The 65301-nt window shown below is 45.5% G+C and overlaps 1 protein-coding gene across 10 annotated transcripts; it reads left to right on the top strand.

Moving 5' to 3' along the window:
* Positions 1 to 7251: 7251 nt before the first annotated feature.
* BEND7 (BEN domain containing 7) lies at positions 7252 to 54753 on the top strand. 10 transcript variants are annotated; one of them, XM_030479319.1, is made up of 9 exons: positions 7252 to 7626; positions 11430 to 11513; positions 21540 to 21839; positions 27290 to 27412; positions 29838 to 30103; positions 34943 to 35168; positions 40254 to 40373; positions 48111 to 48158; positions 52874 to 54753. In XM_030479319.1, the coding sequence occupies exons 1-9, from the start codon at positions 7566 to 7568 to the stop codon at positions 52933 to 52935; spliced, it is 1290 nt and encodes a 429-aa protein (XP_030335179.1). In that variant the 5' UTR covers positions 7252 to 7565; the 3' UTR covers positions 52936 to 54753. The 10 variants fall into 10 exon arrangements, with proteins under 10 accessions (XP_030335179.1, XP_030335178.1, XP_030335184.1 ...); XM_030479318.1 differs by having other exon boundaries at positions 48108 to 48158; XM_030479326.1 differs by lacking the exon at positions 7252 to 7626 and adding an exon at positions 10903 to 11085 and having other exon boundaries at positions 48108 to 48158.
* The last annotated feature ends 10548 nt before the right edge of the window (positions 54754 to 65301 follow it).

The following is a 65301-nucleotide window of genomic DNA, read 5'->3' as shown; positions in this document are numbered from 1 at the left end:
TCATACCCAAGACTCAGATGAGTCAAGATCATTTTCTTTGGAAAGAAGCATTTGAGAGCAGGGAAGAATACTGATAAAGTAACTTAAAAAGACTTGAAACGTTGAAAAAACACAGAATAAAATCCCATAGTGCTAATAAGACTACCCTGAAGGGTCAACGAATGAGTAAGAGTTCTGGAAAATGTGCTAGCCTTTTCTTTTTGAAGATTGTCTACACTGTAAAAAAAGAAATAAAAAATTAAAATTATTGAATCTGAGCATCATTAACTGGTCCTGCACTGTTCAGGATGTTCCAGGCAAGACAGAGAGGCTTGCTGGGATTTGTGGGAGATGACTGATGACTTCTAGTTACAACAAAGCATCCCTGCAAATGCAGACAGGTTTGTCAGATTCTGTGCACTGAGTTTTAGATCCATACAGTTGTCTCTTTCTTCTACCTTCCCCAAAGCAAGGTCTATACTTCAGAACAATCAGGTTTGAGACATTTTAGCTGTATTCAAATTATGGAAGAATAAACATAACAGAGCCACCCACCCCACTCCGCCCCCAATGCAAAACAGATCTTGCTGGATGGTAGAAAAGCTCATTAAAACATCTATCGTTCTTCAATTTTATGTGTACAGAGAAGATAAATGGTTGAGTGTAAAGTATTGTACTTCTAAGTTAGAGTTCATTAGCTTCTATTCAACCCAGGCAAGAAATCTCTCAAAGATGTTACTAAATGATCGTACTTTGTGTTGTCAGCTTGATCCCTGCAGGATGCGTCCATCTCACAGAAAATACCCATTCTGCCTCAGCAGAGAGGTCAAGGTTTGAATGGGTGATGGAGTCTTCAATATCTACACATCTCTGAGGAGAAATCGGGGGTGGGCACATTAATGAAAATGCTGCTGCATATATCTTACTGCTGAATAAAAGCAGCAGTTTCAGATGTTGTCAGTCTCCAGCCTGACACAGATATTACATTCACATAATCTCTCTTTAAAAAGTGCATGTGTGAGTAGATTTTGAACGACATTGTACCTTGCAATGAGATTTCTTTTTTTTTTTTTTAAGACCTGAAAAGCAGGCAGGTGGTTATGAACGTGTCTTAAGCTATTTCTCCAGCCTGAAATGTAAGGACTGTTTGAAAACATTTAGGGAAATAGAACATCTTAGTAGGAGCTGCAGCAACTGTTCATAAATTTATTTTAGCTTACATCAGTATTCTGAGCTACAAGGATTAGAATTTAGTAGAGAGACTCTCATTGGGAGAGGGGATTGAAGGCGTCGAGGCAGCAGCCCTGTGAGTTGACAGGGATGCTGATATAGCCACAGCAGAAGTTTAGAGAGCAGATCAGAGCAGCTGGGTGGGCTGATAGAGAGGATCAGGGCAGCCCAGAGGAGCAGTAAGAGGATCCAAATAAGTGGATTAGTAGCATACCAAAGCACGCATTACTTTTAGTTTTCAAACTCCCATTGATTTTCGTGCAAGTGCATTTACTAATGTGTGGCAGGAGAAACGGAAGAGGATCAAGGCAGAATGGAGACACAGAGAGCAGCTCCCCATGGCAAGCTGGGAACGGCAAGAAGGCTGGGCTGGGGAGGAACAGCATAATGTCCCCACATCAGTCTCAGTCAGGACTTAAAGGAGGATGGCTGTTTTCTGGGCTTCTTCATCCTGCAGCCTCAACGAGCTGCCTAACGTTGCTAAATTCTATTGTTCCTGCAGCTGATTCTGCATTCATTTTCCATCCGTAGCTCCAAGTGATTGACTCTTTCCACTGCTGTGCTCTTACATCTGCCTTCAGCTGCTGTGATTGAAGCAAACTGACACAAAAACGTAGGTATGATTAGTAGCATAACCCTCTTTGAACTCCTAGCAGGGGACTCACTGGGCTGCTGGGCCCTGAGCTGAGCTTGCTGCAATGCGTGCCTGTAGCATTCATCAGGAATGGGACTGCTTACAACTAGCTGTGCTCAGGCCATTGGGATTAACGTCGACTCCTGAACTACCCACAGCTCAAACATGCCCCTTCCTGGAATGCCAGCCTGGCTTTACACTTCATCTCTACAGACAGAGGTGGTAATGGTGCAAAGACACATCCACACTAAAATTTGTAAGCACCATTACTCTTTATATAGCACAGAAAAACAAAGTTCCAAGCAAAATAATGAGCCCTACCCACATTGCCCTCAGTTCCCTTGAAGCACATTGCCTTGTAAGTGGGAGAAAGGGCAAACTGTGCAGCTTATGACTGACTTCTCCACATCGCAAAGCAGCACGGGGCATGCATGTATATGGGTGTATATAGTATATAAGTGTATATATAAGTATATAAGTATATATATAGTATATAAGTAAAAGTATATATCATTTACTTTTCCACATTAGCTTTCATAAAAGCATTGTGAGACCTTTTCTTCTTTATCCTCCAACCACATATGTTGCTTAGAGCTCAGCCTCCTCACCCACTCATCCCAGAATTCAAATCTGAGAACTGGTTTGTCCTAGGGAAGAATTAATAATTTAATATCCAATTATCCTACAAGTATTTGGTCAGAGCAAACTTTGACTTTTAGACTATACTGCCTTTCCTTGCAGTCTCAGTCCAGGCCACACATAAAAAGACAGAGGGGAGGAAAAGCCCAGCCTTACAGTGGGGTTTGCATTCCGATACAGAAATATACAGAGGGTTTGTAACCACACACACAAAGAACACTTTGTACATAGATTCAGTTATATTTTTTACTGTTGAAACAGTTCTGGAATGTTTTGGTCTCCTTGAGCTGGCAAACAGATGAAAACATTGTCCTCTAGTTTTTTTCTTTTAAATTTATATGAGGAAGATTAATGAGCAGCAGAATGGACAAGAAGCCATTTCAAAACAGTGTCCTGATGGAAAAAGAGAGTAACTATAGAGACATAATAAGATTACAGACTGGTTTGGGTTGGAAAGGACCTTAAAGCTCATCCAGTTCCAACCCCCTGCCATGGGCAGGGACACCTTCCACTAGAGCAGGTTGCTCCAAGCCCCTGTGTCCAACCTGGCCTTGAACACTGCCAGAGATGGGGCAGCCACAGCTTCTCTGGGCACCCTGTGCCAGTGCCTCAGCACCCTCACAGGGAAGAGCTTCTGCCTAACGTCTAATCTCAGTCTCCCCTCTGTCAGTTTAAAGCCATACCCCCTTGTCCTGTCCCTACATGCCCATGTAAAAAGCTTTCTTGCAGTCCCTCTTTAGGTGCAGGAGGTATGTCGAGTACTCTAACTGAAATGGTACAGGAAGAACTTAAGTGGGGTCAGAAAAGTTAAACTGCACTCCTAGCTTCAGACTGCTTCAGGACATCCAGAAACCTACCTCTGTAATAACCCAGTCCTTGGATGTGCCAACATGAAAGCCTCCCAAAAGAGAAGGTTTGTAGTCAGACACAGCACCAACATCACCTATTTTCATGCTGGGAGCTGAGAAAAAGTACTGCCTACGTATTTTGCGTGACCACAAAACCAGCTCTGGAAACCTGCAAGGGAAAAGCACTACCACAGCTAGCACCTAAATCCTCAATGACATTTATTACACATAACTAACCAAAATAGCTAACCGATTAACCTGTCACCTGTGCAGCTCCTGATCTCCAATTTACCTCTTCAGCCTCCTCCTGCCTCCTAACACTGAACCTCTCCAGGCTCCAAGATGAGTAGTAATCATGATGCTATTAATGTGAGAGCCAGCAGCCTCTTCTTACTTCACCCGACCTTGAATGGATTCCTTGACATTAGATGTAAAGCCTCAGATCAAATCATCGAGTTTGGGAGACTTTTCCCAGGATAATTTTTCCAACTGAAGAGCTGTGCTCTTAGTATACCCGTATAATTCTCCTCAGATCCAGGATCCTTCAGTCTTCTTTGTCCTGCACCATCCACTTTCTGACTAATAATCAAAATGCTGCAATTAACTGGGCACATCTGTGAGCCTGGAAGCAAAGAAAAAGTCTGGAACATCCTGATGTGGAGAGCACCGCTGCTGTTAATACTGAGGCATTACTGGATTAATTATATTTAATTGGTTAGTTTGGGATCTAGCATTTGAAATGGGAAAAAAAAAAAAATATAAGCATTTTACACACCAGAAAATTGTTGGGAAAATTAAAATCAGTTCGAATGGGGAGGGGATATATTGAAAGTAACTTGCAGCATAATAAAATGGTAACTAGGAAATAGTCAGGGATAATCATAATGACTTGGGGTATGTTGCAAGATAAAGCCCTTATTTAGTTGGCTAATTTCATGGCATTTCAAAAAACACAATTACTCAATTAATGGTTTGATTGAGGAAATTCTTTGCGACTCTTCATGAATATACACAAAATGCTCGGAATTGTCCATATTTTCACCAGAAAAAAAGAACTGTGGGTTCTTAATATGTAATAATAACAATGGGATACTGAGACATGAATTGAAATAGAAGATGAAGTTAAATGCTGGCTGCTCCTTGGAGCTGGTGCACTTTATCCTAAGCCCCTCGGCTGCCACAGCGATGCAGCCGGTGACTACCCAGCGTGACACAAGGCAGCCATTCCAATGGGATAAAGACAACTTCCATCTCCGGGTGTCCTCAGCTAGAACAATGCCACAGTGGCCTGTGACAAATGAGCAGATAGTCTGAGCACAACTGTAGGCTACCCACCCCAAAATGCCCCACAGCAGGCTCACGATTTACTGTACATGGGAGCCTTGAGTGCTGGAAGCGGTTGTTTCTAAGTGACGGCTGAGGAACTTTAGCAGCACAGGACGGAAAGCTTGGTTTTCAGCCACCGGATCCTCCCACATGTCATGTGGATAACTAGAAGACTTTGACCTAAAGTCACCTTGTCCCAGTTTCTAATTCACTTTTATGCAGATGAGATGACAGGATCGGGACCTAGGTATCCAAACTGGCTGCTACTTTCATAAATGAAAATCACAAGATGTACTCAAGTAACCAGAATTCGGTCTGCTTGCAGGGCCAAGCTTCTTCTGCATGTAGGAAAGAATGAATCTAATTCACGAGAAGCACAATGAGAAATACTAATGAAAAAGGGGATGTGCAAACTCTCATAAACCCCTACTTGAAGCTGCAGCTTCCAGTGTTCAGACTGAAATGTCATTTCACGTCATGAGTGTCCCATTACACAAAAAAATCCAGAGAAGGAAGAACTAAAAGGAAAGAGCAGCTGGTAGAACAGTGCCATTGCTTTTTCATAAGTTATACCCCGAAACATTTCACAAAATTGAGGAAACGGAGCAAAACAGAAAAGACCTTTTTCTTTTTGTGGCGCATTCCTTTGGCAAATGCAGGATAAAGCCCATCATGTGAGTCCAACAGTAAATGAAGGCCTTATGCTTTATAAAAATTCTCCTATTGTCCCAGCAAGGATGAGAGTCAAACACAGCAGTTTCAGCAATGCTTTAAGTCTTGCAAATAAAGTTAGCAGACAGGAATCAGCAGACTGCTTGGGGAGGAAATAAAAAGAGAAGAGAAAATACTCTTTCTGTACACAAAATTGAGGCATGCTGCTGCTGCATTTCAGACCCGGCTTCACCGTGAGATTAATTGGACCTACACAATTTAGCAAACAGCATATGACATCCATCTACCTTTGCTGCTTCAGCATCTTCCCAAAAATACATAAAGCAGGATTTTAAATAGTACGTTAGCCCAGTTTCCTTTCACAAAGTCTTACAGCGAAGTTTAGGAAAATTCCAAAAGTAGCATATTGATTGCCTCTGGGATTTTCCACTTAGCAATTTAATAGAAAATTACACCCTTACCCAATCTGTGAGGTTTCAATAACCTCCCCCATGAATTTAATTTTCCAGAGTCTAATAAATTTTACCATTAGGCATATTTTCTTATATTGCTTCACCATTAAGCCTATTTCCCCCCCTTGCTTTTCAGACCCAGCTATGCTCTATCTGTGGTGTTTGGACAGCACCTTGCACAGGAGAATGCAGGTCTGGCTGTGCCCACGCACGCAGCCAGGATACAAATCACTACTCTTAATATCCAAATTGCTTTCCTCTCACTAATTTTATGTTGTTATTCTAAGTGTTAGGGTCAGTCACTATTACTGGAGCCAATGGGATTCTCCCGGGTACTCTGACGAGACCAAGGGAAGATCTGCATTTGCGTCTGTTCGGGTAGGCGTTTGCAAGTATCACATACTCGTCTCCTTGTCACAACACAGCCTGACTGCACGTAAAACACAAGATGATGATCGGGAGCTGTGTTTTCACTTATCGGTAGTCATAACTGTAAAAGCCTGGGTCCTTCCTCTACAGGCAACAGGCAAAAGTATTCCTCACTGTAAAAACAAACACACTAACCACAAACGAATTGAGAACTGGAAGCACGGCTCGAAGTGTCAAGTGGTGAATAAATCCAAGCAGCCTTTGGGCCAGCCGTATGGCTGCGGTGACCTCCCGGTGACCATCGGAGGGCCGCCAGACGCACTAAATCACACTCCTCCGGAGGACCGAGACTCTTCCCCTCTTGGCACAGCGACCCACGTTTAACTCGGCAGCCCGGCGTCCCTCAGCCCGCCTTGCTGCTCCAGGCCTCGGTCTGCGACGCGAGCGGGCACACCGCTGCGATAATGACCGTAGAACCCGGTAACGAGCCGCTGCCGGCGCCAGCCGAGCCCCGTTGCTCGGCTTCACCTACTTTCCGCACCAACGCAGCCCCATCCCCGCCGGACTTCGTCCCGGGAACGGCTCCGCTAAACACTGACAGTTCCTCCCCCGCTTCAGCCCCGCATGGAACCCACCGCCACGGCCGGGGCCCGCGGGCAGCGGCGCGGCCCCGAGCGCCCGGCAGCAGCGCAAGGCCGCACCGAGAGGCCGCCGCTCCCTCACGGCCGGGCACCCCCCGCCCTGCCCGCCGGGGAGCCTCGCCGGGGCCGCAGTGGGGGAAGCTGCGGCGGCGGGGCACGGCAGGGGGAGCCCGAAAGTGTCCGGGAGGGGATGGGGTGTGTGGGGATGGGGGTGTGGAGGCGGCGGGAGGGGGCACACAAAATGGCGCTGCCCCCTCAGACCCTCTTCCCCGCTACCCCCGCGGCGGGGCCCGGCGGCACCGGCCGCCTTCGCTCCCCGGCGGGGTGCCGTGTGTGGCGGCGGGCCGGCCTCGGGGTGGCGGCTTACGGCCGGGGCTGGCGGAACCGCCGCGGGGCGCGCCGGGCTGCGCGCCGCCTTCCCCCAGCAGGTGGCACCGGGGTCCCGGAGCCGGCGGCGAGCCATTGCGGGCCGCCCTTCGCCGCCGGGCCGCGGCCGCGCAGCCGGCGGGGGGGGGGGTGAAGGCGGCGGCGGCGCTGCCCGGCATCGCCCCCGCGGGGCTGCCCCCGCCGCACCCCGCTTTCCCCTCAAAGTTTGGGGCGGGAGGTAAAGGGGGTGTGAGGGGAAAGAGCGGAGCCAACTCGTCCCGGAGCCCTTTATTCACCGCCGGAGCCGCTGTCTCCCAACCCCCGCGTGTTTTTGCTGATTAAAAGACACGGACCTCGGTCCTGCCACCACCACGGCCGCCCGGCCGCCCCGCTCCTTCCTGCCCGCACCATGGAGTTCACGCAGAGGAAGAGAAGCAGGAAATCCCAAAGCTTTAAACTGATCAACGAAGGTAAGGCGGCGGCCGGGGGCGGCCGGGGCTTTGTTCCCTCGCCGGGGGCAGACGGAGTTTTGCACCGGGGGGAGCGGGGCGTTATGAAACGCCCGAGCTCCGCGCCCCGTAGTCGCCGCTCCCCCCTTCCTCGGGTCTGTTATTTAACTCCGCAATCCTGTGCTTCAACTCCCCGAGACCATTGCACGCCTTGTATTTGCTTTCCTTTTAACCCCCTTCTTATTTTAATCGGGTTTTCTGCATGTGTGTTACGTGTTGTTGCAACACACACACGCCCCCCCTCCCAACCTCCCCAACCACCCCAGAAAGGTGGACGTGTTTTTGTTCTTGCACAAAATAAAGTTGGATCGTGTTTCGTGGTAAATCCTGCTTTTGGAATGGGGGGGGGAGGAAAGGTAAAATCAGGAAGCGAGCAAAAAAAATAATGACACTTGAGCAGCAACGGACCTTCTTAGTATGCAACTCCTGTGGATTTATTGTGTTTGGGGTGGGTTTTTTCCTCCCCTCGACTGTGTGCATCCGCGTATTTCAAAGAAAAGCCGAATAGAGGTTGCTTTATTAACAATCCACGCAGGTAATTAATTGTACGTGGGCAGGGGAGAGCCGCTGGCGTGTAACTTGTTCACTCGGGGTGTGTTTGCTTTTGCAAAAGAAGCTATTTGAAAAGGGATCGCGGGGGGGAAGTATTTGGATTCATGTCAGGGAAGGAGCACAGCTCTGTTTTCAGTCTTCTTGTTGTTTGGTTGGGGGTTTCTTATGATAATAATAGGAAAAGATACAGCCGCTGGTGGGCATTTTAACAGGTGGTCTTCCCAGCCTTAGGGATTTATTTCGGTTGGAGATTCATCCCTTCTCTGGCCAATGAGATCTTTTTGCCTGATGCATTTGACTTGAGATCGTGTTTTTCCTTTTGTGTTTCCAAGTATTGGACGAGGATATCTCCATGAAACGGCCGTGTGTGTCCTGCATGCCAAGTTCAAGGCAGGTGACTGCTTGGGTGTAATGTCACACTTGGGAAGGGGGACACACATGCGAGTGTCAAGACTTGCTTGTCTGAAGAACAATGTCTTTGCAGGAGCTTGGCAAAATCATGTTTGATGCAAGAAAATTTAAAGAAGGAAAAATAGGCTCACTTGGTAGGAATAGTAAATAATGACTGTAGTATCCTTGTAGGGGGGTCTGGAGCATCACACATACTCCGGGTTAAAACTAGAAGGGCAGCGACCTGTCAGACTTGTCTGAAAGGTATTGGAGGTCTGTGCACATTAGCAAACCTATCGAGGGTTTGATTTCTACAGAGAACAGGTTTGGTTTGTGGGTTTTGATATCGAACGTGCTCTTGACTCAGAGGCAGAGTTAGTGCAGGAGCCTGGGGGGGGTGAAAGTGAAACATGTGGAAAAGTAAAACTGAAATTGAAGACATGGTTTTATTTGTGCCCTAATAGACCTGTAAAAAGAATAAATGCACTATCAGAAACAGATAACTATTTTGCCGATTCTCACTTGCCACTTGTTACAGGTTTAGATATGCCTCAGTGAATAAGGCAATCTATTTAACCTTGTTTTAATAGGTAAACTCAGTTATGATGGTAGATTGTTAGTAATTCTCATTGTATCTGGGGTCTCTTCTTGGATGTAGAAAGGCTTAGAGAAAGCTCTACTAAAAACATACCCTAGAGAGAAAATTATGCCTTTGTACTTTGAGAATGGAGGAGATAAAAATCACATTTTGCATGTGAGTCTGCACTCGCATATTCTTTTTCTATCACAGTTGATTATAAAGATAATTATGTATAAATAGTTGTCTCATATAATTGGCCTTTGCCGCTTGCAGGAGTCATTCTGTAATGTCACAGTTTAGTGTTTACTGTTGTAAAACTGATACGGGTTTCACAGCGCCTGGACTGTGACATCTGAGGCAGAAGAAATAAACCAAAGAGAATAGGGTATGCTGTGTCAGTTTGCTGGTAACACACCATCTGTTAATGATGTGTGCCCGTGCAGTGCTTATTCTGGCCCCAAAAAAACTTCAGAGCACCTGATCCAGATGATCAGTAATGACCAGATCAAGAGGAAATCCATTCCTGCCCTAAAATGCAGCTGTCTCTGGGGTGAAATGTGGTGGCTTTAAGGTAGAAGCTGTAGACCAGAAGAATATTGTGACCAGCTGGTTGTACAGAGGGAAGTGCTAGAGAAGAAACCATGTGTACTCTATAGATATAAGGACCATGAGTCTGTAAGTCATTTAATTCCTGGTTCTCATGTACTCATTCCCAGCAGATCTTGGAGGCCCTTGGGAGGATGAAAACACTGAATGTGGCAGGTTGACCCTGGCTGGTCACCCCCAAACTGCTCCCCCTCCTCAACAGGACAGCTAATGACCATGGGAGGCACTCAGCATAAATCCCATAGTTTCAGCCTTATGAAAGGAGCTTTTACTTCCTCGATGTCGTATCTCAAACTTCACCTTTACCCGTTTGACTCGCTGGGTGTGCTCAGTAGGCAGAGGAACCCTTTGTGTAGCACCTCGTCGCTGACCTCTCCAACTCCATGTTGTGTTTTCTTCCCCTCCCTCATTTTCTTTCCAGGCCCTTTTCTCTTTTTGCATCAATTCTCATTTACTTACTGGGTTGTTCCTCCTCTTGTGCCCTCGAGACAGTCGTGCTGTTCAAATAAACAGCACCTAACAAAAAGGTTTGGCTTCCAGGAGACCTTTCTGATCCTGTGGCTCTTTTCTCAGCGGTGCAGGTGTGCTGCTCGCAGGAGGAGGAGCTGCTTCTGCCGCCCTCTGTTTCTGTTGTGCCTTTTAAGTGAATCCCCCAAAGTGCTCTTCCATGAGTTAATCTCTGCCTTGCTTTTTGTGAGGCAGGTAAACATAAAAACCAGTTTACAGAGGGAGTAGCTGAGAGTGTTGGGAACTGGGAGGGCGTTACAGTGAGGTGGGGAGGTGGCTCTTTCAAGACACTGAATATATTGTTCAGTCTTGAGTGACTTGCTGAAGGACAAAGTGTGTGCCAGTCGCAGAGGCAGAAATAGCATCCAGGAGAGCTGCCTTTAGACATTATTTGTTCCTTGGACTTACTGTTCCCTCTGTACACACGTGTAAACACAGCTCTGGTTTTACAGAGCACCCGCCTGGGATTACAGCAGACACCTTAGCAGCAAAATACTCATTTTTTAGTTGAAATAGAAATTCAATGGTGAATTTTTTAGTTTATTATTAGTCTTATTTTTTAATCCTGTAACATCTCCGAATCTGAGATGCTGGTGTTTATATTTAGGGTCATCCTTAGTTTCTCTAGGTGAATATCCTAAGGTGTCCCTGATCCTCCTTTCTTCAGAATTCGGAGACCAGTGACACCAATACATGTCAGTGCAGTTGAATGGTGCAGCCCTAATGTACGCTGCTGGTTTTCTGATTGAGGTGAAGTTTGAAAGTTCCCCTTGGTCTCTGGGAAGGTAAAGTTTTTGTTATAAATCTGCTTTCCATCTGTAAAGCAAGAAGCCAGATAATTGGCATCTGGTGGGATAATTTGCTGTGAAAATGAACACAGTAATTTAGGGCAGGCGTAGCTATTCCCTAAAATCTGTGAAATATCGGAGCTGAGTCTCTCCAGTGTGAGCAAAGTTTTTTCTTTTAGGAGGTGCTGATACAGAGCACATTTTCTGTGGTTAATTTGATGTACATGAAATCAACTGCAGATATATTGATAAATTATGTAGTAAAACTGTAGCAATGTGTTCAGTGTTCATTTTTTCCAGATCACTTGAGTTCTAATTTTTTTTATCGTTTTTCATTCCAGATTACCATCCTGAGATATATAAGATCTCTGACTACAGCAATGATGTTAATGGGGAGACCAAAGAAACACAACCATTTTTTTTAGGTATGTGCTTGTGTTGATTAATTTCTGAGCAACATAGCGTGGCCATTTGCAATTAGGGAGCAAAAAACCCTCTGTGCAAGCACAGGAAGAGCCTGCCATTGTTTAATATGACATTCTTTTCAAGACCCTTTTATTCTACGAATTGCCAATATATCCTTTATTAACACTGCTAAAAGTTGTAATTTCAGACATAAATGTTTATTAGTGTCTACACACAGTGCTAATTATCACTCACTCAGAGAGCCAGATGCTGACTCTGCAGTTTTGCGGCTCTGTGCTCACCCCATTTACATTGCATATTCGCTGGCATGGTTCACTGGCAAGAGTTTGTGTAATTGGGGTATTACATCTTTGACATCTGGATAACAGAAATTCAATTTCCAGGAAGCTGCTATTTGTTTGGTTTTGCTTCTGCCTTGGGTGGGATAAAGGATTAATGTGCTGTCTTAATGTAATGTCCTTTCACCTCTGTAGCTTGCCTGCTAATCCTGCCATGGCAAAATTAAATTAAATCAACAGTTAAAAATGTGTAAAGAAAACAGGGTAGTAGTATACAGTGTGCAAAGTGTATATACTTTGCAAAGTATATATACAAAAGATACGTCCTCCAGCATGGACTGATCATCAGCAAACCTTAATCTTTCCTGTCTGCGTGCTTTCTGTCCCAGCCGCAGAGTGCTTCCCTGCTTCCAGCCCCCTCCTGTCTCATGTAGGACCTCACCTGGGTAAAGCACCTCTTGGCAAAACTTTGGCAGGCCAAATTCAGAGGAGCAAGAGCCAGATTTTTGAGCTACCATAGTGACTATTGCTGGATGAAGAAGCAAGCTCTTGGACACCTTGCTCAGGCTTTGGAGAAAGCAGGTGCCTTTGCAGCAGGAAATTTGGGGGTGTCTGCCTCTCCTTAACTGCACCAGGAGCCTAAATGTTTTGAAGGGTGATTTAAGGTTTCTGTGCCTGTTGCCTCTTGGAACCAGCAAGAAGCATTGGAGTGCGTGAATCAGCACCTGAAGTCAGTCTGCATGCAAAATGCCTTTGTCTCCTTAATTCATAGTGCCACAACCTCTTCTAGGGGTCAGAAGTAAATGGGAGAGAACAGGAGGATGTCCTGAGCAGTGTGGAATCTTCTGATGGCTGGAATATTTACACGGGGGTGAGAGTTGTGTTAAATTCCCTTCTCTGCTTCTCACCATTAGGATTTTGAGCAAATACTTCTCCCCTACACCCATTGCCAGAGAGCAGCAAATGTGGCTGCTGTGCTTTGTGTTCAGATCTCATGTTCTGTAAGCACTTTTGGTGATGTCTGATAAACCTGATGGAGTGAGCTCCACAGAGGTTTACTTTGAATGCTTTGTCTTCCAACCCTAAGTCAAGATAAAGCTTTGCAGGAGTTAGGCATCTAGCTGCTTAAGCCAGGATGCTTCTAAGAATCTGCAGGAGTCTGTGTTTTGACATCTGTGCTGTGAGTCAGACCAACTGATTTTGATTTTGGTCTGGCTGTGTTGTCTTTGGATTTGTTTTGGGGTTTGTTTTGAGTATGCCCAGCTTTTCATTGCGACTGAATGTGCTCTGGCATTTAAGTGCCTAAAGTTCACCTATTTCAACAGCCAGTCAGAATTTAACCTTTAAGAAAGTAAGTCCTATCAAGGATCTTCCTTATCAGGTACTGAAGCGTGGAGTTGCAGTCCTGGGAGCCCACCTTCAGCTGCTATGAAAAGATGCTATTTCCTGGCGATATCCTGAGTGTCCAACTTTGAGATTTCCTCAAAGCATGCTGGTTTTGACAAGGCTGAATGACAAATGACTGTGTGAGATTTGTAGACTAGATTTTTTCCCCCCTCCTTTGGGGATTGGGTTCAATTCAGTAACTTACTCAGAGCTCACATAATCTTCTCACTTCAATAGGTTACTTTGGTGCCCGCTTTCATCCAGATTCCTAGTGTCAAAGGCACTTTGAGAAATGTAGGCAAAGCAGTGACAGGGACTGAACTCGGCTGAAAGCACTTGAAATCTGAGTTCCCACCTTTCAGTGGGGATCTGTGATGAGTGATGTTTGACATTCCAGCTTTCCTTTAAAAAGTCACATTGCATGGAGTAATATTTCATTATGCTTCAGGGATGGTGGGATCACAACACTTTCACCAGCTCGGTGTCCTGTCCACTAATAGGGAGCTTCAGGGTATAACTGCTGCTTCATTTGATTTCGCTGGTTTATGCCCAGTTTCATCCCAGAAGGATGTTTACTCCAATTTATTGGTTTGGAGTTCACTTTGTTCTCCAATATAGGTTTGTTCTCTAACTGGCTCATGGGGTCAGCTGTTGAAACCTCGGTGTGATGCAGCCTTTAGGATGTGGATGGATGCTGAGAAACATCATTGAAACTATTACCTTTAGAAAAGGTGAAATGTTAATGCCAGTATATAAACAAGTGAAGCTCTGCCAGGAGTGGGATGTGCATATGTTTTGATCTCACAGTTGAGAAGGATGAACTCAAACTGAACTGTTGAGAAGAGAGGAGCTCCTAGGGTAAATGAGTAAGTAGGAAGAATCCAGTTTGTTTAACGCACAGATAAATTAAGGATAAATGTCAGGAAAGACCTGTTGAACCTAGATGGTCTTTTTTGCACCACCACAGATGGGCAGAATACAGCTTTGTAGGCTGAAAGGCGGAGGAAGCTTCAGCACAATTAGTGGACAAGGTGCTGGATGTGACCTCTTGCTGGTTGCGATGAATGGAGCTTGGAAAGCTTGTGGAGTCTGCTCGTGTGGTGCAGACTGGGAGATGTGGTGGCTTGTCCTCTCTTCCAATCCTTTGTTCTGATGCTAAACAAGTTCCTTCTTTCTAAACACAGCCTTTGGGTGGGAGGAATATCACTACTGTATTTCGCAGATGAGGACTGGCATCTCTTTTGTTTTGAAGGGAAGGGCTTAGTTACCTGATTCCAGGAGAGACTGCTCAACCCGAAAAGGAGGAAGCAGCCCAGAGTGAAGTGCTTAAACCTCAAATATGGACAAGATTTAAGACAGACCTGACTTCAGTTTTTACCACTTGTCAGCATAAATGTTCTATCACAGGGCTGCTAGCCCAGGCTTGGAAATACAGGCCCATGAGAGGATTGTACACCCATGTCTTGTGGACAGTGCTGATCAAACCTAGCTTGTGTGTATATCTATCTTTTGCATACACCACACTGGATTGGGGTTTTTTTCCAGTCTTAGTATTTTATTATCACCACAAAAAAGCAGAAACATAATATACCCCCAGCCTGAGTGTTTTTACAATGCTTTCAATTTGAAATTCAGGCTCTATGTTGGAAAGGTTAATGTAGAAAACTAATTATATTATCCTGGTAGTCAAACGTGTGATGAGACATTTGTCTGTGTAATTAACAGTGAAGAACTTTTATAGTTTCATAAAACCCAATGCTACGCACAGTGTGCTTGGAGCATTTGTTTTGAAGAGATGTCCAAAGCAGAGATGTTTATGACTGATATAAAGTGGAACTGAAATGTACTGTAATGCAGGTGTCTGTGCATTTTACAGCACTTCGCATTGTTGAAATGGAAGGCAGCAGATTAATAACTTCTCTATGTTATGGTAAAAATAAATAATGTCTTCTTGGAGCAGGGGAGCCATGCATAAGTTACTCACTAATATCAAGAATTTATTCTGTCCTAGAAATAATAGCCTTTGCAATTTATTCACACAGAAAAAGTTGACTTAACGCAAGTCTCTGAAGTTACTTGTTACTTTTAATGGAATTGTATCCCAAGTCTGATTGTTGCACCAGTAGCTTCTGTAATTATGACTGCTTAAAAGGTTATTTTATGTATCTGTGTTCTCTAGTGATCTAACTTTGTGAACCTTCCCTTTGGGGCTGAAGCATGATCTTGACCTGGGATGTTCCTGAGAACTGGGGGAAGTTGTTGCATACCTATTACTACTTTTTTAACTACATGACCCCATTAATATATACATTTATTGAATAGTTGTTCACTCGGCCTTTCCTGAGTGATTTAGCTGTTGCAGTGTGGTGTGAAAGTGTGTAACTTATGCTTCTGTATCTGCTCCTTTGGGTGTTTTGAAGCTGTTTCACCAAGCTCTTCACAACAGTCATTTTGTAGCAGTAGTGGCCAGCCCACCTGGGCTAATCCAGCTTCCAGGGATATAACACCTCAGGTCCTCAATGGTCCCAGGGTCTGATCCTGCTTTGCTTACATTAGTATTTGTGAAGCTTAGTAACTTAGTGTCTCATCATAGGCAGGGGTGTCAATCAACCCGTGTACTTCCATGCTTGGTTTGGGAGTAGGGGGTCTAATTTGAGGGTGATCCAGTTTTCCTGCCCATACAATCTTAGTGCTTTGTGTGGTGACATGGAGATAGGTAAGTGCTTTTAAATGGTGTTACAGAGCACTGCTAAGATGCCTCAACTAAGACAGCTTAAATGTCCCTATATGTTAGGTTAGGCTGCTCCAAGTCCCCAGCTCATAACTCATGTTGCTTGTGTGATTCTCTCACATTGTTCCACTGCTCTCCCTGCTGAGTTGGGGTTTAGGTTTTTCATTTGCAAAGCGTGTTGTTGCCTGTGTTGCTTGGTCAATACAGGTTGACAAGGTTGACTCCCAGCAAAGACTGGGCATCCCTTACTTGAGAAATGTGTGCTTACCCCACCAATGTAGATACACAGATGCCCGATTCAGATTATCCACAGAGCAGTCACAAGTTTCCATCCAATTTAGGAACCTTTGATCCGATAAGGAATCGTGCACATGGCTCTTCTATTTCCCCCATATTTTCTTCACGATTTTCTGTTTCAGGACTACTTGTGGTAGAAGATGACAGTGGCAAAAGTATCTTGAGCTTTGAAAGTTCCAGTTTTATGTGGGTATAGTTTTGGCTGAGAGGGGATTTGTAGCTCCCTTCTGGGATAACTGTCTTTGAAGGAAATACTTGAATACCATAGAATCACAGAATGGTTTGGGTTGGAAAGGACCTTAAGATCATCCAGTTCCAACCCCCTGCCATGGGCAGGGACACTTCGCACTAGACCATGTCACCCAAGGCTCTGTCCAACCTGGCCTTGAACACTGCCAGGGATGGAGCATTTACCACTTCTTTGGGCAACCTGTGCCAGGGCCTCAGCACCCTCACAGTAAAGAACTTCTTCCTTATATCTAACTTGAACTTCCCCTGTCTAAGTTTGAGCCCATCACCCCTTGTCCTATCGCTAAAGTCCCTGATGCAGAGTCCCTCCCCAGCATCCTTGTAGCCCCCTTCAGACACTGGAAGCTGCTCTGAGGTCTCCACGCAGCTTCTCTTCTCCAGGCTGAACAGCCCCAACTCTTTTAGCCTGTCTTCATACGGTGTGTGACATTCAGAAAGGTGTTTTGGTGAGTTCAGCCTGGCTGTGCAGTGGAGATGTGTGCCCTGCGTGCACGTGCCTCCCACTTCCTTGAGCTGGTCTGAATTAGCCCTTATAAAATCTTCAAGCACAGCAGCCAAGTTTTGCTGGCCCTCATCCAGGAAGGGCAGCATTCAAGTGGCGCCTTAATAAACTGGCATTTAATATCTTTGATTATATAACCTGTTGCTATTATTTATTTTCTGTTGAGCTTTCAAGCATTGTGCATCGACTTCCACCGTTTCTCACCTCGGAGTTGCTTGTTTCTGTACAAAACGAGCTAGTGTTATCGGTTCACATGTGCTTGTCTAGCTGTCGCTGTTCCTACCCTCCCGATAGCCTCTCATCTCATCCACCAATTTCAGCTGAGTTTGACACAAATCTCTGAGATATAAAGTACCTTCCGCGGGCAGCCTGAGGGAGGAAAAAGCCCTGTTTGTATAACCAAGAAAGGAAGTTTCTGCATGAGTTTCATCTGCCCAAACACAACATAAAATGAAGACACTAATTCATGGACAATCAAACTGTATTAAAAAAGTCAACTACTCATTAGTAGTTCCCAAAACATATGAGAAACAAATGTTAAAAACCAAAGAACTTAATAGCTAAATATTGGGCCAGGAGAACATAGAAACGTATTTGTTTATATAAGTCAAAGGAAGAAAACCTCACACACAATAGTCCAACCTTAGCCCTATGCACTCATTTATACACTTTAAACCACATATATTAATTACAGATGTGGTTACCACTTCACTAATCCTGGAGTAAAATTAGTATTTAACATATTGATATGGTTGCATATAATTCTCTAATTCTTTCTAGCACTGTGATAACTTTTGACAGATTATTTGGCAGAAGTAGAACAACTTGTTTGCAGGCAGTGTGCTTCATTTGTATCAAGCTTAATAAGCATGATGGTGAAAATATGGTCAGGCAGATAGGGGCAAGGAGTGGAACTAATGAATTATCAAGAGCAGTTTGTTAGCTGGAGTTGTTTATAGGCCTGTTGCTTCAGACGGGTGCACACTTAGTGTGCGGCTGCTACTTCATCCTAGGGCTGTTCTGGTTTACAGTTGTGCACTTGTAACTTTAAACATTTTTACAGCTTCCAAAGCTGGAAGTTTTTATCCTGTTCAGTAAGGAAAGAGATTGAAATGAATTTTGGGGAACTGGCTTTTTATGAGGATTTAATGTAGTATTTATGAAAGGGCTTTGTTTTGCTTTTATTTGTTTGAGAAGATTACAGTCAGGCCATGTGGAAAAAACAGTTTGTATGTAAGGGGCCATCATAGAAACAACTGTCATAATCATTTTAAAACATGGTTAATATGGTTTTGTTATGACTATTTTCATCTTTACATGTAAATTCCTATTTATTTTGAGTGGTATTTTTGAAGTGTTTCAATGTTCTGCAAGTAACTTCATTGGTTTCAGATAAAACGAAAGGGATTACGTGGGGAATCCAAAGGGCAAATCGTGTAGCCTGCCCTTCGGAGGCATCCCCATTCCCTTGGGAGTGGTGAGAAGCCCTGGCATGGGTACAGATGGGCACAGGGAGAGGCTGAAATAGGCACCACTCCTCTCAGGCCTCAACATCCATCTCAGGAGGGTTTTTAGAGATAGGTAGTGCAGATTTTTGTGTGTTAAACTATATGATTATCCCGTTCAGCATTTAAACAGGAAGGCCGGCTCCTTCATAGGACACAGTATCTTGAACTCCTTGGTTTTCTCTGTGCCCTATCTTCCTGGTTTTATTTCATTTTTTTAAAATTACATGGTTATTATGTGTGAAAATCATCAGCAGTGGGATAGCTGGTAACAAAATGATATCGTTTAGAACTAATAGCCAAATGAGAGAACCAGGGGGCATGAAGTTAAATCTCTTACTACTACCTACCTGCCCGCAGATTTAGACAGTGTCGGGAAGGATGCTGCTGTCACTGGCCAGTTACAGATTAAAAGTCATAATTGGGAGAGGGGGATTGTAAACTTGCACTGAAGACTAAGTCAAGGTTATGGCTATAGCCTGCATGTTTTTCATGCCCTTCCTTACAAAACAGAAGACATTTAAAAAACCCAAAACAAACCCCAAAACTCAAACAAACAAACAAAAAAATCACCACCACCAAAAACCCCAAACAGAAAAATCCCTAAAAACAAAAACCACAGCAAAAAAACCAACCCAATAAATAAGTTCACAAAGGGGGAATTTTCCTGTTTTAAGTAGAGAGCTACCTGAACAGAAAAACATGTAGGATGCAAGCTCAGGGTTCGTTGTGACATAAATGTAGGGGTTTTTTGCTATTTGGAGGTAAGCACGCGCATGTCAGTAGGAAGACTTTTATAGGGAGGAACAAGGGAGCAGAATCAAGGCTGAATAAGCTCAATTAACATTAATATTTTATGTAATTGGGAAAGGGAAATTTAATCTTTCCAACAACGTGTCACCCGACCAGCTACGTAGCACACAGTCACTACACCCGACAGGAGGAGGTGGGAGGGAAGCTTGTTTGATATTCAAATACATTTTGCTGTTGAATGTAAATCCAAATTGCCAACATAAAACTTGGTGTACTACTAAATGATGCGATGGCGAGGGATTGCTTCGTGCTTTGCTGTAGCAGGAGCATTTGGAGCGTGGATAGGGGCAGATACAGCCACATACAGGGGAAAGGCAGTGTAAAGTATCTCGATAATTGGAGTCTTGCGGTACTCTGTAGCCTCTTGAGGTTGGGAACTGCAAACAGTCAACCCCTAGTTGGGTTGGGGCCAAAAAGCGTCATTTTAAAGGAGTTGGTGCTGTGATTTGTTAATTAAATCACACCCACACACAAATCCACAGGCAAACCGACAAAATAAACACAATGCAGAACTTCCTTGCAAAGGGGTTTTCTTGCCGCTGTAGCTGGAGTAGAAGCAGTGCTGGAGTGTCGTGTATGGGGTTGGCACATATTTCTCTACGTTTGGACTGGAAGCTTTCTTGCAAACCACCCACTCTCCTTGCTGGATCAGGGTGGGCTGGAGCCAGCTGGCACTGGCCCAGGGAACCAGTGCACCGGGTCAGGCAGGAGATGCTCTGATTCAGCAGAGGCTGGAGCAGATTGTACAGCTTGTCTCCCCTTCTGCTGCTTCACCTCCTACAGCAAAACCTCCCTCTTTCAGGTGCCTCCCTGGGTATCCTGGGCTTGCACAGCAATTCCCAGCCATATGGAGCTTGGCCTGTGTTGTGGAGGGGGTTGCTGCTCTTTAGCTGTCTGGTTTAGCCAGCTACTTAAGCGTGTGCCTAAGTTTAGGCAGCTGAATAGTGCTGTTGAGTTGACAAAACTGTTCACATGCCAGGCGTTAGCACACTGTCAAGTATCTTGTTAAACCAGAGACCATGGGTTGAACCAGAGTTGGATGGGGCTTGGAGCAACCTGCTTTAATAGAAAGTGTCCCTGCCCGTGGCAGGGGGTTGGAATTAGATGAGCTTTAACGTCTTTTTCAACTCAAACCATTCTATGAATCTATGATGCACTTTGCATCTTGGGTTTTGGATGGTTGGTTTTTCCTCCTGAAGTTTCCTTCCCACTATTGCTTTGCCAAAAATAGGTTTACTTTGGGAGGTGCAAATGTAAACAGTAGAGGACAGCAAGTATTACTGTATGAAGTGTATTATAAAGAAAGGTTGGTTCATCAATTTCTTCCACTTATTCCAGTTACTTAGGATGTTTGATTTTTCTATTACCAGTAAAAAAATAGAAGCTTCCTATTTCAGAAGGGGCTGTGAACACTTCCTTATTACTAGTGAGACGTAATGTATGCTCTAACGAGCAAAATAGCTACTATCTGCCCAGAACACATATATTCATTGTGCAATCAGCAGTTTCAGATGTAAAATTAATACTTAAATGGTGCCAGGAGTATTAAAGTATGTAATTGTTGTTATTTAAATGCCCTGAATTTACTTGGAACAGGCACATTTTTCTTCTATAAATTTTCATTTTGTTTTCATAATCTACAGTTTTAAGACCTCCAGCAGTTAGGCTACATCTGGTTGTACGTGTATTAGCTGCCTTTTTAATTATTCCTGTATAATCCAGTATTATTAAATTCTTTGGACTATGGAACTGATCCTGCTCATTAAAATCAATAGATGCAGTGTTGTTCTGTGTGTTTGTGTGGTATGGTGCTTTTTGAGGTTTATTTTCCCTTTGTAGGATCTAACCTTTTGCATCTAGCAAATGGATAGATAAAAGATGTGATCCTTTAGGCTTTACTTGGGGGAAAAGAGCCACTGGTGTCAACGCTTGAATAGGATCAGTCTCTTAAAAGGATGGTTTATTTGAAACTGTGGTAGCTATTATTATTTCTTTCTGCAGAAAAAATAATCTTTCTCATCAAAGCTTTAGAAACAGCATCAAAAAAGCCAAGTTCAGCAGGTCTTTCAGCCATGGGAGATGTCAACCATCGCTGCGTTAAAGCGTAGCCGGGTACATACCAACGACCGCCCAACCATCTCTTTTTCTTTCTCGTCTTTATTTATTTTTATACTCCATCTCTTATTGGCATCTAAAATCCCTAATCTCTACCCATTACCCTTTTTGCTAATTTACAGTGATAACTGTGGCTCTGTTTTCATTAGGAGATGAAAGCCGGGAAATTAAAAAACAAATTACAGGGATGAGAAGATTACTGAATGACAGCACTGGAAGAATCTATCAGCGAGTTGGCAAAGAAGGAGAAAAACTAAAGGAGGAGCCCCAAGATTTAGACTTAGCCTGGGCCCAGCGCCTGAATCCCCCTGCAGAGTCCCAGGCGAGCCTTCATCCTTCACAGAGTGGTGCATGGAATGAATTATCACCCCAAGCCAGCCATTTTTCAGGGCAATATGGAACTCGATCCAAAACGTTCCAAAATCAAACACGAACCGTGGCATCCAATGGTATGATCTGCATTAGTTACTGAGAATACTACTTTTTTTCTCTCTCTCTCTCCTTGTAATGTACTAAATGTCTGCCTTTGTTGTGATGATATATTGTACCACTGCACTGAAAGCAGTTTTATAGTTCAGAGTCTACAAAATGAGCACATAGTTATCACTTTGAAAAGGTGCGAAAGTGGGCACGGTGCATTCTGCTACCATCTGTCTTAGCTTTTAAAATGGATTCCTGGTGATAGGACAGAATTACTCAATGCTGTTACAGGCTTAATTTCGATACAGTACTTACTAAAACAGCTTTTGCCATTGTTATTATATTCATAGCTAATTAAATGTCAACCTCTACCACTCCTCTTTGCAATGAGTAATGTAGCGCTGTTGTGACACCACTTGTGGAGCAGGATTCTACTGACTTTCAGAAGGGGATGGCATCAGCCATGTAACAGGTACAAAATCCCATCACAGCCTTAGGCTTTTATTCCGATGGGACTATTGGAGAAAAGGGATGATGGAGTCTACCTGTGAACAGTGTGTGCTAGAACATGGTCCATCTTCTGCTGGCAGAGTATTTTGCCCTAAATTAGGTGGTAGTATGCCCTTAAAATGCTTTTCTCTTGTTTGAAGTTCCAGAGAATGGAGGTTTTACTAACAGAATAAAAAGCTGTGCTTTCAAAATCCCACCATAACAACCTTCTAAGTGTGGAAGGACCCAAAATTCATCACACATCTCTCTCTTTGTCCTGAGAGTCCCTGGGCACTGGCAGGGACGGTTCTCTGCATGCACAGAAGTGCCCAAGCCTGCACATGCCTGGTTCCCAGATCCAGAAAGTAGGTGGAGCAGCACCTCTATCCCCTCAGGGGCCTGATTCAGCATGTGAGCTAAAACGTGTTGACAGGATTTGGCCACATATGGAAGAAAATGTCAGCACTTTGATTTTTCATACGAGGAGGAAGAGTTCGGCTGATCTATGATCTCTCACAGGTTAGAATGGAGATAGGAGAAGGGTTGGGTTGAGTGACCTCCTGGGCTGGAGAGGAGGAATGCCCAGGCTCCCAGCTCTTGGGGAAGTGCACCAGGAGGCACCTTCCACCCTTCCCTCTGCAGCTGTCCTGCTGCAGAAAGGAATGCAGTCTTTTAGGTTATTACATAAAGATGGGTGTGAGCCCTCTCTGCTGGCCACCTCTGAACAGATGATCTGAGAGGTTAGAGGTGTCTGCCTCCAGTGGGGTGTTGTGATCCTGCCAGGCACTTCAGCTGCTTTGGCTCCGAAGCCTGGTCTCTAGGAAAGGAAAACTTTTAATGTGTTTCTGGGCCATGAGCAAGCTCATGAACTGCTCCTCACGCAGCACACAGCTCTTCTGGGTGGCCATTGTAACATGCCCGATTCCCCCATCCATTGCATTGGGAGCCTGAGCATCTAACTCAGTATTTGAGATGTTATTCAGAGGATGGACAAAGTCCTTAAAAGCTGGGTGTAGAAATGCTAACCAGTACCTCGAGAAAGATTCTAAGATTCTACCTCTATTCCTTGGTACTTACCACAGTGTTTAAACTCATCAGAGCAAAACTGTTCAGGTGGGATATAAGTTTACTGCCTGGGGCTGTCAAGTCTAAGTCATCACTGGAAGATGTCCAGGCATTAGCAGGCAGTCTGAGCCCAGAAACTGTTTCTGTCCATTGTGGATAGATACCGTATAGGAAGCCAAGATACATGGTTTAGGCTGTCTGGATTACTCAAATTTGATTGTAATAAGCATGCCAAGTCCATCTAACTAGTTACCTACTCACGTGGTAAAGGTGGTTCAAGGAGAGGCTGGAATGGATGTTTAATAGGTGCTGGTTTAGAAGGCACCTATTAGCAGTTGTGAAAAGGATATTGCCAAAAATAGAGAGGGAAAAGGAGGCATGGAGGGAGCCTGGGCATTGCTGCAACAGAGGGAAGAGTAGGAACATACCTGAAAAGCAAAGTGATTTATTCCAAACCAGATTTAAGGCAGTCGTTCCACAAGTCGTTACTTAGAAGCCTGTGGCCTTCTGTGTTTAGTGGAAGCCTCTTGGAGCTGCTACCAGTGAGTAGCATGTCTGCCCTGTTAAGAGACAGCGAACTCAGAGAGTCTGTCTACAACATCTGAGTTTGTGTTCTGTAACAAATCGGGCAGTGATGCAGCAGCCGAATTGCACTGTAGTTACTTCAAGATAATTTCAGTGCATTGTGCTTGCATGCTTTTCAAATACAAACTCGTGGTAGCAATGTTACACCAGGTAAATTCACTCTCAGCAGACCCAGCTGTAAGAACCGCTGTCCTGGGCTACTTGCTGCTCACACTGGGGAAGCAACTACTGCATTTGTGTCATCTCCTCCTCTCAATCATACAAGGCGGTATCAAATTTGCCTGCTGGCCAGCTTCCAAAGAGAGGGAGATGGCTCTTTAAAGACTCCTTCGTAAAAATAAAAAGTCTGTTCTCCTTTTAAAATTAAAAAATGATTTATAACAAGTTGAAAAGGGTTGCTTTTGTCCTCTAAAAATGATAAAGATAGTGCTTGGAACAATGACTGAGAACACTCTACAAGATGTTTCTTAGAACACAATAACTGATCAGAGGAGGGAGGATAGAAAGAAAATAAAAAACCCTCATGAATATGTATGGAGTCAGTAGAACCCTGCTTTCATATGCAATATTGGTGGTCTCTTTTCCCATTTCCAGTACCTATGCTAGAATTACATGGGTAATTTCTATCAATGTTAATGGGGATTATAATGTAAATCCCCTATGCCTCAATGGGAAAATAGACCCTTTGGTTTTCCATCAGGAGCCTGTGTGCTTGCGTGCTTTCGTTAGGAACACGTTATATTGCAACAGGAAAGATGTACAGGTATTTACTGATATAACTTGTCTGAGTTTTCACATGCAATTCAACACGATGTGGAGTCTTCATTAAGAAGGAAAGAGAAGCCCACCAGCCCTGTCTCCTGCTGTAGTCTTTCAGATAGTATTTCCAAAAGCCCGCTAGAATATTGGCTTCTGATCGAGAGAGAGAACAGGCTTTATCCTGAGGAGCTTTTTAGTCTAAACCAACTGAGAAAGCACTGGAGAAAGGCTGTGTATGTTACTATGTATTTGTCTTCTATTAATAAAACTCTCCTAATTTCCTAGGACCCCATTTCTGGGGTACCTGCTTGTCTTACTGAAAGGTACAGGGTTATGCTGATGCTATTAAATTCTAAGTAGTCTTGAACCTCATCTGCTTAAAAGTCTACCTTTAACACCCTTAACCTCTACTTTAAAGTCTACCCTTTAACCCTCGAAGTCTACCTTACCCTTTAAGGTAAAGGGTGTTGGTGGAGTCAAGTTGAGGGACTCTGAGTAATCTGCTGCAAAGCTAAAGATAACATACATTTTTTTTTCCCTCTGTACCTGTAACAATGGGCTGAACACTTTATGAACCATTCAAAAGATAAAATCCCATCCATGCCCCAAGGAACTTAGAGTGAATAGACAGTGCACAAAAGAAGGGTGAGATCAAACAAGGCAGAGTCCTGCTGAGTCAGTAACCTCTCTTTGTTTTAATTTGAGACTCAGCCTGGTTTCCAGATTGCTTTTTACTTTAAAAAAGTTGTTTTATTTACAGCTGAAACCTTCGTGAGAAGCCACTGGTGGAACTATTGTATCCATATTTGCTAGGCTTGCAGAGACTCTTAAACTACTCCACTTATCTTAATGCAGTATTAACAGGTTTTGTCCATGGGTGCTATTTTAAAACACCAAAATGTGCAATTGCAGTAGTGTGGACAATCTAAATCTCTCACGAAAGGAGGAAACACCCAGAAGGTACCAACAGCCTTTAAGTGTTCCTTCGCAAGGAGCTTGCTTTTGGGAGAACGGCCACCAATTTGCTCAAGTCTGGTAGATGTTGCTTCAGTGCTGAAGGACTGAATGGAAGGAGATAGACAACAAGTTCCTGGGAAGGGAGATTTGAGGATGGAGGGATACATTGGAAAGAGTCAGAGCAATTTAGCACTGGCCATATTTCATCCATTTCAAATGGAGTTTGAAGTCGGGGGATCTGTGTGGGTGTGACATCAGAAAGAACACAGACCAGACCTAAAAAAGTATTAATAAACTGGTTTGGCTTCAGAGGAAAGCAAAAGTAGTAATGAAAAATGGGAGGATTTATGAACGAAGATTAAATGAGTTGCCTGGTATTAAATTTAGCTAGGTAATGATTAAAGGGTACCTGATAAGTGTCAGGCTATGGGAGGAAGAGGGAGATACAGTCTGAAGTCCACCACATGTGACACCAAGCAAGATGATTTTTGTTAGATTCATTTGTACCTATCTTCATAAAATGATCATCCCTCCTCTGTATGCTTTGATGAGCAGTAAAACAGCCATCAATTAAATGACTGTAAGCACATTTTGAAATGAAGAGGGGTGCATCCCAACTGGCCTCAGATTCAAGCAGATACTGTTAGATGTTCTGTTGAATATTGAATGTTTTATTTGCAGCATTAAAGCTGAGGATGTACCTATTTTAAACTAACATGCAGGATACAACTGTTCAGGTAAAGCTTGAAAGCTCTCAGCTGTCACGGCCTGTCCTGATTCTGGACCTATGATGCAGAGCTTCTGGAAAGCAAGGCAGTAATAAAAGCACTGCTGAGGGCTAGAACTAGAAGTATGTAAATTCAGATAAACACTGTAAGAATTACTAGAAAAGAAGAACCTGTTGAATCTATTCATTTTCGAAGGGAAACTATGGAAAGCCCATCTTGTAGGTCACAGTGCTGGAAAACGTGACATAGAAAACAATCCCATCCTAGGAAGCAGATTTGAAAGCTTTCCTTGCTGGTGGTTCTTTTCCATCCTGTTTGTTTGGGGAGAGGGGGTTGTTTGGGCTTTTTGTGGGGGTTTTTTTTCCCTTGGAATAGGGTGTTTCATTTTGATTCTCAATTCTTCACATGGTAAAGTATCACATGTAACATTCAAGCAGTTTAAAATTCGTAGGCCCTCATTTAATGTATGGCATAAACCTTTATTACGCCGTCTGTCTTCATTCTTTGTAAGACTGTTCCAGGAGATGGGCTTTTTTGTGTGTGTGTGATAAAGTGAATATGTTTATAATGAGGTTTGGTGCTACTGTTATTCAAGATGAACTAGCCTGACAATAGAGAGCCCTGCTGTGACGAGTGCATTGTATTCACGCTCAGTCTTCTCCAGCCCATGTAACGTTGCATTCTCTACTGTATGTAATTGCACATATTAGTAATTGGATAAAAACTAGCAGTCCCTTCCTCTTAAAAGGGACCATGTTGAAAATCGTTTTCTTCTTGCTTTGGATCTAATTTAATGATCTGGTGTATTGATAATCGTTTCAAATGCCTGCTCATAATCGTTGTTTGGGTGGGTTTTGTGGGTTACATCCTCTCTGTTTCATTCCTCTCTCTTTCAGGAGAAATCCCAATGATGAATTCATCAATTGGACCAAACTGCTGTACATGTAATTGCCAGTCAACCCTACAGGCTATCCTTCAGGAGCTCAAGACCATGCGAAAATTGATGCAGATTCAAGCAGGTACAATGACCAGACCCATATGTGCATATCAATGACAAGCATCTCAAATGAAGATAACCCTGCTCATTGCAAGGGGCTTGGACTAGATGATCTTTAGAGGTCCCTTCCAACCCAAACTATTCTATGATTCTATGATCTTGTTAGGAGGAATGGTCTAGTTAAGACAGAGATTTATGTGGGGACTCAGGAAAACCTGAGCTCTCTTGACACATTGCTCAAAGTCAAATTTTCACATTCTTCTTGGAAGTGTTATTTTTACTTCTCAGATCCTTACCTGTAATGTCAGATATTATCTTGCAGGAATTCTTTTAAGGCTCAAATAAAATAAAATAAATCTGATGTGATTTATTCCTAATGGGAATAAATTTATTCCTAATGGCAGCTGAGTGGGTAGCTCAATATGCTACAACTATCCCCAGTTTGTTCTCACAGTGTATTCACATGTATTCATGCAGAATGCTGCTTTACCTATTAGCTGCTTACCAGTTCATTAATCTTAGGGGTAAGGAAAAAAAATTGGAAGGCCACTTAAAGTTATTGTATAACACTTCAAAGATCTTTCCAGTTACAGCTCCGTGGTAGCCCCAACTGAGCTAGCTGCTGCATGTTGCGGCCTCCACCCTTCTTCAGGCTGGTTTACCAGTTCCTTCTACTGGCTGAACCAGCAATAATCTGTTCATTGGGGAAAACTATTGAGTCTAGTTTTCTGCTAGGTTAGGAGCTGAAACAGAACAGCACAGAAGAGCACTAGAGCCAGCAAAATGACAAGACAGCTAGGAGTTAGGTAGGTCATCACAGGCTTCCTAAACATTAATACTGATGAGGAGCTGGAGACATTGGAGATTTCCAGTGTGAGGGGTGGGGAGTGGAGCCATGGAGGTTTCTCTCTTAGAGTGCTGCATAAGACCTCTAAGAAAAGGGAGTGTTGAGTAATTAGCTGAAGATGGGTGGAGTGAAGGGCTGACTAAACTCCGTGTCTACACGGCGTGTAGTGTTTCAGTGAGTGACAGGAAGGATCAGGCAGGTTTTGTAATATCAGTTGACATGCATAAAAATGCTTTTCTAAAAGTCACTGATTTGCAAAGAAGCACATGTTTTGCAATCTTTGCCGGGACAAGGAATTCTTTACACAGTTGCACTGATTTCATTGGAATTATGTGCATGATTAAAAATAGCTTGGGGGTGAGAGGTACAGAACTGGGGGTTATGCCAGAAGAGCTGGCTCCTGAATAGCAGGAATATTTCTTATTTATTATGTATCTAGAGTGTAAGTACCTTGTTAATTAGTGAATCTCTTGATTCAGGGGGAATAGTTCATATTTTCTGGTAGGCACGAAATGATGGTTTTGCAGAGAGAAAAACACTGTTTGGCACTTTTGTTGCTAAAAGCAAAAACCCTAAAATGCAAACATGTAAGTGAAAGTGTAATCACTTGTTTTAGTATTCAAACACCCTTCTGTCTAAATGATAAACTACAAATGACAGTCTTGTAAATCCTTGCCAGAAATGAAATATCCCAGAAATCTTTTAATAAACAGTATTCCAAGGTCTGGGTTTCTCCTCAAGCTTTATAGATGAGGACTATTTGTAGTTCACTCGTAGCTCAAGTGAGTTTGATTTGCATTGTAGCACTTTTAGGCATTTTTGGTTTGACCTCTGTCTTCCTGATTCATCCAGATATATAATTGTATCTGCACAGCATTCTGCTGGAGGACTTGTTTGCATTGATACTGGTTCAGGATTGGTGCCTTCATTTGTGCAAATGATTGTGGATACTGGAAAATGCAAAATATCCATAAATACAAAATATGGTCTCTTAGATTTCAGAGGTAACACGACCTGTCAGGTTCTGTGTATGAGTGAAACAAACTGGTGCAACTTTGGATTACTTTTTTCCCCCAGAAATTAAACTATTTAATAGTGTTTTCACTTGTTCTTGACATAATGGTACTTGAAATGTTCTTGCTGAGCTAATTAACTTGGTAACTGCATTCGGAAGAATAACTGTAATTGCATTAGCACTTGTATTATCTGACTTTATCAGGAAAAGGTGCTCAAAGACAGTGAGATCCTCAGTCATTCAAGAGGGTATACAAATTAATCATTGCTTAAGTCCTTCGCGTCACCAACCATCCATTGGTCACTAGGAAAAAGAACCACGTATTCCTAGTTTTCCTGAAGCGCTATTCATCAGTGTGTCTTGGAAAACCTCAAAGTGGAGCTCAGGGTCATTATCCCCTTTGTACAGATTGGAAAATTATGCAAAGGTGATAAAATGTAACTGTTACACATGCACAAACAGCCCTGAAAACCATGCCACAGATCCAGAAGATAAGTTCAGTATGTCAGTAGTTTAATGATGCGTCTGTGCGGTTATACATGTGCTTTTGCCTATAAATTTAATTCATTGCTTTCTTTCATTCAGTTGGGACTCAAAACAGACAGCAGCCTCCTGCTCCTCTGATCTGTGCACAGAAGTCAACAATATCAAGAAAGAGAAATAAAAAGAAAAAACTGCCCCTCAAAACTGTTGAACCAGTTACAATGAATAAGAAACCCAACCCTGCAGAGAACGAAAAGAAAGTATCAGCAAACTCAGAACGATCGAGTCTGCAAGCAGTTGAAACCCCCCTAAAACCAGAAACCCCTGTTTCCGGATTTGGAATTATCCTGGAATCAGCTTCATCAGATGTAAGTTAATATTTTAATACGTGGGATCACAGGATTTTAAAGCTCATTCGGGAGAATGAGTACTCAAGGCAGGTTGACGTGTGTTCCTGCTTTTAGTTAAACAAGCAAATCTTGGGTAGGGTTAGACAGTAGGGTTAGACTTGAGGAGTGCTGATTACAAAGGTTTGGGGTTTGTTTCTCAACTTTCATGAGTGTGTAAGTTCTCCCTTGAGTTCAAGGCTGCCTGTTGTTCGAGCTCGCAGTGGAAACTTGTTCTTCATCCCTCTTGATGCCAAGAGCCACCGTGAGATCAGGACCTGTGAAAAGTGCCGCGTGTATAAACCATTCACAACCCTGTCATTTGCTGAGGAGTGCAAGTAGTCTGCATGTCTGCCTTTATCCTGCCAAGGTGTATTTATGTGCTGTGTCTCATGCCTGGCTGGTCCCATTGGCTTCAGGGGATTCCTCACCTCAATAAAGTTCGTACCTCAGTCTTTGCTGAATCAGGTTATTTGGTCTTCATCGCTGTGGTTGCTGGATGGGGGCCTTGACATTGTTGGTGAGGTCATGGTGACTAACGGGTCCAAAATTTGCCGCTCTAGAAAACCATGTACCTTTCGCATGTAAAATTGCAATAAGCATATTTTCTTGGTTCATATAATACATATACATTGATAGAAACTTCACGTAGCTGGTGGCTGATTGGCTTTGTTTAATGGCCAAAGAGACGCCATGCGAACCAGTTCACTGATGGGTAAGCTGATCATTAATTTCTCTAATATATTTTTAATTTTGAGCAGGCAGTTTCCAATTTCCTAAGTACTATGAGCTAGAAAAACATAATTAAATTCAGTATCAATAAGCGTAAATGAAAACAATGCAGCAGATAATATTCTACCTTTCTGGAAGAGGGAACTAATAATGAAAAAGAGCAGTCATGCTAATTCGGTTATACAGATGCAAGCCACACCACTAATTAGATTGCAGTCTCATGCCACAGAGTCTGTGTAGTGATACTGAGTAACTAGTTTGAGGCTTTTTCGGAGGTTTTCCTTTTGTAGTATCATGCTTAATAATGTTTGAGGGAATGGTCTGGGGAGGGACTGGTAATTTATCTCCAGTACACAATTCGCGCTTATAATTTTTCCTTGCTTGTGGCACTCTGTTCAGCTTGAAACGTGGGTTTGAAAAGAGTTTTGTGTTTGCAATGGAATTTAATTTGGCTTTATGAATGTGTTCCATTGCTGGACACAATTCTTTAAAGGTGCCAATTTGACCTAAGGGAAAAAAAAACAAGAAGAGAAAACATGTGGCTCATAAATCAGGTCCTCATCTGCCCTCCCATGCTTCGGCCCCTGCTTGCCGCAGTAGTTGTTTGACTAAATTTACAGAGCCAGAAGCCTGAGACAAACAAATTGATTTTGTTTCATCTTCGAAAAGAAAACAGTAGAGTTCTGAAAATAGATACATTTAACAGCGAAAATCAAATGTGACCTTAAACATTTAGAGAAGGCTGAAGAAAGTCACTTCTTTCAGAATGAATGGCAGTATTATCTTTTCCTATTTATTCGTAAGCATCTCTAGTGTGCTCGCGACCAGCGTGCCTGAAAAAAAAATGACAGACATTTCACACAGCACCATAACTAAATGTTCCCTGGAGAATATTGCACGAGTTGTCTCTAGTGTGTGCTGTGTCATATGGCAGGACTGCCACTGCTGTTGTTTTGCAAACATTTATGGAACTTTAAGAAAAATCTCTTTTTAATGAATATAAAATTGAGGCTCCTGAAACCAGAGCAACTAGTTTGGATGCTGAGATGAAATACTGCTGCTTACGGAGGTGGAAAAAGCCTTTGTGAGACCAACTCTTGGTCTGGCGCATGCATGAGAGAACCTGCTTTTCAAATGTAATGGTCTGTTACTCTTAGTTTAACTTTCTTGTGTTGGTTTTACTGTTGTAGTATTTCATTTCTAACCTAATCATTTCTAATCTAGGTAGTACAACCTACTAAAATGTCTAGGATTAAATCTAATTCACTGCCTGTTAATTTTAGCACAGCAAGAGCCTTTGGCATTCAGGTCTTACTTATTTTATTATACATGAATAGTTCACCCACCAGTTCCTTGTGCCATGATCATTATCTGCTAACAAATGCTTTTCCTTTTGAGAAATTGCATTCAAAGTGATCATAAAGTTCAATTAGGTCTTTGATTGAAAAACAGTTTACTACTAAAGGAAAGCACGAATAAATCAGTGTTTTGCCTTCGAATCATTTCACTGATACATAAATTGATTCCTATATTAAGAACAAAATAGTCAAAGCTAAAATAATATTGACTCTTCCATGATGGTGCACTGGTAAGGTCTTAAGTGTATTTTACAGTTGTATTAGTAGGGCTTACACCTCTTCAAAGCATATCACAAGTCTCCTAAGATGAGCTCAGGGAGGAAGGAATCCTCCCGTGGAGCATAAGGGTGAAATACAGACCATGGGAGCAGGGACTCGTGATCCTCCTGGTTTTTGGGGGTTTAAGCAGGAGATGTCAGAAAAGTTACCACAGCAGTAACTGGCTTGTGGTGGTTGTATCAGCACCAGTGTGGCAGCAGGGCCAGGGCAGTGATCGTCCCCCTGTGCTGGGCACTGGTGAGGCTGCACCTTGAATCCTGTGTCAGTTCTGGGCCCTCACTACAGGAGAGACATTGAGGTGCTGGAGCAGGGCCAGAGAAGGGCACCGGAGCTGGTGCAGGGCCTGGAGCACAAGTGTGATGAGGAACGGCTGAGGGACCTGGGGGGGTTTAGTCTGGAGAAGAGAAGGCTCAGGGGGGACCTTATCGCTCTCTACAACTGAAAGGAGGATGGAGCCAGGAGGGGTCAGTCTCTTCTCCCAAGTAATAAGTGGTAGGACCAGAGGAAATGGCCTCAAGTTGTGTCAGGGGAGGTTTAGACTGGATATTAGGACAAATGCCTTCACCACAAGGGTTGTCAGGCACTGGAACAGGCTGCCCAGGGCAGTGGTGGAGTCACCATCCCTGGAGGTGTTTAAACGACATGTAGATGTGGCCCTTAGGGACATGGTTTAGCGGTGGATTTGGCAGTGCTGGGCGAACGGTTGGACTCGATGAAGGTCTTTTCAACCTGAACAATTCTATGATTCTGTGGTTCTATGATTAGTGAAGATGTTTGTCTGCCCCAGGCATCTTGTGTCATCGAGGTTATCTTAGATCGCTATCATAAGACCCAAGACCCAAATAACAGAATAGGACAGGATGCCTTTTTCACCATGACAACTGCATTTTGGTTTTTGATTACCACGAAGTGGAATCTTTCCCAAGTTGTAAACTTGGCCCATGTTTTTTACTTTTGAAAATCGTTCCTGTCACCAGGAACTTTAGAAGTAACACGTTAAAAACCCACCTACATCAGAAGACTGTCAAATGTCAAATAGAGTAACTCTGTTTTGCTGGATCCAGCAGTTTGAAAGTTCTCAACTAGAACAAGCTGAGAAATATGCTTTTTAGATTTTAATTGCAATCTGAATACTTAAAAATGCTTCATCCTGGCTTCCCAAAGCATTGTAATCTCCAGTTTTATTGCAAAACACACATGTACATCATAGAATCCTATCCAATGTTAGAATATGCGTTGAAAATATACTGCTTGGTGTAACTCTCTTGATACTGGGTTTTAAAAATCCATGAGAAGAGTTATACAGCCAAATCCTCCTGAGATTGGCAGCCCTTTCTTGTGTCTAGACTCAAGACGTTTGCAGGTGATTTGATGGGAGATGGCATTTGCTCTTGCTCTGTAAACATCTTTGAAAACACACCGTCACTGATGGATATATTTTCATGTAGGGGGAAAAAAGAGCAAGTTATTAGGAGCAAGCTTATTTTCTCACATTATGACCGCTGTTAACCTCTTCCCCCCAGCGTCCACATAATACCTTAAAAACGTTAGTTTATTCCTGATGTATTTTCATTCTAGATACGTAATTATTTCATACAGATATCTTGTGTATCACAGAAGAAAACACTGCAAATATTGATTGTGTAATTTCTGATATGTACAGACAGGGGCAGCAAAAAGACTCTTGGTAAGGGGACTTCCTTGAAGGACTTTGTCTGCTTTGGCCCACAATGCACTTGAGACTCTTGTGAAATACAGGAGGATTTTGTTTCCTCTTCACCTCCATCTCATTTTCTAGCAGCCGTGTAAATCCCTGTCATTTCCCACTGTGCTGAAATAAGCTGTCTACATAACGTCATTCTTTTCTAAGGTTGCATTTGGGGAATGTGGAAAGGAGGGAAACATGGATGATCAGCAGGTGCTGGCTCCAAGGACAACCTCAAACTCATCATCTACTCCTATGGGCTTCATCTGTGCTGGAAGCCCATGTGGAACAGCCAGTAGCCCTGCATTTGTGCTGCTTGGAAATGCCTGGCTGCCCCACAGCCCACTCACACCATTTGGCAGTGAAACAAGTCCATAAAATGGTTAGATAAATGTCCAGAAAGCATTGCATAGGAGTATTGCTCTGGGATGATCCTCTGGTTTGTCATTATTATCCAATATTGAAAGGTATCTCTTTTCTTTTTGTTAGCTGCACGCTTAGAAATAATGTCAGTAATTGTCACCTATTACAGTGGCTAGACATGAGTATGATTATTTGATTTGCCTTTTAAGGTGCTTATTCACTGATGGGGTTTGATTTCAATGAAGTAGGCTGCTGTGGTACTGAATAGTTGGCAAAAGATTCAGGGTTTGATTAAGTGATTGTAAAGTCTCACCAGTGCATGATTGAAGTAAAATAACGTCTTTGAATGCTCCTTTAATTAAAACATTTGTATTCTTTTGGTAGCCAGAAGTGCAACTTGCAGAAGGCTTTGACGTCTTCATGCCGAAATCTCAGCTGGACTCTATATTATCAAACTATACTCGCTCAGGAAGTCTGCTCTTTAGGAAGCTGGTCTGTGCATTTTTTGATGACAAGACTTTGGCTAACTCTTTACCAAATGGCAAAAGGAAAAGAGGGCTCAATGACAACCGGAAAGGACTAGACCAAAATATTGTGGGTGCAATAAAAGGTATGGGTTTTGCTTTCTTTCCTATGTGGAATTAGAACATATTCTCAGCTACAGAGAGTGTAAGGGGATTAGAATTTCTGACGTGTGTTAAGTCTATTAAAATATGCAGTCTTATTTTTATTCCCTTTCATTCACTTGTTAAAAATAGCTTCTACGGGGAGAGCTTGTGTTAATTTTAAGCCAGTGATCCCAGTTTGTGAAGTCAGGCTCTTAAGGTTAGAAACTCAATGTTCCCATAAGGTAATTATTTTTCTCTTCCGGATACCAGAGATGCAAAGAACTCTTGAAAACATAATGACAGTGTAACTGATTGTCTTCAACCAGAACTCTGCGGCTTGCACTGCATCTGACTGTCTGCTCTGTAAATAGTTGAGTTGTTGATGGCTGGATTGGGGAGAGATGGAGGAAGATAATACTGGGACCAAGATGAGTTTGATGCTTATAGGAATGGTGGTGGTCCTTCTGTTGAGGAAGCAGACTTCTTAAGTCAGTGTGAGGACCCTGTGCTGGGGGTGGTTCTTAGCAGTCAGTGTTTCTCACTTCCAGAAGAACACATGTACCTTCAAACTCTCTGATCACAACATATAAAGAACTGGGATTAGGCCAGAGATTCTGAACTGGATTCTATTACTTTGAAATCTGAGATAGTAGGGAAGATACCAAGTTACCAAAAGCCAGGCTGTATTGCAGAGTAGAGCTTATTTTAGAGGCTGTGACTTGTCCTGAGATACAGATTGCCAACACAGGAGACATAAGGCAATGAGAAGAGCTTTTGTAAGTCTATTGGCAATGAAGGGAGACAGGGAACCTTTTGCAACCTCATCTGTGGCCAGTTTTGGCCCCCTCTCCCCATGCAAGAAAGACACGGACATACTGGCTTGAGTCCAGTGGAGAGCCACCAAGCCTTATGGTATTGAAGCAGGTAAGTGGTGAAGTACTTGTGTGAAGTGACATGTGAGGAAAGGCTGAGAGAAGTGGGAGAGAAGATGATTCAGGAGGAACCCTATGGCTGTCCACAACTGCCTAATGGGATGGTGTAGAGAAGATGGAGTCAGACTCTTCTCAGAGGCACAAGAGGCATTGGACACATGGAAAATTTCCACGTGATACAAGGAAAAGCTTTTTCAATGTAAGGGTGATTGAGCAGGGCTGCGGGATCTCCATCCTTGGAAATACTCCAAGTCCAGAGCATCATGATCTAGTTGTCCCTGCTTTGAGCAGCAGGCAGGACATGGAGACCACCAGGTGATCCTTTCAACCTGGGCAGTTGTGTGATAGAGTATAGTTGTGGCTAAGTCATAGTCCTAACACATCTCACAGAGCTGCTGGCAGACTTTCTTACAGTTATCATTAAATCATTTTTTTTTTATACTTTCCTTTCTTGAGCTCAATAATCTGCAGATTTCTGAAGGTGAATTCCCTCTATCTGTATCTCATTCTTCCTTAAAAGCTTTCATAAATAAGTTAAATGGAAGAAAAAGGAGTTCAAAATTACTTAAGAAAAAAACCCCAACAAACTCTAATTTGAGCAGCACTGTGATAAGAGCAATGTTTTTCAGTAGGTGCAGCAGCACTGTTAAAATAGCATCAGCACCCACTGCAGAGATCAGTGTTACTCAGTAGCTAAGCTTGTCATGGAGCAAATTCTGAGGCTTGGTTTAACCTCTTCCCTTGAGTTTGGGAGAAGAAAGGGGGGAGTTGTAGTTCCAACAGGTAAATTTCATCTGTGATGGTACTAGTAGGTACCACTTGGTATTTACAGTATTGCCCAAGTGCTCGATTCCTGATAGGAAAGCCCATCCCTGCAAACTGTGATGGAATAAGATGCCAAGGGCTGTCGTCCTGTGGATCTCTCCTCAGCCTGGCTCCAATAGCACCCTTCTTCCCTCCCAAGAGCTGGGCTATGGGACACTGTGCTTTCATTTATTCCAAGAAATAACTGAGCCAGTATGAAATCTCCACAAGAACAACATCATGTTGTTTGCATTATTACCATTAGGACATTCCTCTACCACGTGCCCAGATATTCTTTAGTGGCACTTTTAGTCCTTTTCCATGACAGTGATACAAAAGGCTACGTTCATGCCAAAAACGAGCAGAGAACTTAAAAGAGGGACTGTTTGCTTGAAAATCACTCTTCCTGTCAGAAAACATTTTAACTGCTGTCCTTACGAGTGATTTAACGCTTCTGCAACAGGATGATTAGCCAGGGAGAAATCCTCTTCTGACCTTGGGGACTCAGTGGCAGTTGTTGAATCAGATGCAGTGTTTCTCCCAGGCAATCAGTTTCCCTTGTGAGTTGCAGCAATCTTTCACTCAGAACTGGGGGAGAAAAAAACCAAGATGGGAAAAAAAGATCAGAAGCTGTTATTTTTCCTTTATGTGGTTGGCTGGAAATGCAGGCAGTGAAGTCCCTCCCTGCAGAGCTCTGTAAGCTGTGTTCAAATGTGTGATGTGTCCCCTAGGGGTCCATACTGGGACCAGTACTTCATCAGTGACACAGACAGTGGTTTCTAGTGCACTCTCAGCAAGTTTTCAGGTTACACCAAGCTGAGTGGTGCAGTTCATTTGCTAGAGGGAAGGGATGCCATCCAAAGGGACCTCAACAGGCTTGAGGAGTGGGCATAATGTGAAGCTGAAGTTCAACAAGGCCAAGTGCAAGGTCCTGCAACTGGGTCGGGGCAGCCCCCAATATCAGTATAGTCAGGGATAAATGGATTGAGAGCAGCCCTGCAGGGAAGGACTTGGGGTACTGGTGAACAAAAACCCAGACATGAGCCAGCATTGTGCACTTGCACCCCAGAAAACCAACTGTGTGCTGGGCTGCATCAAAAGGAGCGTGACCAGCAGGCATTGGACTAGATAAATGGGGGTTGGACTAAATGATCTCCAGAGGTCCCTTCCAACCCTAATGATTCTGTGGTTCTCCCCCTCCACTCTGCTCTCATGAGACCCCCCCTGCAGTCCTGTGTCCTGCTCTGGGGCACCAGCACAAGAGGGACGTGGAGGTGTTGGAGTGAGTCCAGAGGAGGACATAAAGATGCTGGAGGGCTGGAGCAGCTCTGCTCTGGAGCCAGGCTGAGAGAGCTGGGCTGGGGCAGCCTGGAGAAGAGAAGGCTCCTTAAGGGGAGACCTTAGAGCAGCTCCAGTGCCTAAAGGGGCTTATAAGAAAGACAGAGAGGGACTTTTTACCAAAGCCTGTAGTGACAGGACAAAGGGCAGCAGTTTTTAACTGAATGAGGGTAGGGTTATATTAGGTGTTAGGGAGAAACTCTTCCCTGTGAGGGTGCTGAGGCGCTGGCACAGGGTGCCCAGAGAAGCTGTGGCTGCCCCATCCCTGGCAGTGTTCAAGGCCAGGTTGGACACAGGGGCTTGGAGCAACCTGCTCTAGTGGAAGGTGTCCCTGCCCGTGGCAGGGGGGTTGATGATCTTTAGAAGTCCCTTTCAACTCAAACCAGTCTATGATTTTATGATAGAGGGGTTGTTAGCTCAGGCGGACTGGAAAGGGGAGATCCCACTTCTCCTGCCTCCTTCCTATTGCATTCCCATTCGTTTTGGCCTACCTTGGTGGTTTCCAAACCACATATTGAGCAGTCAGAGCTGTTTTGACTTTCATTCAAGAGAAGAAGCAAGTTAGAGAAGCAAGTTAAAATATTGTCTCTCCAACGTGGCCAGACTCTGGCTTCCTGTGCAAGCAAGTGGGCAGAAGCTGTAATTCCCACTGTAGGCACTTGCAGCACTGGGTACAGCCTAGTGTCACAGATTGTCCCCATGCCCTGGTCACAAGCAGGAGCTGCAGTTGCATGTTTGATATAAGTAGGAGTCTTTAAGTCATTGATCAGGTTCCTGTTGTGTCAGGTACCACATGGATTCAGAAGGGAAGCATTATTTCTGCTTTCAGAGAGGCCATAATTGTTGCAGATCAGACACTGGCAATGTGTGGGGCTGCACTGACTGCTCTGGGAAGCCCTCACATTTGGTCTGACATCCTTGCTGATCAGACTACAGAGGAAAGTACTGCTATTGCCTTTCATGCAGGGGTTTTGTGAAGTTGTTAACATGCAAAGAGTTTGGAGGGTGGGATTCCTTTCAGTCCCCTTACACTTACCAGCTGGCACTGCTTCTAAAGCGTGTGTATAAAAATACTGAAATGGTCTTTTGTTGTTTCATGCTTCCCCATCCCATTTGTGTGACATTCATTCCCAAGGTTTACATATTCCTTCATCTGGGACCACTTTTCTCTGTTTCCCAGTCATAATTGGACACTGGGCTCTGAGACCTCTGACCAGGACTACAATAGCAATGCCAACAGAAATAATGCCCCTTTTTTCTATTTCTTGTCTAGTTTTTGCACACCTCTCAGTTGCATGATGAAAATCAATTGCATCGGTTTCACTCCTTTTATAATCCTGTATTTTGGGTCTAACATTGCTGAAGCTGCCACAAATACGGAATTAATGTTGACTTTCTGTTGAGCATTTTTACCAAATATGACATTGGACCTGTAGGTTACTTCTTTCTTCTCAAAAAATGGCTTTTTTTTTTTTGTTTTAGTAGCATTATAAACATGCCATTAGTTTGGCAGTATGAAAACTGTAGAGATTTCCACAGAGGCAGGTTTTCTATCTGTGATCTGTTTGCCTGAAGCCTTAGGATCCTGACCCAGAGGCCATTGAATGAGCAGATCTTCAGCTCTCTCCTTGTACCATATGGGAGGCAGCATTTACAAGTGCCTGCCACATCTGGAGGCTCTTTTCAAAGTACACTGCTATTTTTCTGTGATGGTTTTGTGTGAAACTCATGAATGGAAGAGCTCAGGTGTAGACTGTTTCTCTGGAATAGGCTTTTATAAGGAGTAACTATGGTATTATTGTGATATTTATACACACAAATGACATCTGAATGATGAACTCGTGAAACGCTGAGTTGGGCTTTATTCTTGCAATCCCAGATTTGGCCATTTAAATGCTTTTTGATGAGTGGTTGATTTTGTTATTGTGGATATATTTTGTTTCAAATCCTCTCCAGTCTCCTTTTGTCCATCCTGGTGGAACACTTCAAAAAGATGGTATCTTTTTATTTCAGTCTTTACAGAAAAATACTGCACAGCTAACCATGTGGATAAACTGCCTGGTCCTAGGGACTGGGTCCAGATTCTTCAGGATCAAATTAAACTTGCAAGAAGACGGTTAAAAAGAGGCTCAGGTATGTAAAAATACACGAAACAACATGTGAGTGTAAGATTAAAAGCTCAGAGCCTTTGTACCCACAGAAGTGTTTTCTTGTTGACGGTAGAGTTGCACATGTTCACTCTATGAAGACAAGACCCCTAAGATTTTAGCAGGTTTCTGTGTAAAGTGTGTGTTTCCTTATGTTTGGTGTGGTAGCAAGTTTAGAAACTGCCTTTGCAGCCAAGTTAACTTTAAGTCTTTCTCAAATGTTGTCTCTAACCCGTTTCCATTAGCACCCAAACTCTTCTTCCCAGTGTTTGATGAAATCTGAGTCCTAAACTAGCCGATCCATTCAGGATTGCAAGTAGAAGTCTTTAATTCTGTGCTATTGATGTGACGAGCCCCTCACTGTGCTGTTAAGACATAACCCAAATGCCCTTTCCCTTTAAACTCTGTGTGTCTGGAAGGATAGATGAGTTTTCTCACATTCCTCGTGAAAGAATCAACATCACTGTAGCAAAAAACCACCCACAAATGCCCACCCTGGTTGTGCCAGCAAGGTTCTGCAATACATGGGAGGGAGCTTGCCAGCAGTGAGTAATAGGTAATGTAGGTAAGGGTTTGCAGCAGAGCTGCTCGACTTGGGCTGGGATAACTTGCATGCTTGGGGCCAGGACCAGCCTGTGGAGAGAGCTCAGCAGTAAGCTTTCATCCCGACAGGACACAGCTCCAGTGATGAAGAGCAACAGGCAGTCTCGAAATCCCTGGTAGCATTCATGGGAAAACAGTATCAGTGATTAAGAGACATGTAAATACTTTATAAACCTTAGTTAGTCCCTTCCCATCTTCTCTTCTATCCTACAAGGGATTTTCTTCATGCAAAGCTTCACTTTTCCTTATCCTTGTGTTTTCTTAAGGCTCTCTCATGGTTGTATTTCTTGCCCATCTCTCCCTCAGAGCATCTGACACTGTTGTCTGAGGCACATCAGTTGTGCCAGTGTCCTTAAACAGGGTCCTTCACTGTTACCATATTTAACTGCCTGCCTGTTCCCCTCTTCCCTTCTGCCCATCACCACAATTACATGCCTGTAGCATCCACAGGCTGATGGGATGGGAAACCTGATGGCTCTGCAGAGGATGCTGGTGGTCCCTATGGCTATGGGGTGAGTAGGATCACAGGAGATGTCCTCTCCAGCTCCCTGTCTCAGAGAGACGATGCTCTCTGTCCAAAGCTGTGACTCTGAAACACACTCTTAGGCAAGCATCTGAAATCATTCTCCACATTATTAACGCCAGGAGGGAAAAGCATAAGAATGAGGAAAATGAGAAACACCCAGAGACAGAAAGAACACGGGGGAGGAAAAAAGCACACATTATTCAGTAGGATAAGCTTCCCTTAGTGGAGAAGTGAACCAGCACTAGCCTTGAAAAGGGTTTCTTATGTGTAGGGGGAGGGAGGAGAGAAGGATAGGAGATAATCTTGTTAAAGCCAGTGTCAGATTACTGGTGTTGTACAACAGGACTGAGTTCTGCCCCTTCCAAAGCTGCCTGTTCCCCCAGGACAGGAGGGTGGAAGCGGGATGCCAGGCTGCAGTAAGGTGCGAGTGCAGTGCGAGATGTGGGGAGCAGAGAGGGTCCTTGGGCTGACTGCAGAAGATCCCTCAGGGAAGAGGATTGACCTAATTTGGGTTTGATTTTTGTTTTCTTTCATCCTTTTTTATTTGCTGTTCTTGGTGCCTCTGCAGGATATTAATTAAAATGACAATGATGTTCAGCTTTTGCCTTTCAAACGGAGCCACTTCCATCTCTGGTCCTTTCTCAGGATGGGGGAGTCTAAGCAGAGGATATTGTCTCTAAGCTAGCAAGACTAGGAAGGAAAATAAGTGAAGCTGAGTGTAGAGTGACTGAATAAGATAGGCTCCAATACCTGTCTCTGCCTGCAGAGGGAAGGTAACTCACTGTGTGTGGATGAGGAGTGAGCAGCAATGTGCCTATCAGCCCTTTGGGTTTATTTGATGAAAGTACACAGTACCTAGATTGGTAAAAAAGCTCTTTTTTTGTGTTAGTTTACTGGCCATTCCTTGAAGTGCACTGCTTTCTCTCTGACATGAGGCCACAGGCACACATGCTCTTTCTGGTGGTGCAGGAATGATTGAACACACCTCTGTGGCCATCTGCACCTTACCCTCCTCTGCCATATCCACAGAGCCAACCCAACCTGCCCTTGCACTGAAGCAAATGAGAAGTTTCCCAGCCTTTGTGACAGCAAAGCAGTAGATAGCAGAGAGAGGCAGGAGCAGACAGTAACATCTTCATCTTGTTGAAATAAGATTTGTTAGTACTTCTGTTACAACCATGAGCTTCTGATACAAGGGATGTAAAGCTGATCAAGCAACAGATCCATTTAGTCCCGTATTTTGTTTCCAGCCATGGCTGTTAGCAGATGCCTGGGGAGGTCTATAGAACCGAGGGAAGGATGTTGGAATGTTTGCTAGCACAGTCCCACAGCCCGCAGCAACTTTATCCTGATATAAAAGTGGTTGTGTGGGAACTATGCACATTTGAACTATTCATTGTGAAACCATACCAAAATTGTTACAGCTGTGTGTAACTTACAGAGACCAAAACAGGAGGGGAGGGCAGGCACGAAGCTAGGTTTGATCTGCTGTGGGGAGAAGGTGTCCCAGCACTCCATATTACAAAACTTAGCTATTGAGAATATGAAAACTGTGGGAATTGCAGCCACTGAGATGTGGGACTCAGCACTCTTCCGGCTGAGCTCTTCCAGTCTGTGTGTGGCTGGTAGGGCAGAGGCTGAGCCCTCCTGAATGAGTATCCTCCTGTCCATACTCCCAGGTCATTCTCTTTTTAGCTTTGTCTCCACTTGCTCACTGAAACATGCTGGCTCAGTTTGTGGGCATAGACTAAGGTGCCCAAAGAACACATCTGAGCCAGCGTTAAGATAAACTCACCCAGGGCTTTCTGAGCCAGTGAGTCTCCCTGCTGCCTGATGGCACCAACGTGTCTACATCGGTTTCTGGTTTGTCGTAATGTGCGGTCTTCCTATGGAGAAAGCTTAAGATGATCCATTTATTTTACAAGAGCCACGAGACAACTTTTTAGTCACCACTGAGCTGGGCTAAATTTGAACCAGAAGTGTTTAAGAGAGGAGGGGCAGGTTTTCCATCCTGCTTGCTTTCCCCTGAGCCATTTAGCACGTCCTCTGATGAGTTTTTCATCTCAAACCAGGCAGTAGGACACTGCATTCATGAGCAGCCCTCTCCACTTTATGCTGTGAAACATTATTTCAAGCTGATAACGTAAATCCTGCTCTTGCTTTCAGTGATACTCATAATTTCAGAGGATTCTAGCAAATGAATGGGGTGGATTTGCTTCTTGTACCCCTTTCTATAGGGTGTACTCAGCAGAGTGTTTCCGTGATCGCTGGATCGTAGATGCTGCCCAGCTTCAACCTTATTTATGATGTTTGCCTCATCTCCTAGAATTAAGGACAGAAAAGCTCCCTGCATGGAAAGCTAATAAAAAAAAAAACCCTTAAAAATGCTGCTTTCTAGAAAATAGTTCCCCTGTGCAGATTTGGAAGGTTGTTATCCTAAGCCAAATAAAAATACATTTAACTTCCAAATCGGTGACAATATTTTTTCATAGCTGGAAATATTCTTCTTTTTAATTTCTTTATTTTGCTTTGGGTTTTCTTGTGAGTTCTTTCAGATTATTGCCTGAGATCTGAGGCTGGGGTAAGGTTTTTTATTTGTTAGATCTGAGCATAAAGCTGTCACTGGCATTAAATTTTTATTGGCCTTGTTCAGTCTCTTCAGAATTTCACAAGTTGGCTGTCACAAAGGGGAGAAGAGACTGTAGGTTAATGTTACAAACAGATGTTATAGTTAAAATTAAAGAGTGTGATAATATTCAGCCTTGACTACTGGTTCCATATCATGACAACAGCACAGTGTGTGGGGCACGGCTTCACAGTGCTAGATCTTGTCCCAGCAGAGCAGCTGAACCTTTGTGGATGCTGGGATGAGACATAAAGTGGCCCTGGAAGAGAAGAAGTCAAAGGAAAAGGCACGTGCAAAGGTTTCCTCTCTTAAAGCAGTGTGAATTGCAACGCAAATTGCCTTGTGATTTGCAGTGGTAGGTTTTCCATGGTGTGGTTTTTTCACCCTGCAGAAGAGAACATGGGTAGGTGCCTGGTGGCCTTGTCAGTGGCAGCACAGAGAGAGACAGTCAACCATTAACAGAGAGATCTTAAACCAGGTACAATCAGAAGGAACTGACTGGCTGTTCCAGTCACCTCTGTCCCAGACATAGCATCCAAGCCTTTTGATTACTAAACTCTCCATCCATTAATAAGCAGTAGGTCAGGGGCCACACGTCTCTCACAGTAAGTTCTTCCTCCCTTTTTATGTTCTGAAGAGCCTCTAAGCCATTACTCAGCAGCAGCAGTCCATTGCATAGATGGGAAAGCTGATGCTGTGTGAGTAGTACGCCCGAAGAACACAGGGTAAGAGCTGTTCATGCAAAGTGATTACCTTGTGCATAACCTGGAAGCTTTTGATCGCCCTATTCCATGAAGGAAAATATGGCAATGTTAGAAAACATGCTGACATTTTCCAGGCAGGATTAATTTCAATAAATTACATGCTGTGCCGCTTCATCCTTGAATTGTTGTTTAAAATTAACATTACCTTGTTGCAATATAAAATAGTGGGAATGAAGGAAAAAAAGATGCTTACCTTCTATTCTGGAAATAAGCCTTTTCTCCCACATCCTTGTTCAAACTGCTGCTCCCATTGTTTCATATGAGGGGGGTTTTTTTTGCTTTCTCTTTCTCTTCATCCTTCTGATTCCCCTGCTTTGTGTCTTTGATACAATATCTACATGTTGCGAGAGATCAGGTTGATTTTTTGTTGCTCAGTAGTACACACAGGGCCGGGAAGGATGGAGGATGCACGTCCAACATGTGCTACAGTGCTTTTGTGGCCAAAGCTTAGACAAAGACAGCAATATTAAACTGAGTAGCTGCTGCATTCATCTTCCCAGCTCTGAGATACGGGTACCTCTGTCCAAGGAGCAAACCAGCACTTAACAGACAAACATGTACATCAGAAGCTAAACAGTGTTATTTTTTCTGTTGTTTTGGAGGAGGTTCTATGGAAATTACCTTTGGGATTGTTTTGTTAGAGCTGCTGAGCTCCGTCTAAGCAAAGGACAGAAAAGATACTCCAGATTCCCACAGCACCTCTATTCCTGCTTGCCTTGTCTTGCAGGCTGGCTCAAGACAAGTAAAGCTTGGCTGGCAGTCTCTGGGTGCGGTTGTTGAAAGCAAACCTTCTTTCCTGCTTGGAATGATATATGGAAAGCTGGTGGTTTACATCCATGTTGGGAGGTCGAGGTGTTTGTCATGTCTTTGTGATGTACTTCACCCGCAGCTGCGGTTACACATCCAGTTTCATAAAACAAATTCAGGCAGCTATTGAGAAGAGGGAGCAGTTTCTCTGGGCATCTGCTGCGCTCCCACTCCCGTTCTGGTGCTGGCACAAGCATTCGTGTGGTGATGTTGTCAGTGTTTAATGAGATCTTATCTTGGTGACCATATAAACATTTGTGCTGGCGTGAGGAACAGGACTAGAACAGTTGGTGGAGAGCTGGACCTCACCTGTCAGTCTTGTGCCACATTAAAATGGCACAAAGCTGGTTCTGCAAAGTTGGAGGCTCAAGTCCTTATCTTCTTTGCTAGATTCCATTTGTTCCTTTCTCTATCACTGCCTTCCTCTGAGTTTAGTATGTGTAAGAAGAGCAGTTAGGCAGAAAGGTAACTCCATCTCTAGAGCTACCTCAAGGGTTGCTACCTCACTTGAGTGGTCGGCTGTTTCTCAGCCTGGTTGGCACCAACCCTGGTATTGATAGAGGGGAGACTTTCCAGCCCATTGCTAGCACTCAGATCTGGCTTCTCCCATTTTCATAGCGTGGATCCCTTCAATCCAAGGGGCGAGTTAGAGCTTTGTCTCTGCTCAGTAGCTGTGCCACAGAATCACTTGGTGCAGGTTCTTCATAACATAGAAGCTGGCCTCAGATTGTCAGAGTTTTTAAGCTGCGTATATCCTGTTGGCTGTTTCTCAGCTGTTCATTTCACTATGGTGTTTTCTCCCTTGCACATCCAGTCCTTCCATCACTGGGAGTCCAGTCCACATCCAAACCAGCCTATAAACTCTTCCTATTTATTAAGCCACCCATTCCTTCCCATATTCAATATTTTCACAGTAAGCTGTACCAAGCACCTGGTTTGTCTCTGCCCACCATGCCACCTTCTCACAGAAAGCAGAAACAGGTATCGATACAAGGCACAGGGTCACTTGCAGGCCTGTGCCATGTACTTGTCAGTGCTCTTCATTTAAACCTTCTATGGGAGGAAAGCTGCTTAGTATCAGGGGTTTTAGATTGCTTCTGTTTTCTTTAGTTCATTTAATTTTGCAGAACTGAGTAGGGAGCAAACAGGTAAAAACTCAACTGACATCCGTGCACGTGGAAGAGAGAGCAGCCTCTTGGTCCAGGGATGGATAGCCACAGGTTGATGGATCTCCATTAGGAAACTAATGCAGATCAGGAGCTGGATTAGTTCTTACAATATCTCATCATAAAGGCAACAACTCAACATCCTCATGTGTAGAGCCATGATAAAGATGACCAGGACAGTTAGCTTCGTTCCAAGTGGGAGCTGAACTAAGTAGCTCAGTGCATCTGTAGCCTTGGTCAGATTTGATCCCTATGGATATTGTGCAATAAATGGATGTAAGTAGTTGTATATCCATCACACTGACCATGTACAATGTAATGGGCTGGTCCTTTATAACCACACCTAGTTTGCTGAAGTGCTTTCAAACATCTCATTGTGTTTTATGGGCCTTAAATACGATGCTGAAGTGCCAAAAGACAAAGATAACAGCATTCTGAATGAGCCCTGTGTAGGTTAGGCACTGATTTCCTGTTACATGCTTATAACTTACTCGGGGTTCACATGCACACTCCAGGGTACTACAGTCTAACAAGTCACTGCACATCCGCTGAGCCAAATCAGCTATCTTTATGCATACCCTTGGCCTGTGGCAAATACGAGATGAACAAATTAGGCTTTTAGCCTTCCCTTCACTGTGGGCTAAATGAAGTCAAATGATCTTGCATAAGCTGTGGATGGAAAGCACGTGTGTATACACACACTGTAACTGCCCCTGTCCCTGGGTGCTTACGTGCTTTTTTAATCACTGCATCTTTGAAGACACTTTGCCCTTGTAAATCTGTGCCCCTTGTAAATCTGTGGTCGCAGAAGTTTGGGTGCAGGAATGGGGGTATTCAGCCTTTCCCCAAAGGCAGTGGATGATGGCAGCTGTCAGAGGGTGGAGATCCAGCCTTCCAAGGACCGCTGGGGACATTCCTGACGTGACTTTATCAAATGCTCACAACTCCTTTCATCATCCGCTTATCCTGAAACCTTAACAAGAGCAAGGTTACTCCATCCCATCGCTGGCACAACTGCTTCTGAATACCCAACTCCCCTCTTCTAAGTTTGCATTTTTATTACATGACCTTTTCCTCCGAGCAGTGAGGTTTTACACTAAGCAATAGCAAATTGCAGCGGAGGAAAGTAGATAGAAAATGCAAAACCACTCTTAGAATATGCAGCTTTTTAATCGCGTTCCCCTATTCAGTCAAAGTAATGAGATTTCTTGTTTATATTTGCAATCAGCAGAGGCACCTGACTGTGATGAGAAGCCGGACATTTCTCTCCTCCAAACAGGTAAAATGCATTCAAATTTTTATCAGCTTCCAATGTATTTGTTTATTTATGGCACAGAAGCAGATTTCAATACTCCTGGCGTGCCACATACAGGCAGGTAATTGCACACAGGACCCAGGTGTCTTAAGTTTTCAATGGCCTGTATTAAAAAACAAATGCATCAGAGTCTTACCCCTCTATTTCCCCCTCTATTTCGTATTCATAAAGCCTCAAGGTTCATGGTATCAGCCAAGCTAGTAAGTAAATTACTGTTCTTACACCAGACTTGTGCTCACCCCTGCTATTTCTGGGAGGTTTTTGGTCGGTTCAAACACAATAATTTATATCGTAGCATGTGCTCAGCTGTCCAAGGTATTAGCAATCATATGTTGGGTTCACAGAAGGATTGCAGAGATAGTTACGTGCTAGTTAAGTGTTGGGTTGCTTTTCCTTGAAGTGCAGCCTCCCTGCCTCAAAAGCCTGGCAGCTGCTGAACGGCAGCTTAGCTGGGTGGGCTAGGAAGGAGGATTTTTGCACGTTGGTGCACATGGTGTTGAAATCAAGACGGGCTGAGACTGAAATTTGAAGCACCCTCTTGTTAAGAGTCAGTCCATCAATAGGTGCCCTGATGGTAGGAGCTGAGCTGCCATCCTCTGAAGATCCAGTGGGGCCAGAGTGTGGGGAGAGTGACATTTCCCTGCATTGCAGGGTTGTTTCCCTGTAATTTACGTGTTATCCCCAAAGCTAAATTAAAAGGAGGGAGGATCCAGACAAATATCATGGATTATGGTGTGTTTTTATCATGTTTCTAAGGTGTAACAACAAAGGGTGGTTGGAGATCACCGCTGCTATTGCTGTGAAGAACAGGACAGTGTTGCTGAGCGCAGGCCATGCTACCTGGAGGCTATGGGGATGGACGGGAGAGTAGTAGTACTGTCATAGCGAGGGCTTCCTAATCTCTTTAGCATAGGGGCTGGAGAGAAGGAGCTCTCACACACTGCTGCTGTGTGCCGGAGCAGCAGCTGCCAGCCATGGAGCGCTGCCGGTTGCAATCCCGCTGTCGGAGCACGTGCAGTTACTAAGGAATAGGACCAGCGAAGCAGTCGGGAGGACAAGCAGCTATAGTGTTGTTCTGGCAAGGGCCCAGGGGGGGCTGGGAGCACACGCTGCCTGGGAGCCGCCGTGCTGCTTTCTTGGCCAGCCTCTGAATAGCGTTTCAGGGCACGGCGGTGATAATAGATGCAGGAAGCTCTGGTTTGAAAGGTCTCTTCCAAGTGACATCCTGTTCGTTGCTTCTATCAGGGAGGGAAGCGGTTCTGTTGCAAGAAGATCCTAATAAAGGTCGCTGTTGCAACTCAGCGTTGTCTTTTCATTGCTCTGGTGGCTGTGTTGAGGAGAATTATCGGGTTGTTGTGCTCTCTGAACGCGGTGTCTGTAGTTACTACTCGCGTTGTACGTCTCTGATGATGTGCCGAGGTGGTTGTGGTAGCGAAGACAACTCCCTTTCCACTTTACAACAGATCACCACTGCATTCTGCTTGCCTGTGCACCTCCGAGTATCCATGCACGCAGTTTTGGAGCTGACATGCTTCCTCGCAGTGTATACTTCCACACACTACCCACGGAAGGACACCTAAATAAACCACGCTGCAGTCTGCACTGCTGCGGGAGGCGATGCTCACCGGCTGTAAGCCAAACGTTTGGCTCCCACCCGTCATTATATGTGTGCAAGCACCTCTTTATAGCGCGTTTCCGTGTAATATCATACTGTTCTCGGAAGCAAGTGATTTAAAGTGATGTTCAGACAGTATAATGACAGTAATTATGATAGAAAGCCAAAATACAGATGCTTTTTATCAAGGACTGTAGCAAAAGAGGTGGACTATAACTTTTACAGGGGTCTTTCCCTGTCAGCATAGCTGGTTTTGTAAAGGGGGGGTTACTGACAAGTTCTTTAAAGAGAGCCTTTGTGTGGTTTATTCAGCTGTCTTCTTTGTTTAGCTTGGAAAATCTTTGGGGAAGAGTCTCTCTGTGTGTTTGTACAGTGCCTGGTGCAGTGGGCCTCGGTTGCAGATGACAGCTAATAGCAGATAAATCACAACCTCAAGTTGCACCAGGGAAGGTTTAGATTGGATATCAGGAGAAATTTCTTCTCTGAACAGGTTGTCAGACATTGGAACAGGCTGCCCAGGGCAGTGGTGGAGTCACGACCCTGGAGGTATTTAAAAGATGTGGCACTAAGTGACATGGTTCAGTGGTGGACTTGGCATTGCGGGGTTAATGGTTGGACTCGATGATCTTAAGGTCTTCTCCAGCCTAAATGAGTCTATAATGCCATGATCAGTGATTAATCTGGTGTGTTGGTAGAATAAAACCAGACTGAATTGGGCTGCTTGATGGTGGGCAGGAGACGCAGGAGGCTGGATGGGGGGAGAAAAGGAGGGGTACAGAAGTGGTCTAGGGCAGACATCAGATGGTTGCTCTCTTGGTCTTCAAGAGTTGAGCAAACTTGTGAAGCAAAAGCACCCAAAGTGGATGATCTGAGTCAATCGTAAGTGCTGGTGCCAGAAGAAAAGGATGCTTTCAATCTGCCTTTGCTGCTCAGGCAGTGCTGCCTGTGACACTGGTGACATTGTGAACAAGATCTGGGTATATGTGGACTAGCGATGCCTCAACCTTCGTGTTTTCGGATCACAGCCTCTGTCTGACACTTCATTGGAGACACCTCACTCAGAAGTGTGGTTGCTGTTGCCCTCTTCATCGCTGATGGGAAGAGGGCTGCTTCCAGAGAGGTCAGATCTGCTCAGGTCGTGTTTGGAGGTGGCAGCAGGACGGGGCTCTCTGCAGTAATAGGTGCCTACAGCTGGCTCTGAACCTGCCCACCATTAGCAAAGTGCTGGGCTTTGAGGAGCACAAGGGGTGTTTTGTTTTCTAAACCCTCTTCTGGAACTCTGAAGCCTTGTAGAACATCGGAGCTGGTACATCCCCACAAAACTAAGGGGGACATTTTTTCCCAATTAGATTTTAGCACTTGTGAGCAGAAATCACGCTCCTCTTTTAAAATCACCATCAATGCTGAGAGGGCCTTTGCTTTAAAAGCCATTGATCGAAGGGTCTTTAAAGTAAATGGGAAGAACTGTGGCAGTTAAACTTGCTGGGAACGTTGGTGCATTGACACATAAATCTCAAGAAAATACTAGAATTGTCTCTAACAAATGTTATCAAAGCTCAGGGCTTCCACAGCACCTACCAGAAGGTGAAGGTTGTGTCCAGACCTGAGCTGAGGTGGGTCAGACAGCTCTGGGGGTAATCACCATTGACTAAGAGGAAAGACTGATTAGTTTCTCAGTGCTCATGGCAGGGGGTTGGAACTGGATGATCTTAAGGTCCTTTCCAACCCAAACCAGTCTGTGATTCTATGATACAGGCACCTGCAAGGTGTGAGATGGGTCTGTACCAGGATGAAGATGTGGCAGCTTTTAGAGTCTTTCTGTAGAAGTTGATATGGCAAAAAGGCTCATCTTATTTTGCTCTGCAATTGACACAAAGCATCTGGATCTTGTGTTTTAAAAGAGAAACAACAGGAAGGCATAACCCCAAAGTTCTGCGTGTGGAAACAGATGCAAGGCAGCTGCACCACCCTGTTCTGGCATCTTTGTCCTGAAAATTGGATTTGTAAGGTATATGCAGCCCAGGACCATGCAAGAGCCCCCCTTATGCCCCTGCTTTGGGCCACAGCTGTGCCGAGAGCTTGTGTAGTTTCTCCACACTGGGGTTAATTTCAAGATGAGAAAGAATTCTGATATCCCTAAAAGAAGGCGAAACACTGACATCCCAATCCTCAGGTCCAGGGGTGACACAGTTTTGTGAGAAGATGAGAGCAATCTCTTGGTAAAGAAACAGATGATAAGAAAACAGCAACGAGCCAATTCTATACAGGTTGTCTCCTTTTCTCTTGAAATACAATATCAAGAAAATGAAACTTCAAACAATACAAACCCTTTTCGAAACCTTAAATACAAATCCTTTATTGTAATATAAATCTTTATCCTTTCAGTGCATGCCTGTATGAGTCTTCCCTTTTCATTGGGTTGCATTTGCCTCTCAGGCTGATTGATGTCTGTCTCCTATTTGCCCTGTGTTCTTAGTGCGCTCCTTGTAATTCTTCTGTCCATCTTTCATTGTTCTGTTTAGAAAAAGCACATTCTTAAAGTGCTTTAAAAAAGATGGGATATAATCACACCGTGCACCTTTTTATATCTCTCTATAATATAGATAGGTAGGTATTTTTTTATATATATATTCTCCCATATGCATTTAGACCGCTGCAAAGAAGATCCCAAAGTACGTACTTGAGGTTTAAAATTCATGTGGTGCCTTTTCCCTTCTTCAGAACCTAACTTCAAAGGGGTGAGCATCTCAGTGCAGTTTGTTCCGGCCTCTAATGCAGCACTTGACATCTGAAGTGGGGGCCCTGGATGTAGTGTGAGCAACTTGGCTGGCAAATATGGACTCAAAAAACTATCAGGTTTGGGTTTCTGGAGCCAATTGAGCCCTACTCTAAGTGGAATCCAGCAGCCGCTGCCTGCGTGCACCCCAGCAGCTCAGCCCCAGCACGTGTTAGAACTCAAATATATAATTTCCATCATGTTCATTTTTCCCTTTTTTGGGGATAATTGACTGATTTTGTGAATTCCTGTATTTTTAGCTGATTTCCTCACTGTTTCTCCCCTCAGGTAACCTTTTCGACACCACAACAGATCACCTGATAGACGCAAACCTGGATTTTTCCACTTGAACTTCACATCCCGCATCAGTGTTCGTAGCGGATAGAAACATCCTCTCCTTTGGATGACGTTCCCACCAGATCGGCACGAGAGCTTCCGTGTACCACAAGGCACGGACAACCCACACCGCTTTCATTCCAGCTTGGTGTCGTTTCATGCATTTTCCATGTAACCTCAAATCACGAAGCCACCAGATCGCTTCACTCTTCTTCATCTTAATTAAAGATGATTTCCCTCCGTATCCAATGCACTAGTTAATTAGCAGGGCATCCACTCTGAAGACATCCTCTTGTTTTTCCTCCGTGATTGTGTTTTTCCATGTGACTGTCACACTTGCCAGCAGTCTTTCACCTGAAGCCACACAGAGGTGAATACACACAGCCGGGTGACTCTTCCTGTCCCCAGGCATCTCTCTCCATCAGGAACCCAGGGGCTCGATGAGCGTTTGGCTTGGCCGAGCTCTTTGCTTCTGCAGACCCACTTTTCCTATCCTGGCTGCTGTGTTACCAATGACCAGGATTCCTCCCAGCAGTGCCCAGATTCCTAATTATAGCAAGGAGAAGTTATTCCTCAGACAGTTTCCCCCTACGTGGTCCTGTTGAGATAGCTCTTGAGCATCTTTGTAGTGCAGATGGCTGGAGGTGGTCATTCTCCCCTCATTTGCCCTGCACTTCAATCTCAAACCATTATAGGTTGCTTATTGCCAGGAAGAGGGTCTGCACACTGTGATTTTTCAACCACTGCCCTTGGCAACAATATTCAACCATGTTTTAAACTACAGTCACCTTTTCCCTGGCACTCGATTGATATCTCAGCAGTAAAGATGAGTGAATCGATCAAGACATTGCACTATCTTAGACATTGAAAGGGTCGGTCCTTTCGGGTTAGGGCTAAGGTAAAATCATATGTGCCCTCCATGCAAACCTTCACTTCTGCACCTTCATCAGCACTAAATTCACTTTAAAGATGTTGGGAAAAAGTGTGGCAGGTCTTAACCTGCATCATCCATCACCAGGTAGTTTGAGCGTGTTGCCTGGAATTCAAGGGAGAGCTGCTAGAGCCTTCACTGCTGTGTTTCGTTTCCCTGTGGATATTTTAGCTGCATCTTCTTTGGGTTTGAAACTGTTTGGCCTTTGAGTGTCTCAACAGAAGTGCTATTACAGAGTGGGATGGTTGTCAAAATACTGAATCTCTTTCTTTAACAATCCTCAAGCCTGTTTCTCAGATGCCGCCGAATGCCCACAAATAACACCGAAGCCAACGGGAACACTTTGTTCTCTTGGCACCTGAGAAAGCAGGCTCCCAGCCCTTCCCCACACACCTCCTGTGGACTCTTAGGAATGCCTGTGTTCTCTCTGAAGCTGTGGAATAGATTGAATGTGCACTGCAAACCTTAAAGATTCGAGTCTTTTCCTTCCTTCGTGGCTTGGAGTTGCCTGTATTGGGCAGAGGGCACCGCTCTGTCGTGTCCGTGTCGTATCCCTTCAGCAAAGGAATCAGCGTTTTGTAACTTTGGGAGATTGCATTTGTGTTTCCTTCCTGTGACTACTGTTCAGACTTTCTTCAGAAATCTTTTTATAGGGTTTATTAGAGAAAAAGAAAAACAAGAAAAATCATTCCGTATTTAGGTAAAAAATGTCTCAATCTTCTGTATATATGTTTTATTAATATGTAAATATTTAGCTATTTTTAAATGACTATGTTCTTAATAAAGCGACAAGGGACTAGTTGTGAAATGGTGTATAATGTTGTGGCGTGGTATGGATCTCTGGGAAACCCTCTTTGTCAGTTCGAGAAGAGAAACCCTACAATAAATAACTTTAATTGCACGCGCGTCCCTGTGTTCTGTGCTGCATTCCCGTGTTCCGGAGGAATTAGCCACCTAGTAGCAGAGGGAAATGTATAGGAAAACCCTAAACCTTACCACCAGGACGCTGCTTTCCCAGCTGGCTCAGAGGGAAACCACGCTGCCTGCCAATCACAACAACGTCTATATCCAATCTCATAATAACTCTCGAGTATTAAGTGCTGATATGCTTGAAGCCTAATTTTAATTGAATTAGGTGCCTTTATAATCTGCACTTAAAAGGTTAAGCTCTGCTTCTATGGAAACAACACATAGGAAGGACAAACCACCACTCGTAATTTGGAGTAGCTGCATAGAGAGATGCGTGGTAATTTATTATCACACCCTTATCAAACACTGTTTAGCCTTGGAAAATATTTTCCTGCAAAAACATGTTCCTGGTAATCTTCCATCAATTACAAGGAGCCAGGGAAGTGTGAGCGCGGCTCGGCACACCTCTGTGCTGCGTAAGGAGCACCAGGGATAAAGGGCTGGTAAAAAGCCTGGTGAGTTTCCTTTACAGCTCAGTGGCCGCAGGGATCTACTGGAGCCGAGTGAACATCCTGCACTGGTGTGACACGGCCTGGGTCAGCGCAGCCATCCCCACCACGGAGCACTGAAGGAGCTACTAACACATAGATCATGGAATGGTTTGGGTTGGGAGGGACCTTAAAGCTCATCCAGTTCCAACCCCCTGCCACGGGCAGGGACAGCTTCCACTAGAGCAGGTTGTGGGTAGTTGTAGAGAGCGATAAGGTCCCCCCTGAGCCTTCTCTTCTCCAGACTAAACCCCCCCAGGTCCCTCAGCCGTTCCTCATCACACTTGTGCTCCAGGCCCTGCACCAGCTCCATTGCCCTTCTCTGGCCCTGCTCCAGCACCTCAATGTCTCTCTTCTAGTGAGGGGCCCAGAACTGGACACAGGACTCGAGGTGCAGCCTCACCAGTGCCCAGCACAGGGGGATGATCAGCGCCCTGGCCCTGCTGCCACACTGGTGCTGATACAGGCCAGGATGTTCTTGGCCTCTTGCCTACCTGTCCTCCTCCATAGGGCTGCTCTCAATCCCTTCACCCCCAGCCTGTACTGATACCAGTGTTGCCCCAACCCTGGTGCAGGACCTTGCACTTGACCTTGTTGAACCTCCTGAGGCTCACATGGAGCAGCTCCTTCAGCCTCACAAGGTCAGCAGCGATTGCCAGAGCCTTCCACATGCCCACAAACTGGCTTCAGGTCTGAACGTAACCCACTACTCACACAATGAGAGACCTTCCAGCTGGATGGAACAAATCCATCCTTTGCTAAACAACAAGTATTTGACTCACCTGCTCCGCACTGCAAGTCATGCCCAAAAGTGTGGCTTTGGCTTGGGTTTTAAAGCAGAGGGCAGGTTTATAGCCCACCACATGTGGTCTCCAGCTGAGCTCCAGCATCCTCACAGGGCCATTCAGCCAGTGCATCCCTGTCTCCTGTGCACAGGACACCAGAGATTAATGCTTTGGGTGAAAAAGAACCCTTCTGAAGCTTCAGAGGAAAAAGGATATCCTGCTGTAACATGAAAGGAAACTAGAGCCTGGGCTTTATAAAAGATGCATTAATTGCGAGACAAGAAGAAAGTCGTCTCGAGTGCCTGTGACATGTTGGTTTAGAAGTGGCTGGCTGAGTCTTCTGGGGGAAAAACACATCGGTTTGGGGATAGAGGCAGCCACCTCCTCCTGGAGAGAAACCTTCCCCCCAAACATACCCTGTATGGAGGTCGTGATGCCTCACTGGGAAGTGCATCCCTCCTTCTCTAGGGATGATCCTAGGAGAAACCCAATGGGGCCACATCCTCCACATAGAGAGAAAGGGGTACTTCAACAATACCCCCCTTCTGCATGTTCTCCCCCAAATCTAAAGCAGCAAAATGCCTCGTAGGAGGTGCTGAAACATCCCATCTCCCTCCACTGGCTCTGCCGCTGCTCCATCATCCCCACAGCAGGGCTGGGGCGAGCACCTTCATCCTTCCCACCACGCTGGGGTGCGAGAGGGGTTGGTACAAGTGGGTCAGGTGTGATTTCTCACCCGTCGAATGCTAATAAAAGCCACCGGAGTGAAACCTATAACATGATGTGTACAAATAATTTAACTCCAGTGGGTAAACATTGACTCTGGGCTTTTAAAATATGAAATCATTCCATCAGCTTTTCCCCTTCCTCTCCATGCGGATGCCTTTGTGCCTGGCTGCAAACAGGGGCCAAAAAGAGCTAATACTGGGAGAACCTGGAAACCAGGGAGACACATCTCTTGTGTGTCCGCACTGGCTCCTTCCTCCACCCGGATCCTGACAGGTACAGAGGAATCAGGATAAGCGAGGCAGCTAATTAGGAATGAAGATGTCATTCTGGGTTGTAATTGCAAGTAACTGTTGACCAGAGGGATGGGTTTACACCAGGAGAAGAGGCCACGTTCTCCCCTTCGCTCCTCTCCCTCCCTCAGTGGATGCAGGCGCGAGGCTCGCCCTACATAGCACCCATCTGGCCTGTCCAGCTGCCCTCAGATGAGCTGGTTTGCCCCAAAACTGCCCTCAGGAGGAGTCCCCACAGGGTGTCCAAACCCACCTCAAGCTGCCCTTGTGGGTCCCCAGCCCTGGAAGTCCTCACTGCAGCAGAGCAGCGAACAGCAATAGCATCACCTGGGGAGCAAATTCAGCCACCAAGCGGCGAGTGAGGCCCCGTCACTGGAAACATTGGGCCAAGGCCAAAGGAGCTGCTTTTGGTCAACTTTGCCCTTTGAGATCCTCTGCAGGGACCTTTGTCAAGGATTAGAACCATGGCAGAGAGTGTACCATTAGCTGGTGCGTGGGCCCAAAAGTTGCCAAACTGGTCCATAATCTTTCCTGAAGGTCTGGGGAGGTGAATGGTCCATTGATGCTGCTCTCCCGTGCAGCTCATCCCAGCATATCTTTGTGTTAAAGTGTTCACAATGCCAACCAGATTGGGGTGAAGACCTTCATTTACCTCTGCCAAGCAAGAGCAACCTCAGGTGGAAGGACCAAGGAGCAGATTGGGGTGACAACCACCACCATGGCCAGAGATGTCCCCTAGTCGTGTCCATCACCAGCACACCCAGGAGAAATGTCACCTTCAGGTGATGCCTGGACAGGTCAGGGTAGATAGAAAAGGCCAATCCATGTGGCTCTGCCATGCACTGACACTCAGGTGGCCTCGAGGACCTTCTCTGCCCAAGGATGGTTCATCACACCATCATATGGACAGCACATGCACACACTGGGAGGTGCTCCTGCACTCCAGCAAAGGAAATCAGTCCAAAAAGCCTCACTGGCAGCAATGCTCCCACCCCACAGCATCCCTGCTCTGCTTTCACCCCATGCCCAGCGCTGCCCCGGGGGCAGCAGGTGACAGCAAATGTGGTTGGAGGGGGACATGGATGTGTCAGGACACTGTGAGGCCGTGCCAGCTCCCCGATGTGAAGTTAGCACGGAGGGACCTGGACTGGAACCAGCATGTGGCTATTGCCGTTACCGCGGCTTAGAGAAAGCAAAGATTAATGTAATCATTTAATCCCGAGAGATTTCGGGATTCACCGGCTGTATCTCATGTCTCCATTCGCCGCGGCACAGGGCACACGTGTAAACTGCTCTGCTCTTAGCTGGGCCTCTGCTCCCTTCTGCTTTCCCTTTCCCTGAGCTCCTGCACGTGCGCTCGGACCCCAGCTCTGCCTCCTCCTGCTGCACGCAGCAGTGGTGGGTCCTGCCCGCAGCATCCGACCTGCTTTTTGGCTGGTGGGAATGATGACACCATCCACCCTTGGTCCTCCTGACTTCTTGCTTGGTAATGGCTCGGTGCCCAAAGCCTGCAGACCTCTCCTCCTCCCTGCACCACGTGTTGTCTTGCCTGATGCTGGTGGGGTATTTGCTTCCTGCCTCTCCATCCTCCCTTACTGCTGCTCCAGGGAGAGCCAAGGGCAGACAGGCTGGGCTGGACACTCTGCAGGGAATGGGGTTTGCCTTGGGGTTAGAAACACCCTTTGCCTGCATAAAACACCCACAACCACCACGGTCTGGCCAGGCAACAGGACAGCACTGGTGACACCAGATGACTCGCAACACATTTGTCCTTTCTGTCCCTTTGGTCCAGGGTACCACATGTGGTCCAACACCATGGGGAGCCGCACTGCTCGGGGATGCTGCTGCCCTTCGCTCTTCCCCCTGAGCAAAGGGGGCACAGGCAGACCTGGACATGGCAGCGGATGTGCTGCATCCCACAGGGATAGAGTGTTGGGTACTGCTGCAAGACCTCCTCCGTTTCCTGGCTCCTCTGCTCAGCAGAGCATCACCTTCCCAGCTTCATGCCCTGGAGAGCACAAATTGTGCCAAACCCCAGTGCATTAACATAGATTTTGCATTTACCATTTATCACAGCAATGAGCTCCTGCGTGGCTCCTTCGCTGCCCTCCGCTGAGCGTGATGGATCACTCCCCACCTCTCATTTAATGTCCCCTTGGAGAAGGATTAGAGCAGTGGAGACTCCTGCCTCAGCCAAAGCTCTCCCAGCACCCATCCCAGTGGGGTGGCATCCCTGGGGTGTCCATCCAGCCCCATGGCCAGGCCCAGGCAGTGAGGACCTCCTCCTTCCGCAGGCTGTCTCGCCTCTCCCCTGGTTTTCATTTCCACCTTCTGCTCTCCAGCAACATTCTCCCTTTCCCTGTCCCTCCTCACAGCAGAGGGGCTGCCCCCTTGGGATGGCAGGGAAAAGCCAGGCTGAAGCTGTGTCTGCAGGTGTGATGGACCTGCAGCAAGGGTGAGGATGTGATGGGCTGCAGCAAAAGAAGCGTGGTCAAAAGAGGTGATCCTGCCCCTCTACTCTGCTTTCATGAGAACCCACTTGCAGCACTGTGTACAGTTCTGGTGTCCTCAAGGACACGGAGCTGGTGGAGCAGGTCCAGAGGAGGCCACGGGGATGATCAGGGGCTGGAGCACCTCCCGTATGGAGACAGGCTGAGAAAGTTGGGGCTGTTCAGCCTGGAGAAGAGAAGGCTGCGTGGAGACCTCAGAGCAGCTTCCAGTGTCTGAAGGGGGCTACAAGGATGCTGGGGAGGGACTCTTCATCAGGGACTGGAGTGATAGGACAAGGGGTGATGGGTTTAAACTTAAACAGGGGAAGTTCAGGGTGGACATAAGGAAAAAGTTCTTCCCTGTGAGGGTGGTGAGGCATCTCACAGCCAGTTTTTTGTCCATCCATCCCCAAGTCCTTCCCTGCAGGGCTGCTCTCAATCCATTCATCCCCTGTCTGCACTGTTACTGGGGGTTGCCCTGACCCACTTGCAGGACCTTGTTGAACTTCAGCTTCACATTATGCCCACTCCTCAAGCCTGTTGAGGTCCCTCTGGATGGCATTCCTTCCCTCTAGCAAATCAACTGCACCACTCAGCTTGGTGTAACCTGAAAACTTGCTGAGGGTGCACTAGAAACCACCATGTCACTGGTGAAGATATCAAACAGTAGTGCTCCCAGTACAAATCCTGGAAGGTCACCACTTGTTACTGGTTTCCACTTGGCCAGTGAAATGTTGACTGCAACTCTTTGGACCTGGCCATCCAGCCAATTCTTTATGCATGTAACAGCCCATCCATGAAACCCACATCTCCTCAATTTAGAGGCAAAAGCGTTGGGAGGTGACTGTATCAGAGGCCTTACAGAAGCCCTGAACCCCATCACTGCGGTCTGTAGGATCTAACATTGCTTGAAGAGCCATCAGGTAGCAGCCTGCCTTTCCCCGTCTAGCCCTGGAATTGGAGATGCTTCTATCCACTCCATGTTGGGTCTATGGGTGCTGTGGGGCTGAGATCTCTTCTCCTGACCCCACGCATCAGGTGTTGGTAGGTGCATGCAGCATCACATCTACCTTCCACCAGCCCAAGAGGCTCAGCCCCAGGAAACCTTTGCACCCACAGCCAGGACTCAGAAGATCCATCTCCAGGCTGTGTTTCAGGCTGGAAGTTGTGCTCCAAGAAACAGGAGCACTCTCACCTCTCCATCCTCCTCCATCCTTGTCTCTCACAAACTACTTTGCTTTCGTCTGACGCAAACCCCTGTGCAAGAGCAAAGGTTAATGCACAGGCAGCATCGTGCCCTTCCCGAGCCGGGTTTGCTGGTGAACGCCAGATCTCTTCCTCCAGAAACAAATTGCTCTTCAACTATTGCCATCTTGTGGCGCCTGTGACCCGTTACGTGTTCCTTTTATCTGCTAATGGTGGTGGGGAGAATCAGCAGTGTACACAGGCAATTTTCAAATGAAATGTAAATGAATCCGAAATGCCTACGGAGGAGCCATTAGCATAAATCCAATCAAAGGGCTTTGTTTAACTTGTTAAAAATGACTAAATATTGAGTGAATGTGGGTGGCCGAGGTGATTCTTGCTCACACTCTGGAAGTTTTAGAAGCGAAACTAATACTGATATCTTATATGGCTGAACTTAAAAGCAATTTCCTGCCCTGAACTCTGCCTCCTTGGTCTAGAACTCCCTGGAATATTGTTGCCCGTTCGAGGAGATCACCTCTAAAGTATCATCTTTGCTCCTCAACTCACTCAACAAGGATATTTGGACTCTGTGTTGTGAGGGTCTGCAGGCAGTGGGGAGTCCCTTGGAGCAAACTCTGCCCATCCCGGTCATGCCAATGGTGCCCCTGGGTGGGATGCTGGGGGTGCGATGCAGGATGGGCCACCCTGAGCTGTCTGTGTTATGCACCACCAAGATCATCCCGGCCATGATAGACTAGGTCTAAGGAATGAATGTTTTATGATGAGGGTAGTGAAACACCACAACAGGGTGCCCACAGAACTGGTAGATGCCCCATCACTGGAAATATTCAAGGCCAGGCTGGACCTGGCTCTGATCTCTCTGAAGATGTCCCTGTGAGCTTTAAAGGCCCCTTCCAACCCAAACCATTCTATGATTCTATGAGCAAGAGCCATTTCAGTGCTTATAGTCTTTGTCCAAACTGGTAAGACTGGGTTGGGTTCACTGCTCTGTCCCCGGCACTATCTGCTGAGGATCAGGAGGTGCACATGAGGCTGATGTCTGGTGGCAGGTTAGGTGGCACGAGCAGACCTGCCAGCAGTCCCCTGTGTTCCTCTGCTGCAGTCCACCTGTTCCACATCTGATCTTCCCCCTCCAACCTCCACAGCAGCTTTGGCAGAGCCACCCAAACTAAATCACCCAGATTAAATGGGAGAACCCGTTTTTTTTGGAGCCTACATCTATTCCCTGACCCATCAGTTACCCCATAGACACAAACAGTGCTAAGAACATTAGTCACAGCAAGGTTTGGCTCTTCAGCTTGGATGAAATGAAATAATCGAGTTAAAAACAAGGCTCAGACTTGGCTCTGCAGCAACTCCTTGGATTCCACAGGCATCACAGGCAGATGGGGCTTGGGGCGACGCTTTGCATTTGGGAAGAGCGGCTCTTTCCCGCTGCTTTGCTCTCGGGCACGGAATTGCATCAGGGCAGGTGTTAATTGCATTTCTGGAAATCAAAGCAGCTGACACCGGGGCTGTTTGCTGGGTTTTGCTTTGCTGCTTTCCACCCAAGCACTGCCCCTCAGCCGGCTTTGCTCTCCCATCTCCATAGGAAAATATTCCACCTGGAGGGATATCCCTCCCCAGGGACCCCCACGCTGCCCCTGAGCATTTGCCTCTTTCCATAGGCTTATGCTGCTGCCCAAGCATGAGGTCCTGCAAAGCAGAGTTTATTGAATGCCGATCCTGGGAAAAAACATTTGGAATTGGTTGCAGCAGGGGATGGGGAAGCAGTGGGATGCAGGGGATGGAGAAATGGGAAGATTTAATGGCACGATCATTGCTCTCCCTGTGTGTTTTGGTGGGTTATTTTCTTCTAAATGCTGGAAAAAAGCCCTTAAGGAGGATGTGGATCACCACATTGCAGCACTCCCCACTGCTGCTGGGCATGCCTGCAGTGTGCAGGGCTGCACTTGGGGGTGCAGAGGCTGCGGGGAGTCCCAGTGCCCTTCATCCATCCATCCATCCATCCATCCATCCATCCATCCATCCATCCATCCATCCATCCATCCATCCACATATCGCAGCATGCTGGGAGGTCCAGCCCCTGTGAGACTGTTATGGCAACACGCTCACGTTCAGCCCCTCAAGAGGCACAAACCACTGAACCCCTGTGTAGGGGTTTGGTTTATTTCTCCTTTTCCAAAGGGAAAACTACAGCGGTGATCCCTGCGGAGACAAGCAATTGCATCGAGCACACGTGGCCTCTTCCAGGGCACCTCACCCGCAGCCATGAGGGCGCTTTGCTGACATTATGCCCGTTTCCCACAGAGGAATTGGGTGTATAAACCATTATTCCCCATTTGCTCAAGTTTTGGATGCCCGGATGGCTTGATCCCAGGGTAGGATTCAGCTCTGCTTCAGCCACCAATAAGTCAGATGTGTCAAATGGATCCTAATCAGATGTTCATCAGATGGATACTGCTGGGACAGAAGGAGAAGAGGCACGGATGGAGCTGGCAGGCTGCGTGTCACCCTGTGGAGGGGAAAGGGACGCGGGGGGCAGAGGCACCCATCAACACCCTCTGGTTTCCAGCTGGAAAAGCAATCAGGGGTGCTGAGGTCGGTTTGCCCCTCGCAACAATTGTTTTTTGCCCTGGGAGCCACTTGCTGCTTTACTCATGCATCCAACTGGCCTCAGTTCAGCATCAGCAAGTGCCGGGCACCTCAAAAACCAGAGCACCCAAAGCAAGACAGAGTCCAAGCTGAGGCCATCGGTGGCGGTGAAGTGGTGCACATCCCACCTCGATGGGACTTGGGCAAACTCCTCTAGATGAAGCCCCAGCCCTTCTGCATCAGCTCTGCTGGGAGGTCTGAGAGGTCTTTTAAGCTCAAAGAGGGTAGGTTTGGATTGGAGAGGTTATTTGGATTCGATAAGAAATAAGGTTTTTATGATGAGGGTGGTGGGACACAGGAACAGGTCACCCAGAGAAGCTGTGGCTGCCCCATCCCTGGCAGTGTTCAAGGCCAGGTTGGACACAGGGGCTTGGAGCAACCTGCTCTAGTGGAAGGTGTCCCTGCCCGTGGCAGGGGAGTTGGAAGTAGATGAGATTTAATGTCCCTTCCAAACCATTCTGTGATTCTACAATTACATGCTTTAAACAGCGTGTTTGCCTTCTGCTGTGCTCCGGCAGCAGGACAGCATTTCTCCCATGGATCCACCTAAACTCCCATCCATCAGTACCAACCCCCCTCCCCAGCCATTGGGTCAGGCTGGCAGCAGTGGGAGGCAGAAGAATCCTGGATGAAGAGTAAGCAAGAAGACTCCTTGCCAAAGAAATTATCTGAAGCAGGTGGTTCCAGCTCGGAGGAACTCAATTTATATTCCCAAACGACATGCTGGGAGCTGCTCACAGCTCCATCAATAAGCACGGTGCAGGCGAGGCAGATGTTCCAGCAAGTGCCAGCAGCTGGAATAGGATAGCTGGCTCAGCTCGCTGCACCCATTGCTCCAGACGGTAATGCGGGAAGTCAAGGCTCATCCCAAGGGAGCCTGTATCGGGTGGCTGCAGGTCTGGCTGGCACGATGGCACAGCTCTGTCTGAAAGCAGGGAGCAGCTCACAAAGCCGGGCAGGAGGAGAGGCTCCTCGATTATTTATAGGCTGAAGCCTCGGAAAGGATCTCGGGGCAGGAAAGCACAGGGTGTATGGGCTGTGCATGGGGGCGAAGCAGCCTCCTGATGGTGATAACAGGGTTGGGCTGGTGCCATCTGCGTCGCAGGAGCAGCTCTCCCCAAGGCATGTCTCTCCCAAAGCTCTTTTAGCATGGGGGAATGCCCGGGCTCAGCGTGGTGGGACATGGCTTGGGGGAAAGCAGCCCTACAAAGGGTGAAGGACACAAGGAGCATGCTAGTGGGCAATGCAAGGCATGAGGCTTGCCCACCAAAGCAGATGTCACCAGCATGGGGCTGGAGGGGAAGGAGGTGGCTCATTCAGCAGCGCTGCAGGGACTGTCGCAGAGGCTGCTGCATCGCCCAGCCCCATGTGCCTGGTTTACTCCCCACGTGGTGACCAAATGGGCAGTAAGAAAGAGCAGCTCTGCATTGAGAGCACACAGGCACAAAGGACCACCTTCCCAAACTGCCCAAAAGGCTTCAGGGAGGAGGCACACTCAGCCTGCCCGCCCTGGGGAGAGCCCTCAGCACCCAGAGCTGGTGGCTGTTCTTTTGAGCCATGTGGATGCCTGGGCAAATAAGCAGATAGAAACTGGAGGTGGACTTTCCCTTGGGGCTTTTGGGGTGGCTGAGTGCAGAAGCAAGGTAAGAAACGCTGCAAAAGGGAGGAGGAGGAGATGGACATTGTGAGGGTGTCTCTATAGGAAGGGTTAGAGCAGCTTCAAAGTGCAATGGTGTTTAACTGCTGGTGCAAAAGCAGCCAGCAGCCCCTGGCCCAGCCCACAGAGGAGAACAAGCACCAAGACCCCAGCAGCACCCATGTACTCGCCACCCTCC

The sequence above is a fragment of the Strigops habroptila genome, chromosome 3 (assembly GCF_004027225.2).
Source record: "Strigops habroptila isolate Jane chromosome 3, bStrHab1.2.pri, whole genome shotgun sequence".
Lineage (NCBI taxonomy): Eukaryota > Metazoa > Chordata > Aves > Psittaciformes > Psittacidae > Strigops > Strigops habroptila.
The sequence above is the reverse complement of the archived record's forward strand: the minus strand, read 5'-3'. Positions and strand labels throughout refer to the sequence as shown.

Coding starts and splice junctions, on each gene's coding strand:
- BEND7 (XM_030479318.1), top strand. CDS start 7,566: ATGGAGTTCACGCAGAGGAAGAGAAGCAGGAAATCCCAAAGCTTTAAA. Junction 7,627..11,429: donor CTTTAAACTGATCAACGAAG/GTAAGGCGGCGG, acceptor TTTTCATTCCAG/ATTACCATCCTGAGATATAT. Junction 35,169..40,253: donor TATTGTGGGTGCAATAAAAG/GTATGGGTTTTG, acceptor TTTTTATTTCAG/TCTTTACAGAAAAATACTGC.